Consider the following 71,729-nt stretch of genomic DNA (forward strand, 5'->3'; position numbering starts at 1 on the left):
TTCTGTTCTACTACGGGCTGTACTTTCATGATCTGGCCCCGAACTTCATCCTCAACATTTCGGCGTTCATCATCATGTGCGAGGCTTTCCTCCGCATCTGGCCCCACTTCGGTCTGTGGCTGAAGACCTTCAATATCAAGCCGAAGGTGACGGGCGGCCAACAAGCGGAGTGCGGCGGAGCCATGGTGGGAAAGATGCCCAATGTTATATGGCTCGAGGGCTCCTTCGTGGAGACCATAAAGGGGTGGCAATCAGCGTGGTTCTACATCACCGAGCCGCGCGACACCAACTGGGCGGCGGCCCCGAGTTTCGATCTGGATTCCCTACGCGGCTCACTTCCTGGAAAGAGAAGGGCCTGTCCTGGGGTTCATCGGTGGAGCTGGACGGACTCCAGAAATGTATCCGGAATATGATAAGCAAGAAGCTTAAGCTTGTCAACATAGTTCAGGTCATGCTCTTCCGTCGGATCCTCCCATGTCAACAACGGGATTTCAACTTATGGGAGTTTGACCCGGCCCGGCACCAGACTCTAAGCGAGCTCTTCGACACGACGCACAAGGACGTCTGGAGGGTGCTGTTCAAGGGCGCCGAGGTCCCTCCTTCTCTTAACGAGGACTGCGGGCTAAGCGCGAAGCGCCCTGCGAATTCGGTGAGTTCTATACATCTAGTAGGATATTTATTTCCCATAGCTTAACCATGTGCGGGGTCTGAGCTCCATGCCTTTGACAGGACTGGGTGGAGACGTCGGGGCAGATTAACTGTCCGACCCCTCTGCCCGAAGATAATGCGAACGCTCTCCTGACGGAGATGCTGACTCCGGCTCCTTACAAGGTGCCGGAGAAGACCAAGAAGAAGGCCAAGGGAACACGAAAGAGTTCCCGGCGCCAGGTGGTATCAGAATCATCGCCCGATGACTCCGTGACGCACTCCTCCCACGAAGATGAGGAGGAAGATGAAGATGCTCCCCCCCAGCCGAGGGAGACAAGAAAAGGAAGGCTGCCCCAATCGGGGGGGGGGCGAAGGGTCCAAGAAGGGAAGGACTCTCCTTCCGGACTGCTCCACCACCGTCGCCGAAGGCGAAGACGAGTGGCTGCTCAGGGCCAAGCCCCTGGCGAAGTCGTAAGTATTCGGATACCAGAGTAACTCATAGCATACCTTTGTCGCACTGCTTCTCCTAACGCCGAATATGATTATGCAGACCGCCCCAAGCCCGTATTGACGTATCCTCGTCGGACGGCTCCTTGGACTCGTCGGATATGGATAGCGATCCACTTCCGACCGCCTCCTCCCCTTGCCCTATGGACAATGCCGAGGTATTGTCTCAAGAGGCGCCGGGTCGAGGGGAGACAGTCCCGGAGGCTCCTCAAGGCGACCTTCCGGACTGCGGGAGCAAAGGGAGTAAGGCTCCCGAGGGCTCCGAGTTCGGCCCTCGGCCGAACACCGCGCCGGAACCTCCAGTGGTTCCGGACTCGGGCAGGCGGCCTCCTTCCAAAAGGGGCAAGACGCCCGTGTCGGTGACCTCTGTCCATCCAGAGGGACCGGACAACCTGCTGGGAGCGCTTCGCGGCGCTTCCCTCGACGAAGAGCACCGCACTATTATGAGTGCGGTGATCAAGAAGGTTCAGTCCGCCAAGAGCGGACTGACTGAAGCCTGTGCCAGCCTTCTAACAGGCTTTGAGGTAAGTGTTTAAAATATAGGAAAAATATTACCGCATAGACAGTAGCCCCTGATGCTCTGTTTGGTGTTCACAAGGAAAAGCCGAATAGAGGATCAAACAATATCTGCAGGAGTCTAATATAAGTATGTCTATATGTGTATGCAGGCTTCGCTGCTGACCTCTACCGCACTGACTGTGGAGGTCGCCGCACTGAAGCAGGACCTCGAGGGGTCCGAGAAAGAGCTCGGCCTTGCCAAGAGGCAGCTCGAAGAGAACAAAGGTAAGTAATACCTTGTCTATATATATATATATATAGAGAGAGAGAGAGAGTGGCACTATTCTAATCCTGGGATTAGAATAACTATTTGGATCACGGGGCCCTATATAGGGCGAGCAGATGTCCTCCCGAACCTGCGGAGAAAAAAACACCCAGTCCCCTCCCTTGCCTTCTTCCCCCGATCCAGCCTGCCTCCTGCTCCCGCCCCGCCTCCCACTCCTCCTCTGCCTTCTTCCCCGGAGCCATCCCAAACCTCCGGCTGAATCAGTCGCCGCTGCCCTCCCCAAAAACCACCGCCCTCACCAGATCGCGTTGCCAACTCCACCGCCCTCCCTGGATCACCCAGCCACCGCCGCCTCCCTCCCTTGTCGCGCCGACACCACTGTTTTCATCTGGCCTCTCCTGCATCGCGCCCCTGCTCATCGACCTCCGTGCACGGCTGTGCGCCGCAACCATCGCCGGCGGTGAACCCCAACCACCATCAACCTGGGCGCGCCCCCCGGCTTGCTCCGATGCGGATCCGGTCAACCCTGTAACCCTTCCCTCCGGTGAGCCTCCTCCCGCCCTCTGCCTTCCTCTTCTCCTTGTCTACCTCTAGGGAGCTCCCCTTGATCCTCCCGTTCGTCCCACCCTTCCCCCACGTCCTTCAAGTGGCTGAGGCAGCACACAAGCCGTTCATCCCCACAACCTCGGGCCGTTCAACGACGCGGCCCAAGGACATTCACCGCTCCAGCGCCCGGATCACACTGTCACCATGCTTCGCGAGGCGAAGATCTTTCCATTATCCATTTGTCGACAGCGGATCATACTGAGAAGTCAGGTGTGTCTTCTTTCGCTCCTCTCCACTTTGATGCATGTATTGGATCCTCTGTCCCTCCTCTGCATTTGTATATGAACTACAGTGTGGACACAATTTGAGCTTCCATGTCTCTCTGATGCAAGTTCGCAAGTGTCATGTTTCGATTGTTCGCCCCAGCAGCCATGAGGTGCTCCTGCTGCCAACCAAGAACAGGGCCGAAACTGGGACATTTTTGTTCTCAAATGCATTGCTGCATTTTTGTGTATATGAACATTTTACTCCCTGTTCTTTACATTCTGTGATCTCCAATAGAGTTTGTGATGCAAAATGAGTGTTGGATGGGTTATGCAGTGAAATGTCACCCTAGAAAAAGCTTTTTTGGTGTAATGTAACAGAGAGCACATAGATGAAACACTTACGAAGTTTAGAGAGATATAGGATAGTAATTCAATGGGGAAAAGTAGTGGCACTTAACTCTTTTTCATTGCATGCACACTTCTGTCTGTATTCCCCCATTTTGTAGAAAGTGTAAGAGAACAGTATTATGCTCACAAACGGGAACTGTTATTCAATTATTTATTCATGTGAATGAATGCAATTTGTATATCAAACAAAAATTATGTGTTTGTTATCACGTGCCATATCATCTTATTTTTTGGAATCTTCATATGTACAATGTGTCATTCAAGAAAGTGCATGTTGCAAAAAATACTCTCTAGTTATAAACAAACATGAACTTCGTATAAGCCCGTTGACAAAAAATAAATCATTGTGAGAAAAAGAAGTGCACCGAAAAAAGGTGTTAGTCTTCAGAAAACATAATAAGTTGAAATTAATATGATAGCTTAATTAGATATTTATTAAAAAAAAAAGTAAAAACAAGAAGTTCAATTTAAAATCACAAAATGGTTCAATGTTTATAAAAATGATATTTTCAGTCTCTAAAAAAACCAAGAAGGTCAAATTGAAATAATAGAGAAGTTCAATTTTTTATATATAACAAATTTTCTCCATTTCCAGCGAGACCCCAAGTTCAAAATTAAGTAACGAAGCAGTTCGATATTTCTTCTTAGTGGCCACATATTGTGTTTTTTAATAAAAATGTGTGTTCCAACTTTCAAAAAATAGAGCAGTTTGATTTTTATAAAAACTCAGAATTTCCAAGTTATTAAAGAATAAATCCAACAAGTTCAAATTGAAAAAGGGAATTAGTTTGATGTTTATTTAAAAATAAAAAATTATTTTCCCAAAATAAAACAAAGAAGTTCAAATTAAAAAAAAAGCAAGAAGTTCGAAAATTGTAAAAACCTAAAATTTATATGCTCAAAAAGGAAGGTCAGATTAAAAAGCAAAGCAATTCAAAAAGGTTTATAAAAATAGATTTTCCCTGTTTTCAAGAAATACCTTGAAGTTCAAATTTAAATAATTGAGTGGTTCAATATTTATTACATAACTAGAACTTTTCCAGTTACTAATGAATAACACCAACAAGTCCTAATTAAAAAACTGAAGATGTTTGATATTTATAAAAAAAACTTAGCTTTTTCCAAATACAAAAGATTAAAACCAAGAAGTTAAATATAAAAAAACAGAATAGTTCAATGTATATAAAAAACTCAGGTTTTCTCGTTACTAGAGAATAAAATCAAGAAGTTCAATTGGAAAAAAGCGGAGCAGTTTGATATTTATGTGAAAAAATCGGATTTTTATTGTTACTAAAGAATAAAATCAATAAGTTCAATTTCAAATAACGAAGAAGTTTGATGTTTCTAAAAAACCTCCAATTTTCACATTTCTAAAAAAACACAATGAAGTTTAAATAAAAAGGGCAGAACGGTTCAATGTCTATAGAAAACTCAGATATTTTCACGTAACAGAGAGAAGTTCAGATTGATAACTGTCAGAAGTTCACGTACTACACGGTGTGCATTTGTGTATGAAGAAAAATAATGAAAAAGCAAAGGCTAAAAGTTTTGTTTCTATAAGTTCAAGTGCTCAGCCCGAGAAAGTTCAAAAATTCTTGTGAGAAAGGTTGAACAAAAATACATGACCGAAGTTCAAGGTGAAAACAGCGAGAAATTCAACTACTAGACGGAATGTGTTTCAGATAAGAATATAATAATAGAAAACAAAGAGCTTAAGAGGTTTGTTGCAATAAGTTCACGTGCTTCTCCATGCACGATTCACAATTTATATTGCGGGACACCCGACCTCCAATTACATATTTTAAAAATGGCAAAAAATGACGTCCCACCTTCAATTGCGTGTAATTCGACGTATACACAAACATGCGACAGAAGTTCATAGTGAAAACAATGAGAAGTTCAAGTACTGCAAGGAATGCATTTCAGGTGAAAATAAAAGTATAGAAAAATAAAAGCTTAAAAGCTTTGTTGAAAGAAGTTCAAGTGCTTTGTCCGGGGAAGTTCAAAAATTCTTGTGAGAGAGGTTCACCTTGTATTTCCATGTTTGTAAACACAAAAAACAAATTTTTTTTTGCCTTTTAAAATAATTCTCTCAATCCACAAAGAAGTTCAGTTATTATTTGGGAGCAATTTGATTTCAAAAAGAAAATAAAAAATTCAAACTATACAAATGGAAAAAGTTCTTGTACTACATGGTGTGTTTAATATGAGAAAAAATAATAAAAAGACAAGGTCCAAATTTTTTGTTGTTATAAGTTCAAATCCTCGGTCAGGGAAAGTTAAAAAATATATTTGTGAGAGAGGTTTGTACAAAAGGAATATCATTTGTGTAACACTGACGAATGAATGAGATAATTACAAACGAAAGTGCGTCACAGAAGTTCAACGTAAAAACAGCAGGAAGTTCACCTACTACACTGAATGAATATCAGATGAAAAACTTTTAAAATCATCGCGAGTATGAAAAAATGATCAACACGGGAAAGTTGTGTGTTTACAGCAGCTTTCCACTAGTATATCACATGCTCAATTCCGGTGAGTGGATGGAGAGCTACGAGCGGTGGATGGAGAGCTACAAGCAAAAAAAAACACGTGAAAAACAGAGTGAAGTTCAAGTAGACATGCCGAGAAGTTCAGGTTCTTCATGCGGTGCATTTTCGAAGAATCTGTTTCGCGATAAAGGCAGAACTAATGATCTCGCCATTTTCGAAATTACTTGAAAACGGCCAGGATTCAGAGAAAACCACCAACATGAAAAAGTTTCGCATTTTCCGTAGCTTTTCAGCGGTATATTATTTGCCCAATTCCGATAAAGTTTGTCGAAATTACGGCAAAAATACGTTTTTAACCATTTTCAAAACTGACATAAAACCATAATGAATTAGGAGAAACAATATATACAAAAAAGTTTCGCATTTCTTCAAGCTTTCCAACGCCATATCATTTGCTGCATTTGGACGTACGGTTAAAAAATTAGCTCGAAAATACGAACTCGGTTGAACTTGTACCATTTTCTAAATTACTTTTAAACCATTCAAAATTAGAAAAAACTTTTAACATAAAAAATTAGCACATTTTCATAAGCTTTCCAACGCCATATTATTTGCCTCAATTGGATTAGCCGTTTAGAAATGGCATCAAAAATACGAACTCGGGTGTTCGGTTTACGAAATTTTACGATTTTCCGAATTACTCTTTAACCATAGGGAATTAGAGAAAACTTTCAACATGTGGAAGGAGCGGTTTTCCAGCAGCTTTCCAACGCCATATTAGTTGCCTCATTCCGATAAACGGTTTAAAAATGCGATCGAAAATACGATTCACGTTTTTTGTATGAAGAAAAACGGTTTTCAAAACTGCTCTTAAACCGCTTACATTTTACCAAAAATTTAACTTGGGTCATGATACTGATGTCCATAGCTATCCAACGGTATATCGCAATCCCCATTTGGACACCTTTTAGCTGAAGTTCAACCTAGTACTCGGGGAAGGCCAGGCGCGTTACTCGGGAAGTTCATGTTGTGATCAGAATATTATTCTGATCCCGTGATCAGAATAGTGTTTATGTATATATATATATATACAAAAGATGCAATTGTGAAATGACAGGATCATCATGAATGTGCCAGGGGCCACGACCAAAGTGGCGACCCTGAGGCAAGCGTCGTCCGAGGCCAAAAACAAAGCGGCCAAGGAGCGCACCGAGCGGGAAAGGCAAGAGGCACGGGTGGGCGAGGTGCAGCAAGAGCTCCAGGCTCTCGTGAAGAAACGAGGCTTTGGAGCTTGACTTGAAGACACGAGAGTCCGAGCTTGCCGCGGCCCTCGAGAGCGCAAAGAATGCAAAGGCTGAAGCCCAAAAGGCCCTCCGGGATATTGAGGCGATGAGGAAGATAGTGGCGGGTAAGGCATTCAATATGCAAAGCAAGCATGTGAGAGTAAATTACTTGTTACTTACCCGGATTCAGAGCTCTCCAGGAGCATTCGCAGATTTGCCCCGCAGCGTGTCGGATGCCGCGAAGTTTTACCAGGCCGAGGAGGGAAGCTCGATGGAGAAGTTGTTCTGGTCTCAGTATACTGGGACCGAACACCCGGTGCCTATGAGCGACCAGCTGAAGAAACTGGTCAAGCTGCACAAGGCGGCCGAACAGGCCATGAAGGGCTTCATAGTCCGAACGTGGCCTGGCGACGCCCTTCCCAACATCTACTTCGGCCTTGTGAGGCGGCTTGTGGATGCCTGCCCACGGCTGGAAGTCATCAAGCGGTCCGTCTGCATTGAAGGTGCATGCCGGGCTTTCGCCCGTGCAAAGGTGCACGCGGCCAAGATGGACGCCGCGAAGCTGGTGAAGGAGGGGCCGCCATAGGGCAAGGAGCATCGCCACCCCGAGATGTATTATGAGGGTGTCCTGAAGGGTGCCCGTCTTGTAGCGGACGAGTGTGCGAAAGATGTAATATTTGAATAAACTTGCTCGTGTGATCCTGTATTATGAAAACTTGTTCATATGCGCTATGCAACGCTTGTTTGAATTTAAAATATTACCTTATGTTCGGCTGTTTATCAAATCTGAGAGATGGCTAGTCGTCGGCTTTTGCCCCCATGCCACGAGTGCTGGGGTGTACGGGATAAACCTGAGCATTCTTTTCCCCATTTTTGGGTCCTTCGAGGGAGGTGTTCAGCACGACGAACAAGGCAATCAGACTATAATGCTTTATCACTCTCACTTAGCCATAGAATTCTATAATTTTAAATTTTGGCGAAGCCCCTAGTATTCGGAAGGCCAAATTCGGGGCGCTATACACGCCTTAAGCCGGACAAAGCCGACTCCTCTCTCTAAGCGGCATAAGCCTTTAGGGACTCGAAACCTCTCGAACAGCGACCAGTCTCTCGCCTTATCATGACAGTCAGTTTTAGCTTTCTCTACTGAGGTGCTTAGCCCAGCTGAACCGGGGCACAATTGCAGTAGTTCTCCCAGTGCTACCTTAGCTGATATAGCGGAACGTAAGGTACCAAAACATGGGAGCCGGGCAAACCCAACTATTGACCCAAGACATGATTCGGAGCTGATGCATATAATGCTATAAGTTCGGGGTGCCGCACTATCGAAAGTGTTCAGACTTCTCACGCCGTATTATGGGGTATGCTTAAGCCCCTAGCGTATTGGCCGTACCAGAGTGTACGGGTGCTGAATGTCATGAATAAAGGTCGCTATCACAAGGGGCAATGTGACGTAACGTTCTTTTGCACTAAGGGATTGAGCATACAAAAAAACTACATGGCAATCTCTGCTTCCCTCTGCGAAGGGCCTATCTTTTACTTTTATGCAAGAGTCAAAGTTTCTCTCTCTATTCATTTCTATTTTTCTCCTTTGGCAAGCATCATGTGGTGAGGAAAGATCTAGGCACATATGTCCAGTTGAATATGGGTGGCATGAGTTATTATTATTGACATCACCCTTGAGGTGAGTATGTTGGGAGGCGAAACCATAAGCCCCTATCCTTCTATGTGTCCGGTTGAAACGTTTTGCTCATGGGTACGGGGTGAGTGTTAGCAATCATAGAAGACTATATGATGGTTGAGTATGTGGACTTGCCTAAAGGCTCCGACACGCGACTCTTCCTGAAAAGATGATGAATTGTAGTTGCAAAGTTGACTGAGAACATAGTTTGTTGGTTTCTAATAGAGTTTTTGCTTTATACTTCGATTGTGTGATGAACTATGACTTATTCATGAGAATTATATGATAAAAGTTCTATGATAAAAGTCCTATGTTTAATTTGGTTGCTGTTATAATAATCAACATGATGCTTCTATGTCTGTATTTTGTTTTTATCGACACCTCTCTCTCTCAAAGCATGTGGACATATTTTTCGATTTCGGTTTTCGCTTGAGGACAAGCGAGGTCTAAGCTTGGGGGAGTTGATACGTCCATTTTGCATCATGTTTTCTTATTGTTAGTTATAATGTTTTTATCCATAATAATGCTTTTTGGAGTAATTCTAATGCCTTTTCTCTCATAATTTGCAAGGCACACACCAAGAGGGAGAATTCCGGCAGCTGGAAATCTGGACCTGAAAAAGCTATGTCAGGCTACCTATTCTGCACAACTCCAAATGGGTTGAAACTTCACGGAGATTTTTTATGGAATATATAAGAATTACTGGAGCAAATAACTACCATAGGGGGGCCACCAGGTGGGCACAACCCACCTGAGCGCACTAGGGCCCCCTGGTGCGCCTTGGGGGGGGGGGGTTGTGGCCTCCTCGGCCCACCTCCGGTGCCCATCTTTTGGTATATAAGTCATTTTGACCTAGAAAAAAATAAGAGAAGGACTTTCGGGACGAAGCGCCACCGCCTCGAGGCGGAACTTGGGCAGGAGCACTTTTGCCCTCCGGCGGAGCGATTCCGCCAGGGGAACTTCCTGATGAAAGTGACTAGATGAAATTCCTGTGTACCCTCAAGAACGCTTTGCTTATCATAAGAGATCATTTTGTCCTGTCCTTTACCTCAAAAGGATTGGGCTACCTTGCTGCACTTTTGTTATTACTATCGTTACTTGCTCGTTATAAATTATCTTGCTATTAAACTACTCCGCTACTTACAATTTCAGCACTTGCAGACATTACCTTACTGGAAACTACTTGTCATTTCCTTCTGCTCCTCGTTGGGTTCGACACTCTTACTTATCGAAAAGAGCTACAATTGATCCCCTATACTTGTGGGTCATCATATTCTTGTGAAGAAGAAAGACAGTACCTGGCACATATGTATTGATTACCGATGCCTCAATGCCATGACCATTATCAACAAATACCCAGTCCCAGTGATAGAGGATATACTGGATGAACTAGCTAGAGCTCGCTGGTTTTCTACTCTCGATCTGTGATTAGGATACCATCAGATTCGTCTGGCAGAAGGAGAAGAATTTAAAACGGCATTTCAAACTCACTCCGGCCATTTTGAATTCAAGGTGGTTCCCTTTGGCCTGGGAGGAGCACCAACAACATTCTTGGGCACCATCCAAGTCACTCTACGACCAGTACTACGGGTGTGTGCAATGTCGTTTTTCGACATCATTCTTGTTTTCAGTTGAATGATGGCTCTCCACACCCAACACTTATGGCAGGTCCTGTCCCTCCTACAGAAAGATCAATGGTATGTGAAGTGGTCAAAATGTGTGTTCGCTCAGTAAGAAATCAAGTACCTAGGCCACACTATTTCTGCACAGGGGGGCTGCACTGACAACAGCAAGATACAACAAGTCGCTGATTGACCAGTACCAGCGTGTGTCAAGGATGTCAGGGCATTCCTCGGCCTGCCAGGCTGCTACCGACGTTTTGTTAGACAATTTGGCATGCTCGCTCGACCCCTGACTACTCTGCTACGCAAGAACACACCCTTCCAATGGACAACAACCACCCAATCTGCTTTTGAAGCACTCAAGTATGCCCTAGTTACGGCTCCTACACTGGCTCTGCCGGATTTCACCAAGCCATTTGTAATTGAGATGGATGCTTGTAAATATGGAGTCAACGCTATGCTTCAACAGGAAGGTCATCCCATTCCTTATATCAGCAAAGCGTTGGGTGTTGGAAATATGCCCTAGAGGCAATAATAAAAGTATTATTATTATATTTCTTTGTTCATGATAATTGTCTTTATTCATGCTATAACTGTATTATCCGGAAATCGTAATACACGTGTGAATACATAGACCATAATATGTCCCTAGTAAGCCTCTAGTTGACTAGCTCGTTGATCAACAGATAGTCATGGTTTCCTGGCTATGGACATTGGATGTCATTGATAACGGGATCACATCATTAGGAGAATGATGTGATGGACAAGACCTAATCCTAAGCATAGCACAAGATCGTGTAGTTCGTTTGCTAGAGCTTTTCCAATGTCAAGTATCTTTTCCTTTGACCATGAGATCGTGTAACTCCCGGATACCGTAAGAGTGCTTTGGGTGTATCAAACGTCACAACGTAACTGGGTGACTATAAAGGTGCACTACAGGTATTTCCGAAAGTGTCTGTTGGGTTGACACGGATCGAGACTGGGATTTGCCACTCCATATAACGGAGAGGTATCACTGGGCCCACTCGGTAATGCATCATCATTATGAGCTCAAGGTGACCAAGTGGTTGATCACGGGATCATGCATTACGGTACGAGTAAAGTGACTTGCTGGTAACGAGACTGAACAAGGTATTGGGATACCGACGATCGAGTCTCGGGCAAGTAACATACCGATTGACAAAGGGAATTGTATACGGGGTTGTTTAATCCTCGACATCGTGGTTCATCCGATGAGATCATCGTGGAGCATGTGGGAGCCAACATGGGTATCCAGATCCCGCTGTTGGTTATTGACCGGAGAGTCGTCCCGGTCATGTCTGCATGTCTCCCGAACCCGTAGGGTCTACACACTTAAGGTTCGGTGACGCTAGGGTTGTGAAGATATGTATATGCAGTAACCCGAATGTTGTTCGGAGTCCCGGATGAGATCCCGGACGTCACGAGGAGTTCCGGAATGGTCCGGAGGTAAAGAATTATATATAGGAAGTGCAGTTTCGGCCATCGGGACAAGTTTCGGGGTCATCGGTATTGTACCGGGACCACCGGAAGGGTCCCGGGGGCCCACCGGGTGGGGCCACCTGTCCCGGGGGGCCACATGGGCTGTAGGGGGTGCGCCTTGGACTGCATGGGCCAAGTTCACCAGCCCCAAAAGCCCATGCGCCTAGGTTTCCACAAAAGGGAAGAGTCCCAATGGTGGAAGGCACCTCTAGGTGCCTTGGGGGGGAGGGAAACCTCCCCTTGGCTGCCGCACCTAGGAGATTGGATCTCCTAGGCTGGCGCACCCCCCCCCCCTTGGCCCTCCTATATATAGTTGAGGAGAGGGAGGACTTCATACCTCAGCCTTTGGTGCTTCCCTCTCCCCTGTTACATCTCTCCCTCATAGTACACGGCGAAGCCCTGCTACTGTGACGCCCTGCATCCACCACCACGCCGTCGTGCTGCTGGATCTTCATCAACCTCTCCTTCCCCCTTGCTGGATCAAGAAAGGAGGAGACGTCATCCGTTCCGTACGTGTGTTGAACGCGGAGGTGCCGTCCGTTCGGCGCTTGGTCATCGGTGATTTGGATCACGTCGTGTTCGACTACATCAAGCCCGTTCTTTGAACGCTTCCGCTCGCGATCTACAAAGGTATGTAGATGCATCTAATCACTCGTTGCTAGATGAACTCCTAGATGGATCTTGGTGAAACGAGTAGGAAAATTTTTGTTTTCTGCAACGTTCCCCAACAGTGGCATCATGAGCTAGGTCTATGCGTAGTTCTCTTGCGCGAGTAGAACACAATTTGTTGTGAGCGTAGATGTTGTCAACTTTCTTGCCGCTACTAGTCTTATCTTGCTTCAACGGTATTGTGGGATGAAGCGGCCCGGACCAACCTTACACGTATGCTTACGTGAGACCGGTTCCACCGACTAACATGCACAAGTTGCATAAGGTGGCTGGCGGGTGTCTGTTTCTCCTACTTTAGTTGGAGCAGATTCGATGAACAGGGTCCTTATGAAGGGTAAATAGAAGTTGACAAATCACGTTGTGGCTTTCACGTAGGTAAGAAAACGTTCTTGTTAGAACCCTACTTCAGCCACGTAAAACCTGCAACAACAATTAGAGGACGTCTAACTTGTTTTTGCAGCAAGTGCTTTGTGATATGATATGGCCAAAGTTGTGATGAATGATGAATGATCTATATGTGATGTATGAGATGTCCATGCTATTGTACAAGGAATCACAACTTACATGTCGATGAGTATGACGGTAACAGGATGATCATGGAGCCCCAAGATGGAGATCAAAGGAGCTATGTGATATTGGCCATATCATGTCACTATTATTATTTGATTGCATGTGATGTTTATCATGTTTTGCATCTTGTTTGCTTAGAACGACAGTAGTAAATAAGATGATCCCTTACAACAATTTCAAGAAGTGTTCTCCCCTAACTGTGCACCGTTGCTACAGTTCGTCGTTTCGAAGCACCACGTGTTAATCGGGTGTGATAGATCCTTACGTTCACATACAACGGGTGTAAGACAGTTTTACACATGCAAAAACACTTAGGGTTAACTTGACGAGCCTAGCATGTACAGACATGGCCTCGGAACACAGAGACCGAAAGGTCGAACACGAGTCGTATGGAAGATACGATCAACATGAAGATGTTCACCGGCGATGACTAGTCCGTCTCACGTGTTAATCGGACACGGCCTAGTCGACTCGGATCGTGTAACACTTAGATGGCTAGAGGGATGTCTAATCTGAGTGGGAGTTCATTAATAATTTGATTAGATGAACTTAATTATCATGAACTTAGTCTAAAATCTTTACAATATGTCTTGTAGATCAAATGGCCAGCGTTGTATTCAATTTCAACGCGTTCCTAGAGAAAACCAAGCTGAAAGACGATGGCAGCAACTATACGGACTGGGTCCGGAACCTGAGGATCATCCTCATAGCTGCCAAGAAAGATTATGTCCTACAAGCACCGCTAGGTGATCCACCCGTCCCACAGAACCAAGATGCTATGAACGCTTGGCAGACACGTACTGATGACTACTCCCTCGTTCAGTGCGGCATGCTTTACAGCTTAGAGCCGGGGCTCCAAAAGCGTTTTGAGAGACATGGAGCATATGAGATGTTCGAAGAGCTGAAAATGGTTTTTCAAGCTCATGCCCGGATCGAGAGATATGAAGTCTCCGACAAATTCTTCAGCTGTAAGATGGAGGAAAATAGTTCTGTCAGTGAGCACATACTCACTATGTCTGGGTTACATAACCGCTTGACTCAGCTGGGAGTTAATCTCCCGGATGATGCGGTCATTGACAGAATCCTCCAGTCGCTTCCACCAAGCTACAAGAGCTTTATGATGAACTTCAATATGCAGGGGATGGTAAAGACCATTCCTGAAGTATATGCTATGCTAAAATCAGCGGAGGTAGAAGTCAAGAAGGAACATCAAGTGCTGATGATGAATAAAACCACTAAGTTCAAGAAGGGCAAGGGTAAAAAGAACTTCAAGAAGGACGGCAAGGAAGTTGCTGCGCCCGGCAAGCAAGCTGTCAGGAAGAAGTCAAAGAATGGACCCAAGCCTGAGACAGAGTGCTTTTATTGCAAAGGGAAGGGTCAGTGGAAGCGGAACTGCCCCAAATACTTAGCGTACAAGAAGGCCGGCAACACCAAAGGTATATTTGATATACATGTAATTGATGTGTACCTTACCAGTGCTCGCAGTAACTCCTGGGTATTTGATACCGGTGCCGTTGCTCATATTTGTAACTCACAGCAGGAGCTGCGGAATAAACGAAGACTGGTGAAGGACGAGGTGACGATGCGCGTCGGGAATGGTTCCAAGGTCGATGTGATCGCCGTCGGCACGCTACCTCTACATTTACCTACGGGATTAGTTATAAACCTCAATAATTGTTATTTAGTGCCATGTTTGAGCATGAACATTGTATCAGGATCTCGTTTAATACGAGATGGCTACTCATTTAAATCCGAGAATAATGGTTGTTCTATTTATATGAGAGATATGTTTTATGGTCATGCTCTGATAGTCAATGGTTTATTCTTAATGAATCTCGAGCGTATTACTACACATATTCATAGTGTGAGTACCAAAATATGTAAGGTTGATAATGATAGTCCCACATACTTGTGGCACTGCCGCCTTGGTCACATAGGTGTCAAACGCATGAAGAAGCTCCATGCAGATGGACTTTTAGAGTCTCTTGATTATGAATCATTTGACACGTGCGAACCATGCCTCATGGGAAAAATGACCAAGACTCCGTTCTCAGGAACAATGGAGCGAGCAACCAACTTATTGGAAATCATACATACTGATGTGTGCGGTCCAATGAGTGTTGAGGCTCGCGGTGGCTATCGTTATGTTCTCACCCTCACTGATGACTTGAGTAGATATGGGTATGTCTACTTAATGAAACACAAGTCTGAAACCTTTGAAAAGTTCAAGGAATTTCAGAGTGAGGTTGAGAATCAACGTGACAGGAAAATCAAGTTTCTACGATCAGATCGTGGAGGAGAATACTTGAGTCACGAATTTGGCACACACTTAAGAAAATGTGGAATAGTTTCACAACTCACGCCGCCTGGAACACCTCAGCGTAATGGTGTGTCCGAACGTCGTAATCGCACTCTATTAGATATGGTACGATCTATGATGTCTCTTACCGATTTACCGCTATCTTTTTGGGGCTATGCTTTAGAGACTGCCGCATTCACTTTAAATAGGGCTCCGTCGAAATCCGTTGAGACGACACCGTATGAATTATGGTTTGGGAACCTAAGCTGTCGTTTCTAAAAGTTTGGGGATGTGATGCTTATGTCAAGAAACTTCAACCTGAAAAGCTCGAACCCAAGTCGGAAAAATGCGTCTTCATAGGATACCCTAAAGAAACTGCTGGGTATACCTTCTACCTCAGATCCGAAGGCAAGATCTTTATTGCCAGGAATGGATCCTTTCTAGAGAAAGAGTTTCTCTCGAAAGAAGTAAGTGGGAGGAAAGTAGAACTTGATGAAGTATTGCCTCTTGAACCGGTAAATGGCGCAACTCAAGAAAATGTTCCTGAGGTGCCTGCACCGACTAGAGAGGAAGTTGTTCATGATTATCAAGATACTTCTGATCAAGCTCCTACTGAAATTCGAAGGTCCACAAGAACACGTTCCGCACCAGAGTGGTACGGCAACCCTGTCTTGGAAATCATGTTGTTAGACAACAGTGAACCTTCGAACTATGAAGAAGCGATGGCGGGACCGGATTCCGACAAATGGCTAGAAGCCATGAAATCCGAGATAGGATCCATGTATGAAAACGAAGTATGGACTTTGACTGACTTGCCCGTTGAACGGCAAGCCATAGAAAATAAATGGATTTTTTAAGAAGAAGACAGACGCGGATGGTAATGTGACCATCTATAAAGCTCGGCTTGTCGCTAAGGGTTATCAACAAGTTCAAGGGGTTGACTACGATGAGACTTTCTCACCGGTAGCGAAGCTAAAGTCCGTCCGAATCATGTTAGCAATTGCCGCATTCTACGATTATGAAATATGGCAAATGGACGTCAAAACGGCATTCCTTAATGGTTTCCTTAAGGAAGAATTGTATATGATGCAGCCAGAAGGTTTTGTCGATCCTAAGAATGCTGACAAGGTGTGCAAGCTCCAACGCTCGATTTATGGGCTGGTGCAAGCATCTCGGAGTTGGAACATTCGCTTTGATGAGATGATCAAAGCGTTTGGGTTTACGCAGACTTATGGAGAAGCCTGCGTTTACAAGAAAGTGAGTGGGAGCTCTGTAGCATTTCTCATATTATATGTAGATGACATACTTTTGATGGGAAATGATATAGAACTCTTGGACAGCATCAAGGCCTACTTGAATAAGAGTTTTTCAATGAAGGACCTTGGAGAAGCTGCTTATATATTAGGCATCAAGATCTATAGGGATAGATCAAGACGCCTCATAGGTCTTTCACAAAGCACATACCTTGATAAGATTTTGAAGAAGTTCAAAATGGATCAGTCCAAGAAAGGGTTCTTGCCTGTTTTGCAAGGTGTGAGATTGAGCTCAGCTCAATGCCCGACCACGGCAGAAGAGATAGAATAAATGAGTGTCATCCCCTATGCCTCAGCCATAGGTTCTATTATGTATGCCATGCTGTGTACCAGACCTGATGTAAACCTTGCCGTAAGTTTGGTAGGAAGGTACCAAAGTAATCCCGGCAAGGAACACTGGACATCGGTCAAGAATATCCTGAAGTACCTGAAAAGGACTAAGGAAATGTTTCTCGTTTATGGAGGTGACGAAGAGCTCGTCGTAAAGGGTTACGTCGACGCTAGCTTCGACACAGATCTGGATGACTCTAAGTCACAAACCGGATACGTGTATATATTGAATGGTGGAGCAGTGAGCTGGTGCAGCTGCAAGCAGAGCGTCGTGGCGGGATCTACATGTGAAGCAGAGTACATGGCAGCCTCGGAGGCAGCACATGAAGCAATATGGGTGAAGGAGTTCATCACCGACCTAGGAGTCATACCCAATGCGTCGGGGCCAATCAAACTCTTCTGTGATAACACTGGAGCTATTGCACTTGCCAAGGAGCCCAGGTTTCACAAGAAGACAAGGCACATCAACCTTCGCTTCAACTCCATTCGTGAAAATGTTCAAGATGGAGACATAGAGATTTGTAAAGTACATACGGACCTGAATATAGCAGATCCGTTGACTAAACCTCTCCCTAGGGCAAAACATGATCAACACCAGAATTCCATGGGTGTTCGATTCATCACAATGTAACTAGATTATTGACTCTAGTGCAAGTGGGAGACTGTTGGAAATATGCCCTAGAGGCAATAATAAAAGTATTATTATTATATTTCTTTGTTCATGATAATTGTCTTTATTCATGCTATAACTGTATTATCCGGAAATCGTAATACACGTGTGAATACATAGACCATAATATGTCCCTAGTAAGCCTCTAGTTGACTAGCTCGTTGATCAACAGATAGTCATGGTTTCCTGGCTATGGACATTGGATGTCATTGATAACGGGATCACATCATTAGGAGAATGATGTGATGGACAAGACCTAATCCTAAGCATAGCACAAGATCGTGTAGTTCGTTTGCTAGAGCTTTTCCAATGTCAAGTATCTTTTCCTTTGACCATGAGATCGTGTAACTCCCGGATACCGTAAGAGTGCTTTGGGTGTATCAAACGTCACAACGTAACTGGGTGACTATAAAGGTGCACTACAGGTATTTCCGAAAGTGTCTGTTGGGTTGACACGGATCGAGACTGGGATTTGTCACTCCATATAACGGAGAGGTATCACTGGGCCCACTCGGTAATGCATCATCATTATGAGCTCAAGGTGACCAAGTGGTTGATCACGGGATCATGCATTACGGTACGAGTAAAGTGACTTGCCGGTAACGAGACTGAACAAGGTATTGGGATACCGACGATCGAGTCTCGGGCAAGTAACATACCGATTGACAAAGGGAATTGTATACGGGGTTGTTTAATCCTCGACATCGTGGTTCATCCGATGAGATCATCGTGGAGCATGTGGGAGCCAACATGGGTATCCAGATCCCGCTGTTGGTTATTGACTGGAGAGTCGTCCCGGTCATGTCTGCATGTCTCCCGAACCCGTAGGGTCTACACACTTAAGGTTCGGTGACTCTAGGGTTGTGAAGATATGTATATGCAGTAACCCGAATGTTGTTCGGAGTCCCGGATGAGATCCCGGACGTCACGAGGAGTTCCGGAATGGTCCGGAGGTAAAGAATTATATATAGGAAGTGCAGTTTCGGCCATCGGGACAAGTTTCGGGGTCATCGGTATTGTACCGGGACCACCGGAAGGGTCCCGGGGGCCCACCGGGTGGGGCCACCTATCCCGGGGGGACACATGGGCTGTAGGGGGTGCGCCTTGGCCTGCATGGGCCAAGGGCACCAGCCCCAAAAGCCCATGCGCCTAGGTTTCCATAAAAGGGAAGAGTCCCAATGGTGGAAGGCACTTCTAGGTGCCTTGGGGGGGAGGGAAACCTCCCCTTGCCTGCCGCACCTAGGAGATTGGATCTCCTAGGCTGGCGCACCCCCCCCTTGGCCCTCCTATATATAGTTGAGGAGAGGGAGGACTTCATACCTCAGCCTTTGGTGCTTCCCTCTCCCCTGTTACATCTCTCCCTCGTAGTACACGGCGAAGCCCTGCTACTGTGACGCCCTGCATCCACCACCACGCCGTCGTGCTGCTGGATCTTCATCAACCTCTCCTTCCCCCTTGCTGGATCAAGAAACGAGGAGACGTCATCCGTTCCGTACGTGTGTTGAACGCGGAGGTGCCGTCCGTTCGGCGCTTGGTCATCGGTGATTTGGAGCACGTCGTGTTCGACTACATCAACCCCGTTCTTTGAACGCTTCCGCTCGCGATCTACAAAGGTATGTAGATGCATCTAATCACTCGTTTCTAGATGAACTCCTAGATGGATCTTGGTGAAACGAGTAGGAAATTTTTTGTTTTCTGCAACGTTCCCCAACATTGGGCCCCCGCACAAAAGAACTGTCCACCTACGAAAAAGAATACCTGGCAATTTTTCTGGCTATTGAGCAGTGGCGGCCATACCTTTAGTTTAGCGAGTTTGTGATCAAACTGACAAACGCAGCTTAGTGCATTTGGATGAACATCGCCTCCACACCTCCTGGCAGTAGAAAGCCTTCACCAAACTCTTGGGACTACAGTACCACATCTGCTATCACAAAAGGGTCTGGTAATTGCGCCGTAGATGCTCTCTCTCGGCGCCTAGTGACTGCCTCTAAACATCTCCACGCCATCTCTGTGTGTCAATCCGCGTGGTTACAAGAGATCGTTAAAGGTTATGACTAAGACCCGAAGACACAACAACTGATCACCCAACTTGCCGTAGCACCAGTGGCTGGGGGCAAATTCACCTTGCACAAGGGCATTACCCGTTTGAAAGGTCGGGTCTGGCTGGGCAACAACACGCATCTCCAACACCAAATCATGCATGCCTTGCATGATAGCACCGTAGGTGGCCACTTAGGCTTCCCGACCACATACAGAAGAATCAAGCATCTTTTCGCGTGGCCTGGGATGAAGCAGCACATCAAAGAGCATGTTCAGACCTGCCAAATATGTCAACAAGCCAAGCCAGATCGTGCATAATATTCAGGACTCCTCCATCCTTTGTCGGTCGCCAAGCGTTGCTGGGACTTGGTGTCCATGGATTTCATCGGGGGATTGCCCCCATCCAGGCAGTATAACTGTGTTTTCTCTAAGTACGCCCACTTCATTCCAGTTAAGCACCCGTACACATCGCAAGTTATAGCCTAGTTATACATTGATCAAGTCTACAAACTCCACGGCCTGTCCTGAAGCTATCATTTTCGACAGAGATGCAGTTTTTACCAATAAGGTTTGGCAAGAGATCTTCAAGTTGCAAGGCGTGGAATTGAAGATGATTTCATCCCACCATCCGCAAACCAATGGCCAAACGGAGCGTGTCCAATGTCTCGAAACCTACTTGCCCTGCTTTGTGCACAACACCCCCGCCAACTGGAGCAGATGGTTAGCTTTGGCTGAATTCTGGTACAACTCGACATACCATTCTACCCTCAACAGAGCACCGTTCTCGGTGGTTTACGACCAAGAACCACGACACCTGTGACTGCTTCCTGACCAAGCAACACCGGTTCCAGAGCTAAACAAATGGCTGGAGGAGCGTCAACAAATGCAAGACCTCTTAAGGCAACATTTGCTCCGCGCAAAACAGATTATGAAAAGTCGGGCCAATAAGAAGCGACCCCACCGGGAATTTCAGGTTGGCGACCAGGTCTTCCTCAGGTTACAACCATACATTTAGACATTGTTTGCGCACCCAGCCAACCACAAGCTCAGCTTCAAGTTCTTTGGACCGTATCCGGTGGTCCGATGGGTGAACGAGGTGACGTATGAGCTGGAGCTACCAGAAGGATGCTCGATCTTTCTAGTCCTCCATGTGTCGCAACTTCGCAAGGCTTTGCCCCCAGGTGCGAGCGCATCCTAATCTCTTCCATCACTTTCTAATGTTGTGAATGTTCCTGTGGAGATATTGGACAAACACTCGTGCCGCGGCTTGAACAAGATGTGGGAGCAAGGCCTGATTCGCTGGCAAGACAACCAAGCTACACTGGATACCTGGGAGGTCCTTGAAGATCTTCGCGTCGCTTCCCTACTACTGCGACTTGGGAACAAGTCGTGTGTGAAGAAAAAGAAGGTGTTGGCGACCACACTATACAAGGGCAGACAGAAGGAAGAGCTACACCAGGCTGGCCCAAGAGAGAGAGGATGTTCACTGGGCCCAATGGGTCTCCTACATGTTCAGCCCAAATGAACCCGTAGGTGAGGGCATCCCGGCTAAGGGATCGGGCATAGGCGGCGGCAGGCGTGTGTGTTCCTCTGTATCGAGCTGCGCTCGCGATCCTCTTCTTCCCCTTCCCCAAGTTGTACTCGAATCAGGTCTGTAATCGCCATAGATCGAAGAGGGAGAACCAGAGAGTGCCTCACAGACGGAGAAGAAATGTCTCGCTTCCTCCTGCGCCGCTTCCTCTGCTCCTCTTCCTCCACCACTCCCGCAGCTGGCGCAGGTTTCATCCGCGAGCTCGCCACCCTCCTCGCCGCTGGCCGCTTCTACGCCTCCGTCGACCTGGCGAAATCACTCCTCCTCTCCTCCCAGCCACCAGCCACCTCCGTCCCCGACCTCTATCACGCTCTTGTCTCCACCGCTGCCGCCTCCCTATTCGACCCGCATCCCCCATCCTTCCTCTCCGACGCCGCCTCCGCGCTCGTCGTTGCCTCCGCTCGGCTTGGCCTCCCCGACGGCGCACTCCGGCTACTTTCCCTCCTCGCCGACGCCCGCGCAACTCTGCCGTCCCTATCCTCCTGCAACCTTCTCCTTGAGTCCCTCCTCTCCCTCGGCCGCCACGCCGACGTGCGCCGGGCGTTCGACCTCCTAAATGCCGCCGGGGCACGCCCCGACACCTTCACATGGAACAAGGCCATCCAGGCGTGCGTCGTGGCAGGTGATGTCGACGAGGCTGTCCGGATGCTTCGTCGGATGGATTGTGAAGGCCACGGCGCCCCAGCGCCCAACGCCTTCTCATACAATGTGGTCATCGCTGGACTGTGGAGAGCAGGAAGGGGTAGTGACGCTGTCGAGGTGTTTGATGAAATGGGAGAGAGGGCTGTGTTGCCAAGTCATATCACGTACAATACGATGATTGATGGACACATCAAGATAGGGGACTTGGAGGCTGGTTTTAGGCTGCGGGATCAGATGTTGCATCATGGCCTGAAGCCGAATATGATCACTTACAATGTGCTGTTGTCAGGGCTGTGCCGTGCTGGCAGGATAGGCGAGACGGCCACAGTGTTGCATGAAATGATGTCACGAAAGATGGTGCCGGACTGTTTCACATATAGCATTCTGTTCGATGGTTATTCCAGAGTTGGAGACTCGCAGGCAATGCTTTCCTTGTTTGAGGAGTCTGTGAAGAAGGGTGTGAAGATTGGGGCTTATACTTTTAGTATTTTGCTGAATGGTCTTTGCAACGATGGCAAAATTTCAAAGGCAGAAGAGGTACTGCAGACGTTTGTAAATGCAGGACAACTCCCAACAAGGGTTATCTACAACACTCTTATCAATGGGTATTGTCAGATTGGAGAGCTTGAAGGGGCCTTCTCAACCTTTCAGCAGATGAAATCACGCCTTGTTAGTCCAGATCACATCACCTATAATGCACTAATAAACGGTTTGGGTAAGGCTGAAAGGATCACAGAAGCACATGCTTTGGTCACAGAGATGGAGAAGAATGGAGTGAGTCCTAGTGTGGAAACTTTCAATACGCTTATTGATGCATATGGAAGGGATGGGCAGCTTGAAAAATGTTTCGTTCTACTTTCTGATATGCGAGAGAAGGGGCTAAAGCCAAATGTTGTCTCCTATGGTTCAATTGTCAATGCCTTTTGCAAGAATGGGAAAATCCCGGAAGCAGTAGCTATTTTGGATGATATGTTCCATAAAGATGTTTTACCAGGTGCACAGGTGTACAATGCGATCATAGATGCATATATAGACTGTGATGCCACTGAACAGGCTTTTACTCTAGCTGAAAAGATGAAGACTAGTGGGGTACCTCCAAGTATAGTTACATGCAATTTGCTGATAAAAGGCCTTTGCAAGCAGTCTCGGATATCTGAAGCAGAGGAACTAATTCACAGCTTAAGAAATCATGGATTAACTCCTGATGTTGTCGGCTATAATACTCTAATATCAGCATGCTGCTACAGGAGCAACACTGATAGAGCTTTGGAGCTTCAGAAAGAAATGTGCAAGTGTGGCATCAAACCTTCATCGAGAACATATCGTATTCTTCTGAGTGCATTGGGTGGTGCAAGAAGAATACATGAGATGGAAAATCTGTATAAAGAAATGTTGGACAAGGATGTTGTTCCTTGCAGTCGCATTTATGATATCATGGTTGAGGCCTATGTGAAATGTGGGGATGAATCTAAGGTAGAAGCTCTGAGGAAGGATTTCTCGGAAAAAGGGACATCAATTGATTATGACACATCCGTGACTTAGTGTGAGTTGAATACAAGTATAGTGAGTCCAATTTCAAAACGTTGAATTTGTTGCTCAGTAACCCAATTATCAGAAGTATTTCTTTTGTTTACCTAGTGAATCTTCAGAATGAATAGCCATTGATTACACATACAACGTCAACAGGCTGTTGCAGTTTCTCCGACTGCGAAATCATTAGCTGCCTATCCCAGGTCTCCTTTCCAAGTATGTCATACCCCTGGCACTTGCATTCTGTACAAATACACTCTTATTTTCATCAAAATGGCCTAATATTTCAAATTAACTGACTTTGTTAGCTGAGAACTCCGAAGATTGTGAATGCTCCGAATGGGGAGGTAAAATCACCACCAGTAAGCGAAAAGAACATTACCAAATAGATGAATTATAATTCAAAAAGTAACTGCTATAACAAATAAATTTTCTATATTAATACCTTTGTGCAGGATGTAACCCCCATCTCACTGAATCTCAAAGAACTTGAGGCTGAGGAGAAGCCTCAAAAATCACTTAACGAGAAGCAACAGGTGTGCTACTTGTTGACTACACCTTTGTTTGTTTAATCTTTCCGAGTTATATACCTTTTTTTTCTTCTTTGACCCTGAAATTGTATCATTTATGTTTCTAATGAGATTTCTTTTTCATCATAAATATTTTTTTGTTAACATCATATATGTATGTATGTTTGAATTCTATGCTCCAGGAAAGCCAAGACCTGCTAATCAAGTGTGTATCACAAGATTTGGGATTCCCAGTGGTAGGGCTATTGCAGCTTGCATTATATAGAGGTGTCTTCTGCATTGGAGATCATTTGAAGTTGAAAGAACTGGTGTTTTTGACCGTGTTATTCAAACGATAGGCTCTGCTATAGAGGTAGGTAATACCTATCGCTTGTTTTTTTGAGAACCATTCTTTCTGGGAGAAATACTCATATTTTGTTTAGTTTGATTTAATGAACTGATATCTTAGGCCTTCATGATAGACCTTGAGTAACACATATAAATAGAAGGGGTAATAACAAAATTTAAAATTGAAAATGCTGCAACAGCATAAGTTTACATTTCCTTTTTCCGTTTATTCTATATGGATACTGCTATACAGTCATGTTCGAATTGTTCCTTTCCAAAGGTCCAGGACAATAACGACAAGTTAGCGTATTGGCTCTCCTATTCATCCACATTACTCCTACTTCTACAACGGACACTGAAAACAACTGGAGCAGCTGGACTCACTCCTGAGGCGAAGGTCAACTGCTACATCTTTTGGGAGGGTTTTTTCGGTAAAACATCTTTATCCTGCCCTTGCTAGTTTTATAGTCTGAGAAATTCTTAATTTTGTTGTTTTTGAATACACAAGGGAATTCGAGCTTCACCACAAAGTGCTGCGCGACCTTTTCATGGTAGCCGCTTGATTGGACAACTAGGTGATCTTTGTCAAGTTGGAGCCAAGTATCCTGCTCTGCTTTTCAACCAACAGCTTACAGCTTTCCTCGAGAAGATATATGGAATGATTAGAGACAATCTGAAGAAAGAGATATCTCCATTGCTTGGTCTTTGCATCCAGTTATGATTTATTGGCACTAGAATTCCTTTTATTTTACAGAAAAACAGTAACTTCAGGGTTAATTTTTTACTGTTACATGTTTTACAGGCACCAAGAACATCTCGTGCAAGTTTCATAAAAGGATCTCATTCTCAAGCAAATGCCTTGGCCCAACAAACTCTGATCGCACATTGGCAGAGTATTGTGAAAATATTAACAAACTACCTGAATGTTTTGAAAGTCAATTATGTATGTAACCTAAAACTCTAAATGGACACACTATTTTTAAGTATGTATGCATTAACATGTATTTTATTGATACGTCAGGTCCCTTCATTTTTAATCAGCAAGGTGTTCTGTTCACTCAGATATTTTCGTTTATTAATGTCCAGCTGTTCAATAGGTAAGAGATGGCTCTTGCACTACCGGCCGTATATTTTACTTCTTCCCGTTAGGATTTTAAGATATCCTGTATCTTGCAGTCTGCTTCTCCGACGTGAGTGCTGTTCATTTAGCAAGGAGAATATGTCAAAGCTGGATTGGCTGAGTTAGAGCAGTGGTGCATTTATGCCACTGAAGAGGTAGTACCGGTGATTTTTTTTCCTGGTGATATTTAATTCGTGTGCTAATTTTATGTGGTGCACAGTATGCAGGTTCTTCCTGGGAAGAGCTGAAGCATATTAGGCAGGCCGTTGGATTCCTTGTACGTGTCCTATACTGATTAGATGTCTATTTGCAACTTTGTAAGTGAAAATTGTATGTATAACCTAATGATACGTGTACTTGTATTATTAGGTAATTCATCAAAAGCCTAAGAAAACAATGAAAGAAATCACCAACGATTTGTGCCCTGTAAGTGACTTTGAATTCACTTAAATTTCGGCAATCATTAAAGCATATCTTAGTTGTGACTTGTCACATACTTCAAAAACTTTCAGGTCCTTAGCATACAACAGCTAGCTCGAACCAGTACAATGTATTGGGATGACAAATATGGCACCCACACTGTTTCATCAGAGGTAAGCTTGTTATACTTAATATAATTACCGGTTTATTCAAGTTTCATATGTTACTGTGTCAGCAAGTGGTGCTATCTATGTTCCTTTACTACTTCCCATTTCTGTCAGTGAACCAAATTGGTTGTAGGTCATCTCAAGTATGAGAATAATGATGACAGAAGACTCGAACAATGCAGTGAGCAGTTCTTTCTTGTTGGATGATGATTCAAGGTTATTTCGTGTTCCAAGTTCAATACTAATTAGTTTGCTACAGTAGTTTTGTGCCCCTGATCTAACATTGCCCATGATACTTCAAAACACAGCATTCCATTTTCGGTGGATGACATCTCAAAGTCAATGACAGAAATCGAGGTAACGGACGTTGATATGCCACCTTTGATCCGGGAGAATTCTGGGTTTAGCTTCCTACACCAAAGAAAGGACTAAGCGGGTAGTCCTTCCGCTCACGGCTTCCACATTCCTTTCCCCACTCGATCTGTGCACAAATCATGTATATGCTCGTGGCTTTTCTTTCTATCAAATCAAATCTAGTCTGCTCAGGTTATTTGGTAGATCTGTTTTATATTTTTCGTTAGGTCCTGGGTTTGATTGATTGGTTATTTCTTCAGTTTGGCTCCCCTTTTTGTTGGGAGATCAATTTTATATTGCAATGCCAGGGGGGTCGGATGCCTTTGCTCAGGATGCCGAGCTGCTATTGGAAAAGCTCGTCGTCCTTTTATCATCTTTTAGCGTCTGGAAAGGTTTTACAAGGCTACTAGTCAGCCATGCTGTAAATTGCAACGAAGATCATAGTTAAAAGAAATTGCACATTGACGTCTGATATTTTTGGTGTATCCTGAATTTAGATGTTTATTGTCTGTTTTTACATCAGAATCATACTCCCTCCATTCCATAATATAAGATCTTATTGCATCCAATATGACGAAGGGAGTACATCCGTCACCCGGAGAATGCTTTTAACATCTGTCACTGGGAGAATGCCTAAAAGCCTGCTGTGTAATGCCAAGTTTTTTTTTCTGAAACCGAGGCAAAAGATTTGCCTCGTATATTAATTAAGCAGAGAAGAGGTTTTGTTACAATAGGCACCCTTACACGACATGAGAGATTACTCGCGCAAAATAGTGGCCCCTAATTTCTTTGCCCAGGCAGCGACCCAAAGCTTTGCCTCATTGATAATGGAAGCGAGCAAAATAGCTGGCGGAGCACACTTGTGCCGGAAGATTCGTGCATTCCTTTCGTTCTAGATTGTCCACGAGATGAGCATAGTCATTGAGGCTATCGCCTTTCTGTGAGGAACTCCTGTGCCAGTCAAATATTCCCACCAACTCTTGACGGAAGCCTCCAAATGCCATGAAGAGGTGTCCAAGTGCATAAGCTGAAATTTCTCAATGACCATCTTCCAAAGGCGGATGGTGTAACGACACTTGAAGAAAAGATGAGAGCCGCTTTCTTGCTCTCTTTTACAAAGAGGGCAAAGACCATAGTTCAGCCAACCCCGCTTGGCGAGCCTATCCGCCGTCCAGATTCTATCTTGGGTCGCCAACCATGCGAAGAACCTTGCCTTTGGAGGCGCCCAAGCCTTCCAAATCATGTGCTCCAAGGGGGAGAGAACTAGCCCGAGGAATTGTGCTTGATACGCGGAGGCGGCGGAGTAGCGGCCATCGGTCGTGTGCTTCCATATAATGGAATCCTTGAAAAGCTCATCAAGATGGAAGTTGTGCAAGAGCATCCAAAGGGTGAAGAATTGCCGGATGTGCTCGATGGAGACGGTCGTGTGTGTGTGTGTGGGGGGGGGGGGGGGTGTTCTTGAGAATTCAAGCATTGTTTTTTAGGGCCTCTCGCACCTTTCAATTTTTCTTTATGAAGGCCTCAAAAATTAGGGGAGCAACATCTTTTGGTTTGGCTCTATGCAGCCACGGGATTCCCAAAAGGGCGTTTTGGCCCCATTCCCCACAAAGATGGTGGTTGAGGCATAGAAGAAAGATATGTCCGCCTCGTCGCAAGGGTTGCCCAAACCAACCCACATCTTATTTGGTTCCGTCCATTCAAACCAATGCCATCTCAGCCGCAAGGCGCAAGCAAACTTGGCGGTGTTGAGAACTCCAAGGCCACCGTACTCCGTAGGGCGGCACACTATATTCCAATTTACCTTGCACTTTGCTTCTGTGGTCTTATCCGTTCCGGACCACAGGAAAACACGCTCTAGCTTGTTCACATTTTGCAAGATGGACGGAGGGACAACCAAGGAGGTGATGAAGTAGACCGCAAGTGAGGAGATGACAGATTTTACTAAAGTTGTGCGCCCAATGGTGATAATGTTCTGCCCCTCATATGCAACCAATTTGCTCGCCACCTTGTCTTCAAGGAATTGGAAATCCGCCTTCTTCAGCTGCCAGACGAATAAGATAGCGCAGCAAATATTTACTCGAAAGATGTCGCTCTTTCTAGGGATGACTCCAGCATGGTTTGAATACAAATGGAAGATTTACCTTTAGTGGCGCAAGCTAATATACTAGGTAAGCAAAGGCAACAAGCTAGCTAGCAAACACAAAAAAGAAACATTGAACTTGTAGACAAAAGTGAAAGAGAACCCTAAACTTGTAATCCTGAAAATCAGCACACCAAATACTCATGATCCCTGTCCGTTTCGACCCTTGAGGGCGTTCCCAAATATGAATAGTCGGTATGGTAGGTCAAATCCTGGGATAGTTGGCTGCAGATGCAACTGAGCCGGCCCATCAAACACGAAGTGAGTTTTCCCCCCTTTTTAAACGTGCGACGTAAAAATAACAAAAAAAAAACACTACGGCGAATCGAACTTGCGAACTTAGCGCTGCTGAACTCCACCTACTAGCCACAGGACCAAATGACTCCAAATGACTGTTATAATTATATATAATGAGAAAGCTGGATATTTTTTGAAAACATGTTTTAAGAGCATTTTTTTTGAAAATGTAAACAATTTTTGACGGCCACAACATCAATATTTGAATACATCTGTTAAGGGCTAATACATTTTGAAACTGTGAACAATTTTTGAAATCCCCAAACATTTTTTAAAGTACAAACACCTTTTGAGAAAAATAGAACATTTTTTGGAAACTCAGTGAATTTTGAAAAGTGAACACTTTCTGAAACATCAACATTTAAAAAAAATGGGAACAATTTTTTAATCCAGAAAATTTTTTGTACAAAGTTTCAAAACATGTTCGGTTTTTAAAATCTTGTTCATAAATTCCAAATGTTCGGGCATCTAAAAATATGTTTGCTCTTTTCAAAAAAATAGATGTTTAAAAAATGTCTATGGTTACTATTTTTTATAAAAAATTAAAAAATGTTTCCTGGTTTCCAAAAAGTGTTTGGAATTTTCAAATTCGGTTTGCACTTAATGTCCAAATTTTCATAAATTGTTCACAGATGTCAAAAGATGTTCGAAAAATATTTGGATTTTCAAAAATAGTGTAACATTTTCATTTTTTTATTTTGTAAACTATTTGCATTAAAAATATACTCTAGATTTAAAATTGTTCACCCTTTTTGAAGAAATGTTTAGAATTTTTTGAATTTTTTTACGTATATGAACGCTCTTGTTTGTTCTTACCTTCTTATAGGCGTCGTGCTATCTATCAATACGGGCATCCTTCAAGGCGAGTGGATAGATGTGGGCACTGCTAGTGTGAGACCCCGAGGTCGAGTACTGTCCAGCACTGATGTTTCTTTCTTGGGCCCATGGACCGGCTGGGCGGGTCCGGTTGGCTAATACTCCCTTTGTCCAGAATTTTAGAACTAAAATACATCTAGATACATCCATTTCTTCGACTAGTATTTTCTGTGGGAGAGAGTATTTTTTTTAATCGCCTAGCTCTTTTTTTCAGCGCTCCTTATAGAAGACAAATGGCTTTGTTTAGTTAAAAAATGTTTATTGTCATTACAAAAATCTTTAAGATGTTATCATTACGAAAATGAAAAACAAAGAACCAAAAAAAAAGAAAAGGAAAGGAAAAACAAAATAAAAATGAAAAAAGGCCCATGTACCAGCAGGGTGGGGCCGGTTGGCTAGTATTTTTAGCCGCCGAGTAATTTTTCGTCGCTCGTTATAGAAGACAAGTGGCTTTGTGTAGTTTAAAAAATGTTTATTGTCATTACAAAAAAATTAATTTTTTATTATCATTACATAAATTAAAAACAAGGAAAATGGAAAAACAAAATAAATTGAGAAAACAATGAAAAATCAGAGCAGAGTGAGCGTGCGTGCAACTACACAACTGGGCCAGCCCGATTCGTTCTGATGTCCAGCCATCTAGTCAATGATCCTAGGATTTGGCCTACCACATCGCAAATACTGGCTAAACACCCTCAAAGTTTAAAATAGACCGCATCAAATGGTTAGGTATGCTGATTTTGGGAATTACAAGTCCAGGGTTCAATTTAGTTTTGGTCTACAAGTTCAAGATTTGTTTAAACTTTTTTCTTTCTTGGGCCCTAGGACCGGCGGGCCCGCTATTTTGATGTCACCAACTGAAACAAGGGAGCAACTAGTTAACGAGCACTCCTTTGAGAGCCTCGCAACGATCAGCGTCATTTGGCGCACTCTCAGCCATTCGCCACGTGTCGCGCTTTGGACACTTTCTTCGGATTTTTTTCCACGCGTTTTTGGCTTTTTTCCGTTTTTTTCTACGTTTTGGTTTTCTCCTAGTCTTCCTTAGCTTTTCGATCAAAAAAATTTCGATTTTTTTTGCATGAAAAACACGTTTTTTTTTCTTTCGCGAAAGTTACGGTTTTTTTTCGCGAGAGGCACGGTTGTGCTTTAGCGAGAGTCACGGCCGTGCCTTTCGGAAACGAAAAAAAAACGCGTTTTCTGTTTGTTTTCTTTCGCGAGAGTCACGGTTTTGCTTCCGCGAGAGGCACGGTTGTGCTTTCGCGAGAGTCACGGTCGTGCCTCTCGGAAAGGGAAAAACAAAACGCGTTTTCTGTTTTTTTTTCGCGAGTCACGATTTTGCTTCCGCGAAAGGCACGATTGTGCTTTCGCGAGAGTCACGGCCGCGCCTCTCAGAAAGGGGAAAAATACGTGTTTTCTGTTTTTTTTCGCGAGAGTCATGGTTTTGCTTCTGCGAGAGGCACGATTGTGCTTTCGCGAGAGTCACGACCGTGCCTCTCGGAAACGGAAAAAAACGCGTTTTCTGTTTTTTTTCCTTCCACGAGAGTCATGGTTTTGCTTCCACGAGAGGCACGGGTGTGATTTCGCGAGAGGCACGGGCATGCCTCTTTCGAAAAGGGAAAAAAACCATGCTTCCGGTTCGGTTTTTTCGTGAAAAAAAAGTTCGTCAAAGCCTATCAACATGAGATCTAATTTTAAAGATCTCGACGCGAGGAATCCAATAGCGAAAACGGTTTAAGATTTGAATGCATGGTTTAAAAGATAAAACGTTTTGAATAAACGGATCTACGAAAAAAGGAAAACTCCTATATTGCGACAAATGACGCGCTGTATATACGCCACTTTTGTAACCTTGAAAAGTGGAGTGTTCTTTGCAACGAGTACTTCTTAATTAGTGATTTCGCGAGATAATTGCAACTATAGTTCTTGTACTCGCTGGAGACGTCCAACTCAGTCATGGAACTTACGTATTGCTTCAATACGGTCCCGATACATGAAAATACGTGATCAATACGGTCCCTGAGGTTGAAATGCCAGTCTTGGCTCTACGTGTTGCATACGTACTGTGTATTTCACCATATGCCATGTCAGACTGGCCCGCCCGTTAGGTTGGACCCATATTCAGTGGGATATTGAGAAATAAAAAGAAAAATGCGTGTGAGGCTGTGGTTCGAACCAGAAACATGTGGGCCACGAAACGAGCGGTAGCCACCAGACCAAGCGTGTACGCGTGATATTTGAGGAGATGCACGCACTTATATGCATTCCTCCTTATAAAAAATCTATTTAGTTTTTCTGAGTGAAAAGAAATATAATTAGGTATTCACAGTCCTTTTTGGGCTGTACGGGCCTGTTTATTTTGTTTTATAGCTATGGCCCAGCTGTCTTCTGCGTGTTCTGTTTTTTTTGTTCATGTTCATTTTTTTGCCAGTCACCTATTTATGAATATGAACATGAATAGGGTGCGAGCAAACCCTAAAGAAAACATTTGGCGCGAGCAACCTGGTGCGTACCCCACTGAGCCCACTGCATACAGAATTTTTTTAATTGCGACTGTTTTTTAATACATGATTTTTTTTTCAAATCGGTCAACATTTTAAAAAATTGTGCTGAACATTTTTCGAATTTAAAACTTGATTTTAGAATTGAAAAAATGTTTACCTTATTTTTGAAGTTGCGAAAATTTTCTTAATTCATGTTTTTTTTACAAATTCGTCAATACTTTTTGAAATGGCGTACCTATTTATTTGAACTCGTCAACAAGTATTTTTTTGCATAGGCGAACATTTTTTTTAATTTGTGAATAACTTTTGAAATTCAGAAACATTATGTTTGTGATGAAAAATTTCTGAATTCATCATTTTTTTCAATCAGTGAACATTTTTTCAAAATTTAGGAAATATATTTTTCTAAACATGATGCATTTTCTTGAATATTTTCATAAATTCAAGGACAATTTTTGTGTACACAAACTTTTACTTTGGAATCATGAGCATTTTTTGAATCAAGGAACATAAAAAATTCAATACCAAGTGTGTGTGTGTGTGTGTGTGTGTGTGTGCGCGTGTGCGTGTGTGTGTGTGTGCGTGCGTGCGTGCGTGCGTGCACTCCCTATATATTTAGTCTTTTGTACAAGTTGTGAAAATTTTCTAAGTTGCGAACATTATTTTTTGGAATTTTCTAAGTTGCACTAACTATATGTATGTGAGGAGATGCACTCCCAAAATGTTCACCATATTTTTGAAGTTGCGGACATTTTCTAAATTCGTGAACTTTTCCAAGTTAGTGAATATTTTTTGAATTAACGAATATTTTTGGAAACTGCGTACATGTTTTTTGGAACTCGTCAACAAGTTTTTTTTGCATAGGCAAATATTTTTGAAATACGTGAAACAGTTTTTAAATTGAGTAACATTTTTTTGTGACGAACATTTTTGAATTCATCAATACATTTTTCAGTGAACATTTTTAAATATTGTTTTGAATATTTTAAAAAATATCACGGACATTTGTTGTAGACACAACGTTTTACTTTTTAATCATGAACATTTTCTGAATCGATGAACGTTTTTGCTTTCTAAAATACTCATGAATATTTTAAAATTCACGTATATTTTTAAAGAGACACTGATATGCTTTTAATATGTAGTGCATCCCCATGTTTAACAAGATCACGCAGTCGGCCTGTTGGCCCACTCTGGCAGTGGTTGGGTAGAGCTTCTGGGTTCGAATCCCCCTTGTGTGTGTGTTTTTTTTCAATTTTTTCAGCCCACTGACATATGGGCTGCATATGAATGTGGCCTCCACTACAGAAATACAAGATGTGTATGTGACGTGTAAAGTCAGGACTGGCGTTTTAACCACAGGGACCGTATTGATCACGTAATTTCATGTACCAGGATCGTATTGAAGCAATACATAAGTTTCAGGACTGAGTTGGATGCCGCCTACGAGTACGAGGACTATAGATGCAATTATCTCGTGATTTCACTGACATATGGGCTGCATATGAATGTGGCCTCCACTACAGAAATACAAGATGTGTATGTGACGTGTAAAGTCAGGACTGGCGTTTCAACCACAGGGACCGTATTGATCACGTAATTTCATGTACCAGTATCGTATTGAAGCAATACATAAGTTTCAGGACTGAGTTGGATGCCGCCTACGAGTACGAGGACTATAGATGCAATTATCTCGTGATTTCACTGACATATGGGTTGCATATGAATGTGGCCTCCACTACAGAAATACAAGATGTGTATGTGACGTGTAAAGTCAGGACTGGCGTTTCAACCACAGGGACCGTATTGATCACGTAATTTCATGTACCAGTATCGTATTGAAGCAATACGCAAGTTTCAGGACTGAGTTGGATGCCGCCTACGAGTACGAGGACTATAGATGCAATTATCTCGTGATTTCGCTGAAACGATGGTGTGTGTTTTTTTTTCAATTTTTTCAGCCCACTGACATATGGGCTGCATATGAATGTGGCCTCCATTACAGAAATACAAGATGTGTATGTGACGTGTAGAGTCAGGACTGGCGTTCAACCTCAGGGACCGTATTGATCACGTAATTTCATGTACCAGGATCGTATTGAAGCAATACACAAGTTTTAGGACTGAGTTGGATGCCGCCTACGAGTACGAGGACTATAAATGCAATTATCTCATGATTTCGCTGAAACGATGGTGTACAAGCTGGGCTATCTTGCAGCCAGGCGTTACGTCCAGGAAGCCCCCCGAGCCAGGCGAGATGACCGAAGGGAGGTCCTAATCGATGCCTTTAGCGCCGATTCCCGGTTCCGGCGCACACGCAGAAGGTGATTAGGCCAGCCCATTAAAGCACGATTGCTCGATCGTTGCTCCTCCTCGCTCGCTTGGGTAGCTCGTTGCTCGATCCCAGTCGCAATTTTTTTTGCGGGGTGATCCCAGCCGCCAGTCGACGCTTCTAAAAAAAGGACGCTGACCATGCACTACTGACAAAGTAGTTGACTAGTAGCTTTTACAAAAAAGTTCACTAAAAACTTTTAAAAAATCATAAATTTGAAAAAGAGTTCGCAAATTCAAAAAAGTTCATCAATTATCAAAAAAGTTCATCGAATTAAAAAATAGTTCATCGAATTTGAAAAAAAGTTCATCGGATTTGAAAAGGTTCATCCAATTTGAAAAAAAGCCATCGGCATTGAAAAAGTCCATCAAAATTTAAGAAAAAAGACCAACGATTTTGCTTAAAAAAGTTCATGATTTTTTTTAAAAAGTTCATTGAACCAAGAAACAGAAAAAGGAAAAAGGAAAGTAGGGGAAGAAAAGGATGAGAAAGATGTATTTGTCACATGAGGTTGGGTGGCACGATGGTCAGTGCAAAGAACCTCGATGGAAGAGGTCGCTGCTTCGATTCACGATGACCCCAATTTCTTCCTTGCTTAAGGACAGGAAAACAGGTAGACAGGTCAGCCCATTCAGATCGAAGGAAGTAGGCGATAAGGGGCACTTAAGGCGCCGTTTAGGGTTTGCCATGACCGAAGCACTTGCGTAAGAATTCTTGTCCTATACTCCTGGACGCATCTCCTCCGGCCGACATTTTATGGTAACACTGGTTGGGTTCTAAAAGCATCCAAAAAGTTCATCCAAAAAGGTCGAGATAGTTGGTTGGGCCCTGCCCTTGCAGCCGGTGGCGCGACGGTCCATCTCCTTCGTTTACACGTCGGCGGCGGGAGGCTCATCGTCGTCGTTCGAGGCGGTGCCGCTCTCCGATGCAAAATCATAGCCAGAGAGGTGGTGGAGGAGGGATGCCTCGAGACTAAGGTGGAGCGCCTTTGTGTTCTTGCACTGGAGGCACGCGTATTAGACTCCACCGTGGTCAGTGACCTCCGCATCACCTCGCGAAGGAGCGCCTCCTCCGGGGTCGACGGGAACTGAGCTCGTCCAGTGGCGAGAAGAGCCGGGCTCCCCCATGGCCGCCGCTCGCTGCGGCTCGTGCGGGTCCGCCTTCGCCTCTGACTTCGGTATGCGCATCCGCACGGGAGTCGCGGGCACGAGCGCCTCCCACTGCCTGAGCGGTGCTGAAGTCGAAGGGGAAGGGGAGACCCTGCTCCAGATATAGAGCGTCATGGAGCTAGAAGGGCGGGCACGGTCAACATTTGGCCGTCGGGACATGAAGGAGCTTGTTGCGAATGCGAGGGAGCTCGGGCTCTCGTCAGTGTTCACGCGCGAGCACTGGATGGCCATGCAGAGCGCAAGCTCCTCCTCATCGGATTCCTCCTTCACGAGATCGTCCTAGTGCATGGGATTGGCCTCGCTTTGACCAAAAAATTCATCGACGAATCAAAGAAGACCTCCCATCTACCATCATTGTCCGAGAAAATCATGGGGTGGCGTAGCTCCACTGATGTGGAGGTCGTCCATCGACTGCCTTTCTCCATGGAAAACAACGGGCGGCGTAGCTCCGTTGTCTTCATCGATGAGGATGAACATCTTCCAACTGGCCACCTTTCAGCTAGAGGATTTAAAGTTTTTCAAGGTTTAGGAGTTTGGCTCCGCTTGCTATTTATTCTAAATAAATAATTTTTTGTGAGACTTTTTTTTGTAAAATAGGGGATGAACATAATATCACTCATTAACTTTTTTTGTGTCTTCATGTGTACTTAGCAAAAAACTTGTCATTAATATTTTTTTCCGAGGCAACCGAACCAAGAATGTTTACCCCATAGAATTATCGGTCGTACATGATGCGAGGGGTTTTAGCACCAGGATATACTCTAGGTGCAAGACAAAATCAACTCATCAACTAGCATCACCAGGCTGGCTTTGCCGAGTGCGGAGCTCGACAAAGAAAAGACTAAGCAAACACATATGACACGTGGCCCGCCTATATTTGCCGAAGGTCTGCCGAGTTTTACAGCCGGCAAAGGTTTGACGAGTTTCAGCAAAAGGGAACTCAACAGAAAATGTGCCACACATCTTACCCCTAGTCGTCATTGGACTGCCAAGTTCCACGCTCGGCAAAGGTTGCGAGCCACGTGGTGCCGCCATTAATGATCGTTTCACCTAACATGGTACTTTGCCGACTTCTCATTTTTGAAACTTGGCAATGGATTTTTAAATGTTTGGTGAGTGCCCGATAATAGAAACTCGGCAAAGTTAATAATGATTGCTGATCCTTGTCCAGCGCCGAGTGCTGTTTGCCGAGAATGAAACTTGGCAAACACAATGCCGAGTTTTTTCTGGGCTTTGCTGAGTTCCCTGGGAACTCGACAATTGCGGCAATTCCACTAGTGGTTGACAGTAGTTGCGGGGACCAAAAAACATACTTCTTTCATAATGTAATCATACATGAAAAAACATCAATTCTGAATCATAGCAGTAATAATTAAATTAAAAATTGATATTTGTTCACGCTTTGGTTTTCTATAGAGGGGAAACGCTTCCTATCTATAGTCTGGCAGAAATCCAGCGTCAAACCAATCCAAAGCCGTCGATTCATCTGAAATCTAACGCCTCATAAATTGTGCTTTCTATTAAAGAAAAAAAACAGCAGCAGACGCTAACCACGCTGCCGCAACCCCCGCCCAAAATCCTATCCCTAATCCCTCTCGTTCCAATCAATCGAGAGACGCGCTAGCCTCCGCCCTCCACCCACCTCGGCCAGATCGCTCCCCTCCACCCCACCTCCGCCTCGGACAGCCTCATACTCTCTTTGTCGCCGAGCAGGATGGTCACCCCACCGGCCAACCCCGCTCCATCGGCTGAATTGGTTGCCGGAGTAGCACCGGCCGGTCGGAGAACCTGATGTGGATTGGAAAATCCCACCCCACCCCATCTTGAAAACGAAGGTATTGTACTGCATCTACCAGCTCCTTTTTGATGATTCCATTAGTAATTTCTGTAAATGTTTGATTTTATTTATATTTCATCTACAGCCAAGTACTCACTGGGTTTGTATGTTCATTGGCTGCCTAGTATTGTTCGGTGATGTTTTAGATCCTTTATTATCAATCCTTTTGCAAGTCGAGCTTTTTAGATAATTAGATAAACCATACATATGTAGGCAGGCATTCGTGGCTATTCCTTAGTTAATTAGTTTTCAATATGCAGTGCTTCGAATGATGGTGAAATATGTTGAGGAAAACATTGTTTCGTTGCTTCCTGTATAAAGTGCTTCCAAAAATATGCATCCATGGACCATAGTTAGCGGCATATTGTTTTTGTTACATTTTTCAAAATTTAATGCTTCCACCAGACACTAATAGTGCATCCTTTGCACTAATAGCCAGCTGCATAGCTTTGTGCTTCTACATTGTTCTCGTTTTGCTACGGTAGTTTAGAAAAATGCTTCTGTGCCTACGACTCATATTTTTGTGCTTCTACATTGTATACTCATTTTCTACGATCCTTTAGAAAAATGCTTCCATGCCATCCTGATATTTACTTGCAATTCTTTCAGTTAGTATGTTGCCGGCACAATACATGCATCTTTATTTGCTATTTTTCATGCTTCCTACATTCTTATCCACGATGGTGTGTCGTATCATCTTGTGATTGTGGCTGTCATTATCCACGATTTGGCACAGACAAGCTCACAATCCCCTTGTCCTCCTGGTCATCTTCGCCAGCTTTGGGCCCGGTACCTCCAGTCCACCACGCCGGAGGGCCGTCTCGGTTGGGAAACGAAGCCACCACATGTCGACCACTGTAGAGTCGTCTCCATCCCCCCTAAGGCACTGTCCTCGTATGATCTAGGTATTGAGTCCTCTCTCATGTTGATCCAATACTTGTTGATTTTTTTTCTTGTTTTATGTTCTGAGTATCAATTCATATCCTTGTGTGCACATCTTGAGCAATTCCTTTTTATTGGGTCCGATTTTGTTCTGTCCTTTGTGTACTGGATCACCAAATCATAAATGAAATATTTGTGAAATTTACATGAACGTGACAAATATGCTTCCTATTAAGATGACTTGTGTTGAGATATCGCTCTTTTCAAGCTTCCTACTAATGGACCTTCTGAAATAATACCACATATGCTTCTTTAGTTTACAAAGTTAGCATCCATAGTTCAACCAATATTTTTGTGAATTTGGTATGTAGGTGACACATGCATCCCCATGTTGGTGGCAATCTTAGTTAATTCATGTATTCAATTTTCTATGCTTCAAATTAAGATGACTCAGATTGAGATAGCATATTTTCATGCTTCATAATGATGGGGCTTCCAAATTGTATTTCATATGCTCCTCTAGTTTACATAGAATGCTTCCATACTTGATGCTTCATACTGATGGGGCTTCCAAATTATACTTCATATGCTCCTCTTAGTTTTAGATAGAATGCTTCCATATTTCCTCCTTTTTTACAAAAGTTGTTGCTGTCATTGTTATCACTATTTTAATATTCCTTGCCCCATATTATATTATGTATTATTATTTGTGAAGGAAATATGCCCTAGAGGCAATAATAAAGTTATTATTTATTTCCTTATATCATGATAAATGTTTATTATTCATGCTAGAATTGTATTAACCGGAAACATAATACATGTGTGAATACATAGACAAACTTGGTGTCACTAGTATGCCTCTACTTGACTAGCTCGTTAATCAAAGATGGTTATGTTTCCTAACCATGAACAAAGTGTTGTTATTTGATTAACGAGGTCACATCATTAGTTGAATGATCTGATTGACATGACCCATTCCATTAGCTTAGCACCCGATCGTTTAGTATGTTGCTATTGCTTTATTCATGACATATACATGTTCCTATGACTATGAGATTATGCAACTCCCGTTTGCCGGAGGAACACTTTGGGTGCTACCAAACGTCACAACGTAACTGGGTGATTATAAAGGAGCATTACAGGTGTCTCCAAAGGTACATGTTGGGTTGGCGTATTTCGAGATTAGGATTTGTCACTCCGATTGTCGGAGAGGTATCTCTGGGCCCTCTCGGTAATGCACATCACTTAAGCCTTGCAAGCATTGCAACTAAATGAGTTAGTTGCGGGATGATGTATTACAGAACGAGTAAAGAGACTTGCTGGTAACGAGATTGAACTAGGTATTGGAATACCGACGATCGAATCTCGGGCAAGTAACATACCGATGACAAAGGGAACAACGTATGTTGTTATGCGGTCTGACCGATAAAGATCTTCGTAGAATATGTAGGAGCCAATATGGGCATCCAGGTCCCGCTATTGGTTATTGACCGGAGACATGTCTCGGTCATGTCTACATTGTTCTCGAACCCGTAGGGTCCGCACGCTTAAGGTTACGATGACAGTTATATTATGAGTTTAGGCATTTTGATGTACCGAAGGTTGTTCGGAGTCCCGGATGTGATCATGGACATGACGAGGAGTCTCGAAATGGTCGAGACATAAAGATTGATATATTGGAAGCCTATGTTTGGATATCGGAAGTGTTCCGGATGAAATCGGGATTTTACCGGAGTACCGGGAAGGTTACCGGAACCCCCCGGGAGCTAAATGGGCCATGATGGGCCTTAGTGGAAAAGAGAAGAGGCAGCCCTACATGGGCTGCGCGCCTCCCCCTTCCCCTAGTCCTATTAGGACTAGGAGAGGTGGCCGGCCCCCTCCTTCTCTTTTCCCCCTCCGCGAATCCTATTCCAACTAGGATTGGGGGGGGGGGAATCCTACTCCCAGAGGGAGTAGGACTCTCCTGGCGCGCCTCCTATGGCCGGCCAGCCTCCCCTCCTCTAGTCCTTTATATACTGAGGTAGAGGCACCCTAGAACACACAAGTTGATCCACGTGATCTATTCCTTAGCCGTGTGCGGTGCCCCCAGCCACCATATTCCTCGATAATACTGTAGCGGAGTTTAGGCGAAGCCCTGCTGCTGTAGTGCATCAAGATCGTCACCACGCCGTCGTGCTGACGGAACTCTTCCCCGACACTTTGCTGGATCGGAGTCCGGGGATCGTCATCGAGCTGAACGTGTGCTCGAACTCGGAGGTGCCGTAGTTTCGGTACTTGATCGGTTGGATCGTGAAGACGTACAACTACTTCCTCTACGTTGCATCAACGCTTCCGCAGTCGGTCTGCGTGGGTACGTAGACAACACTCTCCTCTCTCGTTGCTATGCATCACATGATCTTGCGTGTGCGTAGGAATTTTTTTGAAATTACTACGAAACCCAACAGTGGCATCCGAGCCTAGGTTATTTATGTTGATGTTATATGCACGAGTAGAACACAAGTGAGTTGTGGGCGATATAAGTCATACTGCCTACCAGCATGTCATACTTTGGTTCGGCGGCATTGTTGGACGAGACGACCCGGACCAACATTACGCGTACGCTTACGCGAGACCGGTTCCCCCGACGTGCTTTGCACATAGGTGGCTTGCGGGCGACAGTCTCTCCAACTTTAGTTGAACCAAGTGTGGCTACGCCCGGTCCTTGCGAAGGTTAAAACGGAGTCTATTTGACAAACTATCGTTGTGGTTTTGATGCGTAGGTGAGATTGGTTCTTGCTTAAGCCCATAGCAGCCACGTAAAACTTGCAACAACAAAGTAGAGGACGTCTAACTTGTTTTTGCAGGGCATGTTGTGATGTGATATGGTCAAGGCATGATGCTGAATTTTATTGTATGAGATGATCATGTTTTGTAACCGAGTTATCGGCAACTGGCAGGAGCCATATGGTTGTCGTTTTATTGTATGCAATGCAATCGCGATGTAATGCTTTACTTTTATCACTAAGCGGTAGCGATAGTCGTAGAAGCATAAACTTGGCGAGACGACAATGATGCTACGATGGAGATCAAGGTGTCACGCCGGTGATGATGGTGATCACGACGGTGCTTCGGAGATGGAGATCACAAGCACGAGATGATGATGGCCATATCATATCACTTATATTGATTGCATGTGATGTTTATCCTTTTATGCATCTTATCTTGCTTTGATTGACGGTAGCATTATAAGATGATCTCTCACTAAATTATCAAGAAGTGTTCTCCCTGAGTATGCACCGTTGTGAAAGTTCTTCGTGCTGAGACACCACGTGATGATCGGGTGTGATAGGTTCTACGTTCAAATACAACGGGTGCAAAACAGTTGCACATGCGGAATACTCAGGTTATACTTGACGAGCCAAGCATATACAGATATGGCCTCGGAACACGGAGACCGAAAGGTCGAGCGTGAATCATATAGTAGATATGAGTAACATAACGATGTTCACCATTGAAAACTACTCCATCTCACGTGATGATCGGTTATGGTTTAGTTGATTTGGATCACGTAATCACTTAGAGGATTAGAGGGATGTCTATCTAAGTGGGAGTTCTTTAATTAATTTGATTAACTGAACTTAAATTTATCATGAAACTTAGTACCTGATTAGTATCTTGCTTGTTTATGTTTGGTTGTAGATAGATGGCTCGTGCTGTTGTTCCGTTGAATTTTAATGCGTTCCTTGAGAAAGCAAAGTTGAAAGATGATGGTAGAAATTACACGGACTGGGTCCGTAACTTGAGGATTATCCTCATTGCTGCACAGAAGAATTACGTCCTGGAAGCACCGCTGGGTGCCAGGCCTGCTGCAGGAGCAACGCCGGATGTTATGAACGTCTGGCAGAGCAAAGCTGATGACTACTCGATAGTTCAGTGTGCCATGCTTTACGGCTTAGAATCGGGACTTCAACGATGTTTTGAACGTCATGGAGCATATGAGATGTTCCAGGAGTTGAAGTTAATATTTCAAGCAAATGCCCGGATTGAGAGATATGAAGTCTCCAATAAGTTCTATAGCTGCAAGATGGAGGAGAACAGTTCTGTCAGTGAGCATATACTCAAAATGTCTGGGTATAATAATCACTTGATTCAATTGGGAGTTAATCTTCCAGATGATTGCGTCATTGACAGAATTCTTCAATCACTGCCACCAAGCTACAAGAGCTTCGTGATGAACTATAATATGCAAGGGATGAACAAGACTATTCCCGAGCTCTTCGCAATGCTGAAAGCTGCCGAGGTAGAAATCAAGAAGGAGCATCAAGTGTTGATGGTCAACAAGACCACTAGTTTCAAGAAAAAGGGCAAAGGGAAGAAAAAGGGGAACTTCAAAAAGAACGGCAAGCAAGTTGCTACTCAAGAGAAGAAACCCAAACCTGGACCTAAGCCTGAAACTGAGTGCTTCTATTGCAAGCAGACTGGTCACTGGAAGCGGAACTGCCCCAAGTATTTGGCGGATAAGAAGGATGGCAAGGTGAACAAAGGTATATGTGATATACATGTTATTGATGTGTACCTTACTAATGCTCGCAGTAGCACCTGGGTATTTGATACTGGTTCTGTTGCTAATATTTGCAACTCGAAACAGGGACTACGGATCAAGCGAAGATTGGTTAAGGACGAGGTGATGATGCGCGTGGGAAACGGTTCCAAGGTCGATGTGATCGCAGTCGGCACGCTACCTCTACATCTACCTTCGGGATTAGTATTAGACCTAAATAATTGTTATTTGGTGCCAGCGTTAAGCATGAACATTATATCTGGATCTTGTTTGATGCGAGACGGTTATTCATTTAAATCAGAGAATAATGGTTGTTCTATTTATATGAGTAATATCTTTTATGGTCATGCACCCTTGAAGAGTGGTCTATTCTTATTGAATCTCGATAGTAGTAATACACATATTCATAATGTTGAAGCCAAAAGACGCAGAGTTGATAATGAGAGTGCAACTTATTTGTGGCACTGCCGTTTAGGTCATATCGGTGTAAAGCGCATGAAGAAACTCCATACTGATGGACTTTTGGAACCACTTCATTATGAATCACTTGGTACTTGCGAACCGTGCCTCATGGGAAAGATGACTAAAACACCGTTCTCCGGTACTATGGAGAGAGCAATAGATTTGTTGGAAATCATACATACAGATGTATGTGGTCCGATGAATATTGAGGCTCGTGGCGGATATCGTTATTTTCTCACCTTCACAGATGATTTAAGCAGATATGGGTATATCTACTTAATGAAACATAAGTCTGAAACATTTGAAAAGTTCAAGGAGTTTCAGAGTGAAGTTGAAAATCATCGTAACAAGAAAATAAAATTTCTACGATCTGATCGTGGAGGAGAATATTTGAGTTACGAGTTTGGTGTACATTTGAAAAATTGTAGAATAGTTTCGCAACTCACGCCACCCGGAACACCTCAGCGTAATGGTGTGTCCGAACGTCGTAATCATACTTTACTAGATATGGTGTGATCTATGATGTCTCTTACTGATTTACCGCTATCGTTTTGGGGATACGCTCTAGAGACGGCCGCATTCACGTTAAATAGGGCACCATCAAAATCCGTTGAGACGACGCCTTATGAACTGTGGTTTGGCAAGAAACCAAAGTTGTCGTTTCTGAAAGTTTGGGGCTGCGATGCTTATGTGAAAAAGCTTCAACCTGATAAGCTCGAACCCAAATCGGAGAAATGTGTCTTCATAGGATATCCAAAGGAAACTATTGGATACACCTTCTATCACAGATCTGAAGGCAAGACTTTTGTTGCTAAATTCAGAAACTTTCTAGAGAAGGAGTTTCTCTCGAAAGAAGTGAGTGGGAGGAAAGTAGAACTTGACGAGGTAAATGTACCTGCTCCCTTATTGGAAAGTAGTACATCACAAAAAACTGTTTCTGTGACACCTACACCAGTTAGTGAGGAAGCTAATGATGATGATCATGAAACTTCAGAACAAGATACTACTGAACCTCGTAGATCGACCAGAGTAAGATCCGCACCAGAGTGGTACGGTAATCCCGTTCTGGAAGTCATGATGCTAGATCATGGTGAACCTACGAACTATGAAGAAGCGATGGTGAGCCCAGATTCCGAAAAATGGCTTGAAGCCATGAAATCTGAGATGGGATCCATGTATGAGAACAAAGTATGGACTTTGGTTGACCTGCCCAATGATCGGCAAGCAATTGAGAATAAATGAATCTTCAAGAAGAAGACTGACGCTGACGGTAATATTACTGTCTACGAAGCTCGACTTGTCGCAAAAGCTTTTCGGCAAGTTCAAGGGATTGACTACGATGAGACCTTCTCACCCGTAGCGATGCTTAAGTCTGTCCGAATCATGTTAGCAATTGCCGCATTTTATGATTATGAAATTTGGCAGATGGATGTCAAAACTGCATTCCTGAATGGATTTCTGGAAGAAGAGTTGTATATGATACAACTAGAAGGTTTTGTCGATCCAAAAGGGAGCTAACAAAGTGTGCAAGCTCCAGCGATCCATTTATGGACTGGTGCAAGCTTCTCGGAGTTGGAATAAACGTTTTGATAGTGTGATCAAAGCATTTGGTTTTATACAGACTTTTGGAGAAGCCTGTATTTACAAGAAAGTGAGTGGGAGCTCTGTAGCATTTCTGATATTATATGTGGATGACATATTATTAATTGGAAATGATATAGAATTTCTGGATAGCATAAAGGGATACTTGAATAAGAGTTTTTCAATGAAAGACCTCGGTGAAGCTGCTTACATATTAGGCATTAAGATCTATAGAGATAGATCAAGACGCTTAATTGGACTTTCACAAACAACATACCTTGACAAAATTTTGAAGAAGTTCAAAATGGATCAAGCAAAGAAAGGATTCTTACCTGTGTTACAAGGTGTGAAATTGAGTAAGACTCAATGCCCGACCACTGCAGAAGATAGAGAGAATATGAAAGATGTTCCCTATGCATCAGCGATAGGATCTATCATGTATGCAATGCTGTGTACTAGACCTGATGTGTGCCTTGCTATAAGTCTAGCAGGGAGGTACCAAAGTAATCCAGGAGTGGATCACTGGACAGCGGTCAAGAACATCCTGAAATACCTGAAAAGGACTAAGGATATGCTTCTCGTATATGGAGGTGACAAAGAGCTCATCGTAAATGGTTACGTTGATGCAAGCTTTGACACTGATCCGGACGATTCTAAATCGCAAACCGGATACGTATTTACATTAAACGGTGGAGCTGTCAGTTGGTGCAGTTCTAAACAAAGCGTCGTAGCGGGATCTACATGTGAAGCGGAGTACATAGCTGCTTCGGAAGCAGCAAATGAAGGAGTCTGGATGAAGGAGTTCATATCCGATCTAGGTGTCATACCTAGTGCATCGGGTCCAATGAAAATCTTTTGTGACAATACTGGTGCAATTGCCTTGGCAAAGGAATCCAGATTTCACAAGAGAACCAAGCACATCAAGAGACGCTTCAATTCCATCCGGAATCTAGTCCAGGTGGGAGACATAGAGATTTGCAAGATACATACGGATCTGAATGTTGCATACCCGTTGACTAAGCCTCTTCCACGAGCAAAACATGATCAGCACCAAGGCTCCATGGGTGTTAGAATCATTACTGTGTAATCTAGATTATTGACTCTAGTGCAAGTGGGAGACTGAAGCAAATATGCCCTAGAGGCAATAATAAAGTTATTATTTATTTCCTTATATCATGATAAATGTTTATTATTCATGCTAGAATTGTATTAACCGGAAACATAATACATGTGTGAATACATAGACAAACTTGGTGTCACTAGTATGCCTCTACTTGACTAGCTCGTTAATCAAAGATGGTTATGTTTCCTAACCATGAACAAAGTGTTGTTATTTGATTAACAAGGTCACATCATTAGTTGAATGATCTGATTGACATGACCCATTCCATTAGCTTAGCACCCGATCGTTTAGTATGTTGCTATTGCTTTCTTCATGACATATACATGTTCCTATGACTATGAGATTATGCAATTCCTGTTTGCCGGAGGAACACTTTGGGTGCTACCAAACGTCACAACGTAACTGGGTGATTATAAAGGAGCATTACAGGTGTCTCCAAAGGTACATGTTGGGTTGGCGTATTTCGAGATTAGGATTTGTCACTCCGATTGTCGGAGAGGTATCTCTGGGCCTTCTCGGTAATGCACATCACTTAAGCCTTGCAAGCATTGCAACTAAATGAGTTAGTTGCGGGATGATGTATTACAGAACGAGTAAAGAGACTTGCTGGTAACGAGATTGAACTAGGTATTGGAATACCGATGATCGAATCTCGGGCAAGTAACATACCGATGACAAAGGGAACAACGTATGTTGTTATGCGGTCTGAACGATAAAGATCTTCGTAGAATATGTAGGAGCCAATATGGGCATCCAGGTCCCGCTATTGGTTATTGACCGGAGACGTGTCTCGGTCATGTCTACATTGTTCTCGAACCCGTAGGGTCCGCACGCTTAAGGTTACGGTGACAGTTATATTATGAGTTTAGGCATTTTGATGTACCGAAGGTTGTTCGGAGTCCCGGATGTGATCACGGACATGACGAGGAGTCTCGAAATGGTCGAGACATAAAGATTGATATATTGGAAGCCTATGTTTGGATATCGGAAGTGTTCCAGGTGAAATCGGGATTTTACCGGAGTACCGGGAAGGTTACCGGAACCCCCCGGGAGCTAAATGGGCCATGATGGGCCTTAGTGGAAAAGAGAAGAGGCAGCCCTACATGGGCTGTGCGCCTCCCCCTTCCCCTAGTCCTATTAGGACTAGGAGAGGTGGCCGGCCCCCTCCTTCTCTTTTCCCCCTCCGCGAATCCTATTCCAACTAGGATGGGGGGGGGGGAATCCTACTCCCAGAGGGAGTAGGACTCTCCTGGCGCGCCTCCTATGGCCGGCCAGCCTCCCCTCCTCTAGTCCTTTATATACTGAGGTAGAGGCACCCTAGAACACACAAGTTGATCCACGTGATCTATTCCTTAGCCGTGTGCGGTGCCCCCAGCCACCATATTCCTCGATAATACTGTAGCGGAGTTTAGGCGAAGCCCTGCTGCTGTAGTGCATCAAGATCGTCACCACGCCGTCGTGCTGACGGAACTCTTCCCCGACACTTTGCTGGATCGGAGTCCGGGGATCTTCATCGAGCTGAACATGTGCTCGAACTCGGAGGTGCCGTAGTTTCGGTACTTGATCGGTTGGATCATGAAGACGTACAACTACTTCCTCTACGTTGCGTCAACGCTTCCGCAGTCGGTCTGCGTGGGTACGTAGACAACACTCTTCTCTCTCGTTTCTATGCATCACATGATCTTGCGTGTGCGTAGGAAATTTTTTGAAATTACTACGAAACCCAACAATTTGGTCTAGGTAGTTTGCTTCCATAGTCCCCATATCTATTTTTTGTTTGTGTTTCTATAGTTATCATTGCCAACACCATTTCAATAGAAACACAACTCAGTGTATGTTCTGACAGATCAATTCATTGGTTTGTGTCAACCGTGCTTCCTAATTTTGAGTATTTTCCTATACTCTTGATTTTTTCCTTCATGTCAATTTTATATGATTCCATTGCCTATCATGTATGTTTTGATTGATGAAATCACGACTCTGTGTAAGCTATGGCTTCTACTTCTACGTTTCACATATGTTCCGATAGCAATGCTTTTTTTATCCTAGTTTTCCATGCTTCCCCTACCTATCATGTATGTTCTGGTAGATCAAATTGTTGCTTCGTGTAAGCCTTATTTCATTTTTCTATGCTTCCACTGCCAATTATTTTTGTTTCGATAGATTCATATATACCTTATCTCGTTTTCTCATGTGTGCTTCTACAGATGTTTTGTGCCACATGATGCCAATCATGCATCATTCGTTTCTGAAACGCCTTGGATTGACCTATCCCCACAATGTGAGCGGCGCCGATTTGAAGGCGCAAAGGAGGTGCTGGAGACATGGGCGGAGATAGTGATGAAGGCCCTCCCCGGGGATGTGCTTTCGGCGTAATTTGTGTGCTTCAGCTTCCGCACCATCAAACCGACCAGGATATCACGATATCGCGGTTACATGCTGGCAACATTGTCCTTGCTGTTTTCTGCCATCGCACTGGCGTCAATTTTCATTTGGCAGTATTTCGCTGCTACCCAAAACAATAACCTTGCTTCCCAGCCATCTTAGACATGGACCTTGTAACACTTTTTGTTGTAACTAAATAAATTTTTGTTGCTGTAACTGTATTAGGCTTTTATTGTATGGAAGAATATCCCCCTATCTTTGGTAGCAAACTTTCATTTGTTTGGAAACAATGTACAATTTATGTCTCAGCGAAAATAAATTTAATTGTTATCGATAGAAGCAAACTTAAGTTGCAATGGAAGCAAATTTTCTAGTCCATGGAAACAGAGTTGGCAGTAAATAAACAATTATAATGAACACAAATTTGTGTTAAAATCAAACATGAATTTATATTAGATTGAATAAATTTGCGATGCAAATATGCGATGCAATCAATAGGAAGCAAAAGATATCGGACAAAGTCTTGTTAGCAAGCGCACAAGTGACCCTCAAAAAAAAAAACAAGCGCACAAGTTGCATGTGTGGGCTTCACGTTCTGGATAAGCTCGCATCACACGAGTAGGGAGAGGTTAGCGGGATAGTCTGGCAAGCGAAGCGGATGCAGTTAAGTAAGGAAGCAATCAATTAATAAACCAAGTCAACAAATCTCCCGCGGGCCTAACTAATAGATCAGACGGCCACCATGCACCTCATCCGACGGTCATCGAGTAGTCTGGTAAAAGCAAAGTGTCTATAGTCTGATGGCTAGTGGTGCCCTCTATAGAGAGCCTATTATTTTGAGAATAAAGCATTGGATCTCACCGCATTAAAGGGAAGATTGGTGCAACTAATTTTTAAGATTCTTGAAACAATAGTTGAGATGAAGTGGCACCATGTGACAGAGGTCAGATGTGGCAGTCTCTGTCCACGAGAATAAAATGGAAGGGTCATATGAAAAGGCCCATCCTTGTCATAATTTTATGCCTGATTACATGGTGAGACAGATGACGGTAAATAGTGAACATGCATACTTTTGTATAGTGAACATGCATACTTTCGTATGTGACGATTAAATTGCCCTAAGCTTAATTTGCGCACCATGCATAGGACGTAGCATTTTCGTGTTATCTAGAGCATGAGTGTATGATGGCGCAAGCTCGAACTCAAAGCATTGAAGGATCATGCACAAGGAAATCTTGGGCTCAAGCATTGCAAACTGTTGGCCAATGCAAATACGTGGTCCCCAACCAAATGGTAGGAATGCACAAGGATTATTGGATGCCTTCGATATCCCATCGGCGAACCTCTCCGGTTTGAACTCATGCACGTCGCTTCCCCATATGTCTGGGTCATGGTGCATTAACAACACAGGAAGCTCGATGAGCACACCAGCAGGGAATGTGATACCTCCAATCTCCATTTCCTTGTATGTTTTCCGGATGAAAGCAACAGCTGGTGGGTATAATCGGAGCACCTCGTAAAGAATCATGGTCACCTACATTGTAGACTAAACGACTTATTATGCTTCCTAATATATATTTCATAAGAACAATGGAATCAAGTAAATAAAACACTACTCACCGTTTTTAGTCGGCCAAAGCCTTCGTAGTCAATTTTATTCTTTCCAAATAGGCCAAGGACCTCCTCTCTTGCATGATCTTGCCACTCGGGATGCATACTTAGTATGACCATTGTCCATGTGAGTAATATTGATGTTGTTTCTATTCCTGCAAAATAGAACAACTTGCATTCCTCCACAACCTCATCAATCGTCATTCCTGAGATGCATTGGCCATTCTCATCTGTGCCCCTCATGTTGGACTCAAGCATCAAACCGAGCAAGTCATTTTTGGTATTTTCTCCTTCTTGCATAGCTTGCATTCTTGTTCTGATTAGATTGAGCAGAATTGATTCAATTTCGTTATTAATTTCGCTCATCCTTCTATTGTTTTTGGTTGGCAAGGACCTGAAAAATGACACCCCAACAAATTACTACTAGCACGGACAAACTAACTATACTTTATTAATTAATCTGTCTATGCGCTACTAAATCTCATGATAACGCACAATATAATATAACGCGAATTGACAAAACATGTTGTCTGGTGTTAGTCTAAACTAGACAATGCCCCCACACGTTGTAGTGGAAATGTTTTGCAATGTATTTCAATAATATTTAGTTTTATGAGACATGAACATTTGAAGTAGTAATATATAAACTAAAATTAAAAATACATATGATTTATTGTGTCTTTTACTCTATAGTTGTAAACTATTTATTATATATAAATAGAATAAAAGAATGTAAATTATCATGCATGTTCCCATGTTGAGGTGGATCTTTTGATTTGAATGGTTGCTTGTTAAGGTGGGTCATTTTCATGCATGCTGCATGCTTAGGTGTCATGCTTGTATGTTGAAACAAATATGTTACTAGGGGCTAGCTATTTAAGTATTAAAGATCAACATGATCCCTATGATTGATGTTGGTTTATTAATCAGAACCGGCTATGCGCAAGTCGCCTGAAAATTCATTTCAGGTAAGCCGATTTGCTAGGCCATGTTTTTTTGATAAATATTGGCATGATAGTTTTGGGGTAGAAAGTTTGCATTTCGAAACTTGAGCTCGTGTACCATAACACAAAGAAAACAGATAGAGTATGCCGTAGACACAAATATTAGCCGGAAGGATGATTACGTAGTAAAGAGTACTCACAAGTAGCCGGAAATGATAATCTTCTTAACCCTGGCCAGGAGGCGTGCAGTTTGCTCAGACTGCAACTGGAAAATCCTAGCACCTTCAGCGTAGTTACTGCCAAACGCGGTGCGAGAAATGACATCTCCGGTGAGTCTTTGGAACTCCGGACAAACATCCACCTCATATGTACCATCAGAACCAAGAGATTGCGTCCATCTGCTCACAAGTTCTTGGCAGCAAGTAGAAAACGCTGGCATCATGAGCTGCAAATTAAGTACACATGATTCCGTTGAATTTATAATTTCGCCAGCATTTGATTGAAGTACTACACATGGAACAATAAAAAATTAGGAGCAGTGTACGTACCTTGATCTTCTCGAGATGGAATGCAGGGTTGAGGATCCTCCTGTGCTTAACTCATTGCTCGCCCTCGTACGTCGCCACGCCTCCGGCGAGCAGCCTGGACAGTGTCGGAAACTTGAGCTTCTCGAAGTGGCCGAACTTGTTGGACATCACCTCCTTGGTCTGCTCAAGGTCGCTGATGGTCACCTTGGGGTACGGACCAAACCAGGATATGCACGCCTTGCCGTGCTCCCGGATAATGTCGTGGAGCAGCGGCGCGACGAGAGGGGCTATGTTGTGGCAGCACAGCGGCATCGACCTCGAGCGCGCCTCCTTGCTCCGCCGCTCATAGTCAATGACGTCGCCGACGAGGAAGCGGTACGAGGTGCCGCAGAGACCCTGGGCGCGCAGTGCCCGCTCCAGCCGCCGCGGGTGCCACCACAGCCGGTCTATTAGCTTGGCAGCTTGCCACAGAAGCACAAAGCCCAGGCTGCCACATAGCAGGAAGCTCCATTGCACTAAAGCTGGACTAATCAACACTCTAAGAACCATGTCTCTCTTGATTGGGGGAAGAATGGTTGGATGACTGATTCGATTGAATGAGTATGGTAGAGATGCATCACAATATATATGGAGACAGATCAAGGCTGCGGGGAACTCTGGTCCATGCCTTTCTCCTAAGGAACTTGGTAGAGAAGAAACTGAGATGGAGATCTGATTATTATTAGTTAAATTAAAGTGACCGCGGTGACGCGGCATGGGCACTCATGGCCTCATGGGCCAGTCAACGGTCTGCCAAGACAAGGACAATACCACTGGATGTATAATAAGGGCATCTCTAGCAAATCTACAATTGAGGAGCAAAGGTGTGTTGATAGAGTTAAGCACTAGCTAGCGGATCACCAAAACATATCTCCCGTAGTGTGTTAGGGTCACCCTAATATAACTCTCGATCTATTGCAAAACTCACGAATTCGAGTCTTAAGTGTGATTACAGTAGCTGATACAAGAATTGGTGAGAGGGGATCGGGGGAGAAGGAAGAACAGTGCCGCTGCCATTGTGATCCACTAGATGCCCTAGTCTCCGAGTGACGCGCCTTTAAGTAGCCGGTTGGGAGGTTGGCTCACCGAGTCCACTGCGGCCCAGTGTTGTTTGGGTTGGGCTTCGGGGTCCTTGTGGGTCGAGAGGCAGCGATGGGGTCGCTGCCGCCTGGGTCCTTGCTGTCAGTGACTGGTGCAGGGTTAGCCAGAGTAGGGACGCTGACATCCCCTCCTCCTTGCGACGAGGCTTGCCCCCAAGCCTCTTCTGCAGGAAAACGGGCTTGTAGAGCCACTCGATCCTCCCAGGTGTCTTCCAGGGCTGATGCATCCGACCAACGGACTCGAACTTGTTCAATCATGGCACCATTCTTCTTGCGCCAACGTCGCTGAAGGATAGTGACTGGAACCACAGGGGCATCAGTAGGGTGAGGAAGTTCAGTGTGAGACAGCGTACCCGGCTGCAGGTAGTGGCGTAGTTGGGAGACGTGGAAAACAGGATGCACTTGAGCCTGTGGTGGTAACTCTAGTTTGTAGGCTGATTCATTGATCTTGGCGATGATCTGATACGGTCCATAATACTTGAACGCCAGCTTGTGGTTCGCGCGCCGGGCAACTGAAGTTTGAATGTAAGGTTGAATTTTGAGGTAGACTGAGTCACCCACAGAGAAGCTACGGGGAGATCTTCGTTTGTCTGCTTGCGCTTTCATGTGCTGCTGCGCTTTGTTCAAATGCTGTTGCAAAAGATCTTGGATAACGGCATGCTCGTCCAGCCAAGAATGCAGTGCTGGCACGGTGCACTCACTGGTCGGGGTGATCCCCCAATGCCTTGGTTCATGCCCGAACATAGCTTTGAATGGCGACATCCCGATGCTGGAGTGGTGTGAAGTATTGTACCAAAACTGCGCCAGTGGTATCCAGTGGCTCCATCTGGTTGGGCAGGCGTGCACGAAACAACGGAGATAAGTTTCGACACATTGAGTGACTCGCTCAGTTTGCCCATCCGTTTGCGGATGATTTGCCATGCTCAATCTCAACTCGGTGCCCGCATACTTGAAAAGTTCCTGCCAGAAGTGGCTTGTGAAGACAGGGTCACGATCTAACACGATCGAGGTTAGGAAGCCGTGGATCCTGTAAACGTTGTTCATGTAGAGGAGTGCGACTTTGGCAGCAGTGTAGGGATGTGCCAGAGGAAGAAAACGGGCAAACTTGGTGCGTTTGTCGACAATGACCCAAATGCAGTTGTGTTTACCGGATTGTGGGAGTCCGTCGATGAAGTCCATCGTGATCATCTCCCAAGGTTGCCGCGGAATCGGAAGGGGTTGGAGTAAACCTGGAGACGCTGCTCTATCCGGTTTTGCTTGCTGACAGACTGGGCAACAACGCACGTAATGCAGAACGTGTGTCTTCATTTTAGGCCACGCAAACAGACGACGAATGCGCCGAAACGTGGCCGGAAAGCCGGAGTGCCCACCCAGCGGACTATCATGAAATGCTGCCATGATCTTCTGTTGAAGTGTTGTTGAGCCCCTGAGCCAAATGTGCCCACGGAAGTGGATAACACCATTCTGCAAAGTGAAATAGCCTTTGGAGTCTTCTTTGATAGCCAGTTGTTCCAGCAGCTTCTGCGCCTGGGGGTTACAATTGTATCTCACCACGACATCTTCCAGCCAGGTTGGTTGGCAAGAAATGATGGCCGAGAGGATCTCTGAAGAGTCCGCGCGCGATAACGCGTCTGCTGCTGTGTTATCAGTCCCCTTCTTGTACCTGATGGTGTAATGCAGCCCCAAGAGTTTGATGAAAGCACGCTGTTGCCATGGGGTGGACAAGTGTTGTTCCTCAAGATGTATCAGACTCTTCTGGTCAGTGTGGATGACGAACTCGTTGTGTTGCAGATATGGCCGCCACTGGTCCACGGCAACCACGATGGCGAGGTACTCCTTTTCGTAAGTGGAAAGGCCTTGGTACCGTGGACTAAGACTTTTGCTCATGAAAGCAATTGGGTGCCCCTCTTGTTGCAAAACTGCCCCTATCCCTTTGTCGCATGCATCCGTTTCAATTGTGAAAGTCTTGGTGAAGTCCGGCAATGCCAACACATGAGCTGTGATAAGTTGTTGCTTGAGTAGCTGGAAAGCTTGAGCAGTGTTATCGGTCCAGACAAATGGGGTCCCTTTCTTGAGCAGATTGAACAAGGGTCTCGCGATGATGCCGAATCCTCGAATGAAGCGGCGATAATAGCCCGCGAGTCCGAGGAATTGCCGGACCTGCTTGGCGTCTTGAGGAATCGCCCACTCTTGCACCACACGGATTTTGCTGGGCTCCGTGGCCACACCCCGCGCACTGATAACGTGGCCCAAGTAAGACAGTTGCTGCTGACCAAATTCACACTTAGATCTCTTGACCTTCCATTGATCTTTGCGCAGCAGCTCTAGAACCTGACGGATGTGAGAAACATGTTCTTCCCATGTACGACCGAACACCAGTATATCATCGAAGAACAAAAGCACGCAGTGCCTGAGGAGGGGCTGCAGGGTGTCAGTTAGCACACTGATGAAGGTTGCTGGCCCGCCCGCTAATCCGAAAGACAACACTTTGAACTCATAATGGCCTGAGTGCGTCTGAAAAGCGGTCTTGAATTCTTCTCCTTCTGCTAGCCAAATTTGGTGATAGCCTGCCCGCAGATCAAGCTTGGAGAACCATTTAGCCCCGTGTAATTCATCAAGCAGCTCCTCGATCACGGGCACTGGAAATTTGCTGACGCGTGTCATGGCATTGAGATGGCGGTAGTCGATGCACAACCGCCATGCCCCGTACTTCTTCTTGACCAGGATAACTGGCGAAGAAAAGCTGCTGTGACTACGCTGGATGACCCCCGGCCTAAGCAATTCAGCCACCTGTCGCTCAATCTCCGTCTTGTGTTCTGGTTTGTGCCGATATGGTCGGATATTCACCGGTTGTGCGCCTGGCATCAGTGGTATGGTGTGGTCGTAAGCATGACGAGGTGGCAGACCGGTGGGTTCCTGGAACACGTCATTGAACTCAGCTAGCAGTTGCTGCAGTTCGGGCGACTCCTCTGAAGCAGACGATCCCTCCTTGATCGGACAGAGTAAGATAATATGTAGCAGAGAGCCTTGGCGGTGCAGGTTCTAGAGCTGGAATCGATTGATCACATGACATGTGGTTGAGTTGGCTTCGTGGCCGAACAAATGAGCTCGTCCCATGGCTGTGGGGAATTGGATGTACTTGGCGCGCCAGTCGATGGTCATGGGGCTGTGTTGTTTGAGCCAGTCCATGCCGAGAATGGCATCGTACGTGCCCAACGGCAGGATCTTCATGTTGGTAGTGAACTCGTGGCCCTGGGAGGACCACTGGCAAGAAGGGACAGCGGCGGTGCAGGTGAGTTCACTCCCATCAGCGACATGGACGCGGCAAGGTTGCTTGAGCGGCACGGCCCCCGTTAAGTGGTGGGCGAGCTTCTGATCGATAAAAGATGTGGAACTGCCGCTGCCAACGAGTAGCGACACCTCGCGCCCCTGCATCATGGCGAGAAGCTGGAAAGCCTTGGATGAAACGCTGTCGTCCAGCGCCGAACAAGAGATGGCCATGGCGGTGTCGCAGGTAGGGGAAGTGGCCGTGTTCTCGTCGTCCACGCCGAAGAGCTCGAGCATCTCTTCCACCACATGGAGTTGGACCGTGGTGGGGCAGACGTGGTCTTGTCCCCAGCGCTCTCCGCACTTGAAGCAGAGGCCTCGGGCTCGGCGGTAGTCGCGGAGCGCCTTCACCTTGGACGTGTCCGCACGCGCCGCCTCCGTGCCACGGCGATCCGTGGCGCCGTTCAGCGGAATCACGCGCGGTGGTGGTGGGGGCAGTGGCAGCGCCATGCCGGGTCTGTGGTGCGCCTCGGGCGGTCGCGGTAGTGAGCCAAAGGCCCCGTCCGTCACTTCATCTTGTAAGAGCGCCAACGCACAGGCCGTATCCAAGTCCGGTGGTCGCTGCACCAAGACCACCGCACAGATATCCTTCCGCAGCCCCTCCACAAAACGAGTGAGAAAATAGAATGGGTGAATCGTGTCAGAATACAAACTGAGATGATTAATGATAGACTCAAATTGCTCAATATAATCCGCGACCGTGGATGTTTGGCGCACGGTGTAAAACTGACGAATTAGTGTCTGGTGGCGATCACGCCCAAAACATGTACACAATAGAGCAGTAAACAATTCCCAATCGAATTCCGTGAGCCTTTTCTGAATCGATTGCAACCAAATGGACGCCGAACCCGAGAAGTTCAGCGCTGCCATCGGCACCTAGAAGGAAGGCATGATAGCAAACATAGCAAAGTACTGTTCACAAAGAGTCTTCCACAATTTCGGGTTGTCTCCTGTGAATTGTGGGAATTGAATGGAGGGATGTGCCTGGCCTAAGCCGCTGAGCAGCTGGCTGGCATGCGCGAACGGCGAAAGGGCAGGGGGTGACGGGGGGACGTCGGACTGACCGTTTGCCGGGAGCGGCGGCGGCGTCAGGAAGGACGCCGCGGGCGGCCCCGTGTGATGTTGAAGACGCCGTGGCCATCGGGCCCTTGTGTCGTTGCTGCCGCGCCCAACTCGGCCCCGATGTGGGTACCGGTCGTTGCAGGCGGTTGTTGACTCAACACCGGCGAGTGGTGCGGTCCACCCTCCGAGCGTGATGGTGGTGGCGGTGGAGGTGCGAGCTGCAGGGCCGCCACCGACTCGGTCAGATCGACGACGCGCCACTCGAGATCCGGGTGCCATGCCACGATATCTTTGACCTTGGCGTTGGAGGCTTGGATCGCGGTGGTGTGCTCCTTGAGAGTGGTCTCCAGGCGCTCCAGGAACGACTGCACGGACGGATCCATGGCCACGAGTTGAGATCGCGCCTGGCGCAGGGCTCTCGTCTCCACGAATTGGGCCAGATCGACGCGGAGGAAGGGAGTGGGGTTGGTATCTGATACCAGATGTTAGGGTCACCCTAATATAACTCTCAATCTATTGCACAACTCACGAATTCGAGTCTTAAGTGTGATTACAGTAGCTGATACAAGAATTGGTGAGAGAGGATCGGGGGAGAAGGAAGAACAATGCCGCCGCCGTTGTGATCCACTGGATGCCCTAGTCTCCGAGTGACGCGCCTTTAAGTAGCCGGTTGGGAGGTTGGCTCACTGAGCCCACTGTGGCCCAGTGTTGTTTGGGTTGGGCTTCCGGGTCTTGGTGGGTCGAGAGGCAGCGATGGGGTCGCTGCCGTGTGGGTCCTTGATGTCAGTGACTGGTGCAGGGTTAGCCAGAGTAGGGATGCTGACATAGTGGATGTGTCGATGATCCGCATTCACACCGGTTCGCCACTGGTGCTGAACTCGCTCTTCCCTTTCCCGTTTCCTTTGTTGTTGTGTTGGGGCAGAACTTTTTTTCCAAGACGGAATGGGCTACAACTGATGTATTTCGGCTATGCAAGTAATGAAAAGGGCAGTGATAGGGGCCGGTCACTGCGCGACCATCTGATTGGGAGTCCCTTCACCGTGCGATCTGTTCCTTTCTTTCCCCAAATCTCACTTTCGCCATCTGAAAAAAAACAAAAACAGGCTCCATGCGCAGCATGTCTGCCCGCCTCCGGCGTCTTCGGCCATCCTTCTCGGTCCACCTCCTCGCCTTTGCCGTCTCCGGCCGTCCTCGCATCCTCGACTGATCACCGTAGCTTGCCGCGGCCATGGCTAGAAGCATCTGTGTTGCGGGTTTGCAGCAAATTTTTGGCTGGTTGTAGCCACCTTCTCACCCCCCATGGCACGTCGTCTTTGCCGGTTGCATCTCGCTGCCGAAAAAAACCCGATGCAACTCCCATCTGTTGGTCCCCATCGCTGTTGAAGCAAAAAAAGGCGCCGGTCGCAGCTATCCTCATTGCCGGTTCCAGCAAAAGGCCGACAATGCATGTCCCCATCATGCGGCTACAATCCCTGGTTTGTAGCAAAAAAATACATGGGTTCCAGAAAAACAAAAAACGGTAGTAGAAATACATTGAGAAACAAAATGGACGCCGTCACCAACAAAAAATCAAAAACTTTGATGGTAGCAAAAAGTCAAACTCGTTCCAGCAAAACAAGACGCCAGTGGTAGCAAAACTTGCACATTTGGGCGCTGGTTCCAGCAAATCAAAACGCCGGTGGTAGCAAAAAAAAGTGCTGGTTCCAGCAAAGAAAAACGGCGGTCACCACGATGGTAGCATTTCCGGTCGTGGTTCACCCACCCCGTCGCCCTGCCGTTTGCAACTCCCGGTGTGGCCGCTTGCAGCTCCCGCATAGCCGGATGTAGCTTTTCCATCCACCAGTTGCAGCTCCTAGTGTACTTCCTCCCTCTATCCCCGCCGTCCCATGGGTCATCTCTGGTCTCTGTGGCAACAGGGGGCGTCAAGCAGTAGGAAGGGGAAAGGCTGATGAGCTATACAAGATAAAAAGGAGAAAATCTCATGGGAGAGGGCCGAAAAGATGAGCAGATGGGGGTCCGCTGGTGGCAGCCTCGCCGGAGAAGCCACGGAGCTCGCCGAAGCCAGGACGCAGAAAGATACAAAGAGGTTGCGGAGATGGGGATGAGGGCAAGAGGATAAGATGCGTATATGATACGATGGGTGTGGACCGTGGAGTAGAGGATAAAAAAAGAAGTCTGCGTGTAGGCACTTGTGCTGCGTGGCGCGTCTGCGTGGTCGAGCAACTGGCCGAGCATTCGGCCGGTCAGCTGGTAGCAAACGTTTCCATGATGAAAAGGAGCGATACGCGGTTCAGAAAAAAAATATAATCCTTAAAAATATACTCCTAGTTATTTGACTCCCTAAAATGCAGCCACTCGGACCAAATATAGTCGGCACACATGGCTGCGAACTATATTTGCTCAACCACCTGGCTGCACCCACCTGGCTGCACCCACCTGAACTTGCCGTCGCCACAATCGCTCGGATGATAAGAGACTCGTAGTTCTTCTAAACGCAGGTAATTAACTTGGAAGAAATTTATGTTATTCATATTTAGGAGAATGAAGAGCCACTGATGATTCATGTGAATTGTTTGAAACCGGCCTATTCATGTTAGTCGGGAGAGCAACTCGTATGTGACAACTTAAAAAAGTCTCAACAAAAATGTACAACAATGACTCGGAACCGCCCATCTGCGGTGCACAAGTACTACTAAAATATATAGAGCTACATGTTATCAACTTTTCATCATCGGCTGTCAATATATAGCCAAGTCGAACAACGACTAATAGAAATATATTACAAAACAATTACAAGTTGACCTCACAAAATATTATGGATCTTATGTCATACCCAAAAATGTTTGCCCAACTTTCACACTTAGTTAGGAATTCAACTTATACCTAGACACGCTACTTAATCGAAAGATAGGAAAACATTTAGCAGGTGTTGTAGGTCTAAAGTAGTGCTAATCATTAATATTCTTATCTGTACAACATAATTAGGCAATTAAAACAACTCATTCCAACTTCTTGTACATAAAGAAGACCGATGAATAATGTTACAAATAATCATCATCGATTAACACAAATATAAAAGTCTAAAAAATTATTTTAAATATTTATGTGATGGATCTAAATCACATGTGCATAACATATCATGGATGAAATATCAAAAATTAATGTACGGATCTATCACAAATGCATGATCCATCTTACAAAATATACATATATGTCTTAAATAATTTATGTGTGTGTCTGTGTGCGCGCGCGTGTCTGTTGGCGCAGGGAGGGGGGTTTATAACCTGCACCGGTAGTATGGAGGGCACGCCGCCCAGGGAGATGTTTCCGTAGGCCGGCGATGGCACCTTTGGCACGCGCCGGCTGCTAGGGGGAGGGTCGACGAGCATTCGCCGCCCCGTCGGGGAGGGGTGAGCGTGGACGTCAGTGGGGAAGAAGAGAGGCGGCACATTATCATCCCACCATCAAGGAGGGCGAGCACGGACGCCGGTGTGGAGCTGTTCTAGTTTCGATTACTGGTTGGGAGGAAGTGGGGGGAGCTGCCACACAGGGGATTAGGGTTTGGGAGGCGCATTCTTTTAGAAAAGGATGCGCCTCCTAAACACTAATCCGCGCATGAGGTCTCTCACTTTGGGGAATAGAAAGCACATCAGATCATAATATATATCAATACCCTCTAATGTATATCAATATTCCCCTTATTTTTTTCAATGCAAAAAAAGATATAGTAAGTGATTCCATAAATCTACACAGTTGCCCAAGAATTCACTAAATATTCTTAACAACGATTTATCATATAGAGAGAATGACCCTCACAAATTGAAAATAATATTTCTTAAGAATCAATCGAACTGAAGTCAGTGTCATCGTCGGCTGTATCACTACCTAGTTCCGCATCATTTCCTAAAATGATGATCTCATTATTAACTATTCTTGCAAAACCGCTCCACAGAACCGCCCTAACCATTCATCGTTGAGGAGGCATATTCTCAAATGGCTCATATCTACTATTGTGTTAATGGGGGTGTGGTTTTGTAATACGCTAATTTGCCACAATTAGTGGTTAAAATGATTTCTTTCACTTCACAATCCCATATTCCAAAAATTTCGTCGGTGAGGGTGATTTGGAAATATAAAATGGATCAGTGGCATTGCCCGCAGAACCAACGCAATCGGGGTTATGTTATGTATCAACGACGTTGGCTAAAAAACAGGTGCCCCTGGTATATTTGATAATTTTGGTTTCCTTTAAAAGATGTATGTTAATGAAGTAAAACTATGTTGAAACATTGCATCTGTGTTGCTAAGACCATAATATTTTTTGGTTTAAATACAAGTGTTGCACATAGTTTGTGATGTACGTTGCTTGCAAAACTGACATACATTCATTTGATATCGTCTACATGATCGAGATTCCTAGGAAAGTGTGATCGATGCCTCAATGCAAACTAATAGATTTTCCTTGTGATTAGGAATTCCAATTTTCTCTACAGTTAAGATACACATAGGAGGTTATTGATGACACCTGGCAATATAATTAGCGATGTTTATACAATTTGCATTTAAATTCGTTTGTATGTTGGTTCAATCTAGTGGCGATGGCGTACGACCAGATGCCGCTAGAGCAATAGTGCTGGCGCTAGCTTAGTTGATCACGCCAGTAGTGTCCCCTTAGAAATGAGCCTCTCGTTGTCGTGTGGGACCTCCTCGTTAGAAATCCCTTCCCGCATAATATAATAGACCATGAGAGTATCATAGTCACTTCCTACCATATTTTGGACTTTGGGGTTGCTCAAACGTCATCTATAATACGGTGATCATACGACAACTTACACGTTCATCAGAAAGTTTGACAAGGGACTAGATAGGTCGAGAGTGGGATTAGCTCCTCCGATGATGGAGAAATATTCTTAGACCCCCCTCAGTGTGATGGCATCCATCATCATTTGGCCAGATACAGGCGACTATGTCATGGGGATGTTAGAACATATCAACGAGAAAGAAGAACAAAACCAATTACGAGGATGACGATACAGTGAGCATGTGTATGACTCAGTAGGATACCGATGCATCTCGGATTTTTAAATTATCGCAAAGCAAAGGGAACATCACATGATATCCAAAGGTTCACTCGAATATCATTCGTGTAATCATAGGGATGATATGGACGTCCACGGCTCGCTATCGGTCATTAAACGAAGGAGTTTCGTTCATGTATATGATTTACCGAACCTACTGGGTCACAAGCTTAAGGTAATCATGATCTGCTGAGTGTTAGTAGGACGAGAGTATCAAGAAACTGTAGGATCGAAAGTATGTCTAGAGGGGGGTGATTAGACTACTTAACCAAATAAAAATCTAGCCTTTTCCCAATTTTAGTTCTTGGCAGATTTTAGCTATCTTAGCACAAGTCAAGCAATCTCCACACAATTCAAGCAAGCATGCAAAAGAGTATATGAGCAGCGGAAAGTAAAGCATGCAACTTGCAAGAATGTAAAGGGAAGGGTTTGGAGGATTCAAACGCAATTGGAGACATAGATGTTTTTGTCGTGGTTCCGATAGGTGGTGCTATCGTACATCCACGTTGATGGAGACTTCAACCCACGGAGGGTAACGGTTGTGCGAGTTCATGGAGGGCTCCACCCACGAAGGGTCCACGAAGAAGCAACATTGTCTATTCCATCACGGCCGTCACCCACAAAGGACTTGCCTCACTAGCGGTAGATCTTCACGAAGTAGGCGATCTCCTTGCCCTTACAAACTCCTTGGTTCAACTCCACAATCTTGACGGAAGCTCCCAAGTGACACCTAACCAATCTAGGAGACACCACTCTCCAAGAGGTAACAAATGGTGTGTTGATGATGAACTCCTTGCTCTTGTGCTTCAAATGATAGTCTCCCCAACACTCAACTCTCTCTCACAGGATTTGGATTTGGTGGAAAGAAGATTTGAGTGGAAAGCAACTTGGGGAAGGCTAGAGATCAAGATTCATATGGTTGGAATGGAATATCTTGACCTCAACACAAGTGTAGGTGGTTCTCTCTCAGAAATGTGTATTGGAAGTGTAGGTATGTTCTGATGGCTCTCTCCACGAATGAAGAGTGGGTGGAGGGGTATATATAGCCTCCACACAAAATCTAACCGTTACACACAATTTGCCAAACTCGGTGGGACCGAATGGTTAAACTCGGTCGTACCGATTCAGCAAACCTAGTGACCGTTAGGATTTTCGGTGGGACCGAGATACAACTCGGTAGGACCGATATGGTTAGGGCATATCGTAATCTCGGTGTGACCGATTACACAAACTCGGTGGGACCGGTTTTGGTAATAAGCTAACCAGAGAGTTGGTCAGGTAAACTCGGTGGGACCGATTCGCTCATCTCGGTGAGACCGAAATGTTACAAAAGGGAAACAGAGAGTTTACATTGCAATCTCGGTGGGACCGATCGCTCATCTCGGTAAGACCGAAACGTTATGAAGGGAAACAGAGAGATTACAATCCCATCTCGGTGAGACCGAGATCCCTATCGGTGAGACCGATTTGCCTAGGGTTTGTGGCAGTGGCTATGACATTTGAAACTCGGTGGCGCCGGATAGAAAGAATCGATGGGGCCGAGTTGGACTTTTGGTTTAGGTCATATGTGGATGTGGGAAGGTAGTTGAGGATTTTGGAGCATATCACTAAGCATTTTGAGCAAGCAAGCCATTAAGCAACACCTCATCCCTCCTTGATAGTATTGGCTTTTACTATAGACTCAATGTGATCTTGGATCACTAAAATATAAAATGTAGAGTCTTGAGCTTCAAGCTTGAGCCTAACTTTTTGTCCTTAGAATTTTGAGGGATCCACTTTCCTCATCCATGCCATGCCATTCATTGAGCTTTTCCTGAAATATTAATCTTGGAATAATGTTAGCTCAATGAGCTATATGTTGTTAGGAATTACCAAAACCACCCAGGGATAGTTGCACTTTCAATCTCCCCCTTTTTGGTAATTGATGACAACATATAGATCAAAGTTTCGACAAATGATAATAAGAGTGAAAGATATTGTCGCTTTGAGAAGTATGTGAAAAGCAAGAGCTCCCACTAAATTTGGGCATATCTTAAGATTTGCTTTGGATTTCAAATGCACAATGAGTTAGGATCATGGGTTACTCTTCCATGTCACATACATCTTGGTGGAGCGCTCAAAATAATAAAGATTGAATACATGCACTCATCACCAAGCAAAGTGAATGATCATATAAGGATAAGTAAGATAATATCATCTAACAAGCATAAGTGTAGCTTATGATCAACCACATGATCATCAATGTCTCACAGATAATAGCATAGTATCTCAAGCAATCAAAAGACAAACAAAGTTCAACCACCAAAGCAAGAGAGAATAAAAAGCAACGCTCTCTCTCGAAGCCTATGATCTATACATGTTTCTCCCCCTTTGGCAACAAGTTACCAAAAAGTTCATAGAAAATGCATAGCACTAAAACGTCTCTCAAGCTTGGTCTTCAGGTGGTGGCGTAGAGATGGCTCCTTGGACGAAGACTTCAGTTGATGTGGATGGAGCTGAAGGAGTTGGTGCTGGAGCTGGTTGCACTGAAGTTGTAGCTGGTGCAGATGACGTGGCTCTGGTGTCTGGAACAGGCACTGCAGCATACCTCTGAGCTCTAGGAACTCTGGCAAATGCATCAGTGGTTGTCTTGCCCTTCCTCTCCTGCATATCATCTTGAAGTTGCTCCACAACAGACTAAATCTCAGTTACCTTCACATCCAAGTCATAGAATTTTTGCTCCACGATTCTTTCCAAGCTCTCCTGGTTTTGAGTCAGGGTGGCCAGTCCCTTCTCAATCCTCAGAGTGGATGCAATCAGGTAGCCAAGCTAATCTTGCTTGCTCTTCAGGAGATACTGAGATGCTTCTTCAGTAGTTGGCATCCTTGCAGCCTTTTCAGCTTTTGCCTTCTCCTTCTTAGCTTGTGCGTGCACAGAAGATGGTTCATCCTCATTCATAACCACAATGTTGTCCTCGAAGTCTGGATAGATAGGCATGTGCTCCTTGTCCAGCAGATATGTACCAGTGCCCATCTTGGAGTTGATTAGCTCCTGGATCTGTGGGGCATACCCACAACTCCTCTTCTGATCTGCAGCTATCCTCTTGATAGTTTCAACTATTAGGCTCATGATTTTGAACTTCTGTGGGACATCAAAGATGTGAAGCAAGTTAATTGCATGGCCTCTGATCATCTTGTGATCACCTGACTTTGGCAAGAGAGTGTGCCTGAGGATCCAGTTGATGGTTGGCAAGCCTGACAGAAGGTAATGTATAGATCCAAACTTATGTGTCTCAAGAGCAGCATCTGGGATCTCCTTGTACATGTGTGCCATTGTGTTGTGATCCTTCTTCCTGTTGGCATAGACATCCAAGTCATCTTCACTCTCTTTTGGGGCATTGATCAACTTCGCCCATTCAACAACCGTGGACTGGTACCTCGTACCTTCAGACATCCAGACAATTCTTCCATCTGGGTAGAAATGAGCCGTGGAGTAGAACTGCATGATGAGCTCATCATTCCATTTTGTGAGCTTCTGAGCCACAAACTCATCGACTCCACTAGCCTTGTAACTATCATGTACACCTGGATAGTGATCCTCATTCTCCTTGATGTAGTCCCAGTCGACCCATCTCATGTCACACACTATGGGCTTCTTGTCAAGCAACACTGTCTCATAGAAGTCATGATGTTCCTTTGTGTGGAACCTGTAATCAACAACAGTCCTTCTCCTGGTGGCATATGGATCTGACTCTCTCCATAGCCTCAGACCTGAGTCCTTCCTTATCTTCATGTTCTCAGCTACTGGATGAGCATCATTGTGATCTGGGATTTTGGGTTTGAGCTTCCTCAGGACTTGTCCTTCATCATCTTCATCAGCAGCAACTTCAGGCACTGGGGCCTTGTTCTTCTCAGCAGCTGGTATACTCCTGGTATTCCTCTTAGGTGCACTCTTTGGCTTGGAGGCTGCTTTGGGTGCTTCTTTGGGCTTTGATGTTGCAGCCCCTGACTTTATAGCATCACCCATCAGCTTTTGTGCCTTGGGTGCTGGTGCAGCAACCTCTTCTTCCTCTTCCTCTTCAGAATCTCTCATGATTGAGGATCTCCCAAGCACTCTAGAGTGGTCTTTTTGATCCTCTTTTTCCTCTTCTTCCCTTCTGCAGCAGCCTCTTTGGGTTCAGATCCCAAAGGGACTTGAGTAGATGCTCTGGCCTTAGACATTGGAATTCTCTTTGCAGGAACCTTTTGCTTCATGCCTGGCTTGGTGGCAGCAGCAGTGCTATATTCCTTCTTAACCACTTTCTTCTTGGAAGTGGCCTCATCCTCAACTGCCACATAGTCTTCATCCTCAGATTCAGAGGTCTTCTTCTTTCTGGCCCTGGTGGCAACTTTGGGTAAGTTGCTTGGGGTGCTCCTGCTACCATCATATGAACTGCTAGAGGGACTAGTGCCCTCACTCAGGTGAACCTGCTCCTCTGACCTGTTCTGGCTGTCACTCTGATCAGACATATTGCAAACACTGACAGCAGACCCTGTGAATAGATATAGATGAGATAGAGTGGATGAGCATCACAAAATGCAGAGGTTTTTGCAAAAGAATGAGTCAAAAACTTAGTTTTAGTTTTCCATAGAAAGCATTTCGGATCAACCGATTTGTAAACTCGGTGGTACCGAAGCAGCTGTTGGAACCTAAACTAGTGAACTCGGTCAGACCGAGTCACAGTTCGGTGGCACCGAGACTGCTAGGGTTTCACAAAGTCCTAAACTCGGTCACACCGATTTGCAATTCTCGGTCAGACCGAAAATTACATGTGCAATGGCCTGAGCCGAATCGGTGGTACCGAGTTCCACAACTCGGTGGGTCCGAGATGGTTTCGGCAGAAACCTAACCCTAAATTTTCAATTCATGACTAAACTACGGAGTGTTTTGACTGGATAAGAATGATCTCAATCGTGGCAAGATACATGGCGAACACAATGTGCTAGGAATCAGATAGGGATAGCACAGTGATCGAGTTCATACCCTAGTTCGGCGATGAACTCGCTACGGCGGCAACGGCGGGGATGATTCCCGTTGACGGCGACGAGGAATACGATTTGGAGACCCTGGAGGCAGAGCGGGCTAAGCGCGGGTCGAGGAGGTTCGGAAAGTTTTCCAAAATTTGACCCGTGGGTATATATAGCCCGACCCTGTCGGTGTGACCGAGTGGAACAACTCGGTGGCACCGAGATTCATAACTGCAATCAGTTACTGAAACTCGGTGTGACTGAAAGGTTCAAATCGGTTGCATCGAGATTGAAAACCTAGATCGACTTAGTGATCTCGGTATGACTGAAATGGATGAATCGGTCAGACCGAAATGCACAAAGAAGTTATGGAAGTTTAAGTCTATGACGAATCGGGGACTCCGAGTGCTCCTCACACAGAGTGGTTCGAATCTGACTTGATCAAATTTTGTGATGTAGCATGAATAGAGTTTGAGACGAGAAAAACATAGATAGCTAGAGAGGGTTCTTAGGCATTCTTGTCCATCCACTTGGCAAAAGAAAAGAAAACCAATCAATCAAAACAACAAGTGGATGTCCTCGAATGAGTAAAATATGCAATCAACATGCTCACACAATAAAATGGCAATTGAAATATGTGGCAAAGCATGCACAACCAATTCTAGCATCTATCAAACAATTTGCGATGACTAGGTCATCCATATATGAGTATATTGACTTAGGAGTCAAATGAGAACATTTGATCATAGGTCATACTCATCGTTTAAGCACAAGTGGGGTTACCACTTTTACATAAAGCATTGTTGTGTTCACACCATTAGAGTTGCTTTAGCTCAATTCTTAGAGTAAAGCTCCCCCTAGATGTGAGATCCCCCCTAAGAGGGATGAACTAACCTTGGGTTTTGTCGATGATGACTTCATGTAGATGTTGAAGATGTGGATGCTCAATGTTGATGTAGATCATTTGAAGCTATCCATTGGAGTGAGTTGCACTTTCAATACCTACACGGGTTAGTCCCACAAGGAACAAACAAGGATATCCATAGACATAAAGTGATGCACACACACAAGATGATGTCTATGAAAGCTTTTAGGTTACCTTGTCCCTTGTCTTACCAACAAGAGGGTTTGTGACTCCTTGAACTAGTGCAAGATGTGGAAGTTGATTGCACTTGTACTTGCCAAGATGATAAGAGTGAAGTATGTTGGCGGAGTCACCCTCAAGAACTCTCTAGTTCTTCTTCTTCGGGATCCACACCATCTTGATGGGAATCCTCGGTGTTGTAGTTGTACTTGATGAAGTGGAACTTGAAGTAGTCTTGGGAACCCACTTGACCAAGGCCTTAGGAGCTTCTTCAAATGCATCAATTTCCTCTTGAAGCTTGTCCTTGCCTTTTTGCTTGTGGTCTTGTGGTGGAAGATCATCTTGAGCTTGTGTCCCTTTGAAAGAAGTAGGATCATACTTCTCTTGTTGAGGAACAAACTTCGTCTTGGGGTATTGATCTTCTTCCCACTCAACTCCATTGGCATTGAACTTTCATTCAAAACCAACACCTTGATTCTTCCGATGCCTTCCTTGCTTGCATACAATTTCCTCGAATTGCTTACTTCCGACAAGGCTCTTGTAAACACCTTTCTCTATAATTCCCTTCAATAAGCTATTTTCTTGCTCAAGTGCAACTTGTCTAAGAGAATCATTAGTGGAATCAAGAGAACTACTAGAAGCAACAATATTGGATTTAGCATGATTATTGTTACTACTAGAGGAAGAATCTTTCTTGTTCTTGTTACTAGACTTGACTTGAGGCATGTAAGTGGATAAGAGTAAACGCTTGGCAATGTAAGAATAAGTTTTCTTACGAAGATCATCATTGATTTCTTTTAAGAACTCATGCTCTTGCTCAAGGTTGAGCTTTTCAAAGCATAATCTCTCATGAGTCCTTAAAAGTTCTCGATGATCTCCTAAGATAGTTTCATGAGCTAACTTAAGAGTGTTTAATTCTTTAGTTAGAGACTCAATCTTCTCCTTATCATTGTCATTCGTTTTATCTTGATTAGCATGATTAATTGACGTTTCATCACAGTATTCATCACTAGAGTTGTCAACAAGTAAATCATCATCACCTAACAAGTTATCTTCATCACTGTTGAAATCAACATACTCGGGGTGTGATACCTTTGGGCCTTTAGCCATGAAGCATGTTCCAACTCCTTCATTTGGTGAGTCAAATATGTCATAGGAGTTGGTTGTCACAAGTGCTAGACCGGCAACACCTTCATCTTGAGTATATTCGGAGTCGGAGTGATAGCTTCTCTCGGAGTGGTTGTCGGAGTTGGAGCCGGATACCCATTCACCAACATGAGCTTGATGTCTTCGTTTTGTGTAGCTCCTTGATGACTTGTCCTTTCTTTCCGAATCCTTGCTTCCCTGTGAGGGTCTTCGTTCATAACGATCATCTCTACTCCTTCTTTCTCTAGATGGTGATTCTTCTCTTCTACTTCTTCTCTTGGGAGAATCTTCTCTTCTCTTGTAGGGGGCCGTACACTCATTGGAATAGTGTCCTGGCCTTCCACAATTGTGGCAGTTTTGCTCTCGACTAGAAGATCTTTTGTCATTGTAGGACGTTGACTTGGAGCTTCTCTCTTTGCTTCTACTCTTGTAGAACTTGTTGAAGTTCTTCACCATTAAGATCAATTCTTCATTGAAGGTTTGTTTCTCACTCGATGATGTGGGGGCTTCACATGAGGCTTTGTAAGCACCACTTGATTTGTTGTGAAGTTCCTCTTTATCCTTGAGTGACATCTCATGAGAAACAATTCTTCCGATGACTTCCGTTGGCTTGAGATCTTTGTAATTTGGCATCATTTGGATCAATGTGCACACGGTATCATATTTTCCATCCAAGGCTCTCAGGATCTTCTTGATGATGAATCTATCAGTCATCTCTTCACTCCCTAAGCCGGCAATCTCATTTGTGATAAGAGCAAGCCTAGAGTACATTTCAGCAACACCTTCACCATCCTTCATTTTGAACTTGTCAAGTTGACTTTGAAGCACATCCAATTTGGATTCCTTGACGGAGTCGGTACCTTCATGCATATCAATCAAAGTATCCCAAATTTCCTTTGCATTCTCAAGATGGCTGGTTTTGTTGAATTCTTCGGGGCACAATCCGTTGAAGAGGATATCACAAGCTTGAGTGTTGTATTGCAGCATTTTCAACTCTTCCGCGGTGGCTTCACGGTTCGGTTCTTTCCCGTCAAAGAATTCACCTTGCAAGCCAATACACACAATAGCCCAAATGGCGGGGTTATGTCCAAGAATATGCATTTTCATCTTATGCTTCCAACTAGCAAAATTAGTGCCATCAAAGTAAGGACCTCTACGGTGAAAACTTCCCTCGCTAGACGCCATACTCTCCTAGGTTGTGAAACCAAGGCTATGACCGCCAAAAGCTATGGAAATCAAAGCAAATGGAGACCAAAGCTCTGATACCACTTGTAGGATCGAAAGTATGTCTACAGGGGGGGGGGGGTGATTAGACTACTGGACCAAATAAAAATCTAGCATTTTCCCAATTTTAGTTCTTGGTAGATTTTAGCTATCTTAGCACAAGTCAAGCAATCTCCACACAATTCAAGCAAGCATGCAAAAGAGTATATGAGCAGTGGAAAGTAAAGCATGCAACTTGCAAGAATGTAAAGGGAAGGGTTTGGAGGATTCAAACGTAATTGGAGACACAGATGTTTTTGTCGTGGTTCTGATAGGTGGTGCTATCGTACATCCACGTTGATGGAGACTTCAACCCACAGAGGGTAACGGTTGCGCGAGTCCACGGAGGGCTCCACCCATGAAGGGTACACGAAGAAGCAACCTTGTCTATTCCATCACGGCTGTCGCCCACGAAGGACTTGCCTCACTAGCGGTAGATCTTCACGAAGTAGGCAATCTCCTTGCCCTTACAAACTCCTTGGTTCAACTCCACAATCTTGTCGGAGGCTCCCAAGTGACACCTAGCCAATCTAGGAGACACCACTCTCCAAGAAGTAACAAATGGTGTGTTGATGATGAACTCCTTGCTCTTGTGCTTCAAATGATAGTCTCCCCAACACTCAACTCTCTCTCACAGGATTTGGATTTGGTGGAAAGAAGATTTGAGTGGAAAGCAACTTGGGGAAGGCTAGAGATCAAGATTCATATGGTTGGAATGGAATATCTTAACCTCAACACAAGTGTAGGTGGTTCTCTCTCAGAAATGTGTATTGGAAGTGTAGGTATGTTCTGATGGCTCTCTCCACGAATGAAGAGTGGGTGGAGGGGTATATATAGCCTCCACACAAAATCTAACCGTTACACACAATTTGCCAAACTCGGTGGGACCGAATGGTTAAACTCGGTCAGACTGATTCAGCAAACCTAGTGACCGTTAGGATTTTCGGTGGGACTGAGATGCAACTCGGTAGGACTGATATGGTTAGGGTTAGGGCATAACGTAATCTCGGTGTGACCGATTACACAAACTCGGTGGGACCGGTTTTGGTAATAAGCTAACCAGAGAGTTGGTCAGGTAAACTCGGTGGGACCGATTCGCTCATCTCGGTGAGACCGAAATGTTACAAAAGGG

General features: G+C 44.8%; 3 protein-coding genes and 1 pseudogene across 5 annotated transcripts; 2 read left to right on the forward strand and 2 right to left on the reverse strand.

Moving 5' to 3' along the window:
• The first annotated feature begins 21,157 nt into the window (after positions 1-21,157).
• Positions 21,158-26,810, forward strand: LOC125544060 (pentatricopeptide (PPR) repeat-containing protein). 3 transcript variants are annotated; one of them, XM_048707598.2, is made up of 15 exons: positions 21,158-23,401; positions 23,497-23,604; positions 23,697-23,750; positions 23,844-23,924; positions 24,101-24,270; positions 24,526-24,676; positions 24,754-24,959; positions 25,048-25,188; positions 25,267-25,342; positions 25,422-25,520; positions 25,586-25,642; positions 25,735-25,791; positions 25,878-25,958; positions 26,067-26,168; positions 26,261-26,810. In XM_048707598.2, the coding sequence occupies exon 1, from the start codon at positions 21,337-21,339 to the stop codon at positions 23,398-23,400; it is 2,064 nt and encodes a 687-aa protein (XP_048563555.2). In that variant the 5' UTR covers positions 21,158-21,336; the 3' UTR covers position 23,401; positions 23,497-23,604; positions 23,697-23,750; positions 23,844-23,924; positions 24,101-24,270; positions 24,526-24,676; positions 24,754-24,959; positions 25,048-25,188; positions 25,267-25,342; positions 25,422-25,520; positions 25,586-25,642; positions 25,735-25,791; positions 25,878-25,958; positions 26,067-26,168; positions 26,261-26,810. The 3 variants fall into 3 exon arrangements, with proteins under 3 accessions (XP_048563555.2, XP_048563554.2, XP_048563556.2); XM_048707597.2 differs by having other exon boundaries at positions 23,545-23,604; XM_048707599.2 differs by having other exon boundaries at positions 23,545-23,604; positions 23,697-23,735.
• On the forward strand, positions 25,350-26,384 carry LOC147979935 (myosin-17-like). Its single transcript, XM_087515403.1, has 7 exons — positions 25,350-25,370; positions 25,455-25,520; positions 25,586-25,642; positions 25,735-25,791; positions 25,878-25,958; positions 26,086-26,168; positions 26,261-26,384. Exons 1-7 carry the CDS (start codon positions 25,350-25,352, stop codon positions 26,382-26,384), a joined length of 489 nt encoding a protein of 162 aa, XP_087371529.1.
• Positions 26,811-49,458: 22,648 nt separating the features above from the next.
• On the reverse strand, positions 49,459-51,447 carry LOC125548395 (cytochrome P450 CYP72A616-like). The gene is made up of 3 exons (XM_087516798.1): positions 51,187-51,447; positions 50,052-50,436; positions 49,459-49,965 (listed from the first exon to the last, which is right to left on the reverse strand). Exons 1-3 carry the CDS (start codon positions 51,426-51,428, stop codon positions 49,540-49,542), a joined length of 1,053 nt encoding a protein of 350 aa, XP_087372924.1. The 5' UTR covers positions 51,429-51,447; the 3' UTR covers positions 49,459-49,539.
• A 93-nt stretch (positions 51,448-51,540) lies between these two features.
• Positions 51,541-52,088, reverse strand: LOC125528093 (cytochrome P450 CYP72A616 pseudogene; annotated as a pseudogene).
• Positions 52,089-71,729: the final 19,641 nt, after the last annotated feature.

Source organism: Triticum urartu, chromosome 3A, assembly GCF_056163025.1.
Source record: "Triticum urartu cultivar PI428250 chromosome 3A, HENAU_Tu73, whole genome shotgun sequence".
NCBI classification, from domain to species: Eukaryota; Viridiplantae; Streptophyta; class Magnoliopsida; order Poales; family Poaceae; genus Triticum; species Triticum urartu.

Excerpts from the sequence above, each read along its gene's own strand:
- LOC125544060 (XM_048707598.2), top strand. The coding sequence starts at position 21,337 with ATGTCTCGCTTCCTCCTGCGCCGCTTCCTCTGCTCCTCTTCCTCCACC.
- LOC147979935 (XM_087515403.1), top strand. The coding sequence starts at position 25,350 with ATGGCTCTTGCACTACCGGCC. Across the intron at positions 25,643-25,734 it reads GGCAGGCCGTTGGATTCCTT|GTAATTCATCAAAAGCCTAA; the intron begins GTACGTGTCCTA and ends TTGTATTATTAG. Across the intron at positions 25,959-26,085 it reads CCCACACTGTTTCATCAGAG|GTCATCTCAAGTATGAGAAT; the intron begins GTAAGCTTGTTA and ends AATTGGTTGTAG.
- LOC125548395 (XM_087516798.1), bottom strand. The coding sequence starts at position 51,428 with ATGATGCCAGCGTTTTCTACTTGCTGCCAAGAACTTGTGAGCAGATGG. Across the intron at positions 50,437-51,186 it reads ATTATCATTTCCGGCTACTT|GTCCTTGCCAACCAAAAACA; the intron begins GTGAGTACTCTT and ends GTCATTTTTCAG. Across the intron at positions 49,966-50,051 it reads GCTTTGGCCGACTAAAAACG|GTGACCATGATTCTTTACGA; the intron begins GTGAGTAGTGTT and ends TCTACAATGTAG.